This window comes from Solanum dulcamara, chromosome 11 (genome assembly GCF_947179165.1).
Source record: "Solanum dulcamara chromosome 11, daSolDulc1.2, whole genome shotgun sequence".
NCBI lineage: Eukaryota > Viridiplantae > Streptophyta > Magnoliopsida > Solanales > Solanaceae > Solanum > Solanum dulcamara.
The window spans coordinates 60,078,918-60,133,909 of NC_077247.1; the positions used below are offsets into that span (position 1 = coordinate 60,078,918).

The window sequence follows — 54,992 nt, forward strand, 5'->3', positions numbered from 1 at the left end:
TAAGTGGTAGGGATTGGATGGATGGAAGAAGACAATAAACTTGGAACATCAACTTGTTTTCCCTGCCATTAGGAAAGTCATTTTCTTAATTTGTAAGAAGTTTATTTTCGTAAAGAAAATATTTTCTGAACATTTTGATCAATCAATAATATGAAAATTAAAAAATGTAAAAATTTAGAAAAATCACATAAATAGGTAACATAAGTTTAAATCTTACTTTTCAACATTAGAATATTGGAGATATATTATCTAAGATTAGAGAAATGATGGCTCTCGACATGCAAAATAAGCCAATTAATTTAGCATAGATTCAAAGTACAGACTATGGTGGATTATTCCATGTAATTGTTGCAAACTTTTATCCTTCATCATTCATCACTACTCTTCTAACCTATATATTGTTAGAAAACTGTATTGGAAAATATTAAACAGTAACAAAAAACTTCTGAAAGTAATAAAGACAGAATTTGGAATAAATCTAAAAAATAATAACAGTATATGAAAAATTATTGTAAGAACAAAAACAAAATCAAGCCCACTGAATACACAGTGTGTCCTTAAGAAAATTATTTCCCTCAAAGTACCCGAGGTTTTAGAATCTTTTCTCCTAGGATAGAACGATTTACTCACCAAAGTAGAGGTACTGCAAATTTTGGTGACTGCGAACCACTCGAAGGCTGTATATCACACGATTTTAGGAAGTGCAGAAAGAAGAAGAAGATGTTATTTCAGAAATTTCATATTGAACATTCTGAGGATTAAGAGACATATATAGACTGTTTGCACCTTTTAAGAAAAGGCACCTGTTGAAAAAAGATTTGTCTGTTGAGAAAAGGTTTGCAACTTTTCGGACAAGGTTGCAACCTTTCAAAAATCTGTTGGAAAAACGGAGGGAAATATTTTTAAATTAATCCGGGAAAGAAACGGGTCGCGGGTCACGGGTCAGGATTTTTCCACTTAATTAATTAAATAAATAATCAATCAATCATATCAATTGACCGAATCTGAATCCGAAGCCGAAGAAGAAGCCGAGCCGAGCGAGCGACGACGACGACGGCGCGTCTTCTTGACCCTTTAGCAACATGAAGGAGTGCTTCTTTCTTTTAAGAAGGAGACTTTTCTTTTCCACCACCTATGTGGGACCAAAGCTTATTTAATAAAGCAAGAGAAAACAGATCATTTTTCTCTCCATTTATTTTTCCCTCAATTTTCCATTCAAACTATCAATTAAACCCAATATATATTTTAATGACGGAATTCTTTTATACATCATCGGCAAGTGTATTACACACTTTAGATATTTAGATAATTGTAAAATAAATGTCAAAATGACACATCGAGACCTTATTTCAAGTGTCTAAAATGAACAAAATTTAATTGATGTATTTAAGTGAAAGTTGGCGCCAAACTTTAGTAGTCACGATAGATTCCGCCTATTTTAAACAGTGAAATGATACACGATTATAAACCAAAAAATTATATACAGTATCAGACATATTGAGCAAAATTGATGATCATCAAAAGCAAGATTAAATCGAACAAATTAAGGAATGTTAACAAGATGCTTGTGCTCGTCCAATTTTTTCCTTTTTTGTTAACAATGATTGTTAACAAAAAATCTTTAAAACATTTTGACAAATTCCTGAAAATCGATTCTTCCATCTCCATTTTCATCGAAGGTCATGATCATCTTCTTGCAATTATCCAATTCCGCAGCTTGATTTAATCCCAGAGTACACAGAACTCTTTGCAAATCCCTTTCATCAATAAATCCATCTTTGTTCTCATCAAATACATCAAAAGCTTCTCTTACATCTTCCTCTTTAGCTTCTAAATCCTCTCCGAAAAGTTCAAAAATGTCATTAGAATCCAACCTCTCCTGAATCATCACATCTTCAGGATGGGCAAAAATACCTAAATTAGCCATAACCATTTCCACCTCTTCCTTGCTTAAGCTTCCATCAACTAATTTCTCGCTAATAGACGTCAGCTTTTGGGGATTCTCCTCCTTTTCAGACACTTGGGATTTAGCAAAGGATAAAAAAATAAAAAGTCTTCTTGCGCAATCAAAGATTATATACAGAAAAAAGAACCCCAGCGCGCCATGAATTAGCAGGGGCACTGGAATATTAGTTACAGGGAATTTCTTAAATGGAAAGCGATTCAAATAACTAGAAGCTGCCATGTTAAGAATTGGAATTTAAAATAAAAATCAAAATTCTTGATTGAGATGGAGAAGAAGAGAAATGTCTCCTTGTTGTTGTTGTAGTAAAAGGCGGGTGATACTCCTGCATGCAGAAAAAACAAAGGAAAACAGAGTTATTTGTTTTGGTTTTGATGAGAATTGTGAAAGGTATTAGGGAAATATATATGTGTTGAATTGGGTTTAAAGTTTCAAGGAGGAGGAAAATGCTTAGTAGGTGCAATTGAAGAGTTCGTGGGAAAAGGTGACCAAATTCATTAAAATTTGGTCTTCCACTGAATGGAAGTGTCATAGGAAGTTTCTTCAATTCCTAATTTGTTGGGAAGAGTCATTTGCCTCTTGTTGGAAATAGGGTGCGTCAGGCTGGCCTGTTCTCTCTTCTTTCTTTTTTTAATTGCCTTGTTGCGAGTTTCTGATTGCTTGTGCCCCAAATTAGCCTCTTTCACTGACCCAAAAATAAAAAAGACCTCATTGAGTTGACCGTTATAAGAAGGAAGGTACCTTAGAGTTTCCTCATAGATTTATATAATACTCGTTGGAAAATTACAGTAGTCATTCATAATCGTTTAATATTCAACAACCTCTTGTTGTATAATTATTCGCTAAAAGAATTGGTAAGATCAAATCTAGCGAAGAAGCAGAAAGAAAATTCAGCATATTTATCTTTTTGGCTCAATTCTCGTGAGCATGAACTCAACTTTATAGTTAACTTAATATTCTTTCCATCAAAAAAAAAAACTTATTATTCCCTCAGTTCACGTTTACTTGTTAATAATAAATTTTATACATCACTTAAAAAATAATAATTGAGTTGCATGTTTTATTATATTAGGATATAAATTATACCAAAAAAAAAAACAATAAGATATAAATTGGCATATTGTCTTTAATAGACTTGAGAAATGATTTGAAATGAGTAGTCATACTCCCTTCGTTCACTTTTTTTATTTGTCATATTTGAACTTGACATACTCATTAAAAAAATATGATTGACATGATTATTTTATCACATTATTCTTATTAATTAATGTTTAATATTAGATCTTGAAAAATAATTTATGAAATAAGTAATTAATGCTAATGGTAAAATGTGAAAAAGAAAAATAATTATCTTTTTTGATGTGTTACAAGTAATTATCTTTATCTCAATATTCTAAAATGAATAAATAAAATGAAAAAATTATAATTTATATAGTAAAGGAATAAAAGTGAATGGAGAAATTATCTTTTAACCAACTAGAAAATATTATATCACTTCCCTTTCCAACATTATTTTTCGCTTTCTTAATATACACTTCAAAGTGGAAACAATTTAGTACACCAATTCATTCTAACTTCTACATGAAGGACTTCCAAACTTGACCAACTGGTTAATCGTTAAATGCACGACTTTTTTTTAAAAAAAAAGTCATATGCTACTTTTCAATAACAAGGATGAGGATTAATTAGTACTCCCTTACAAGATTTCCTTCTTTTTTTTCCCTGAAAGTAAAAGGTGCGGCAAGTCTAATTTTCTTATATATTTTTTATGAACCTTTTTGTCTATATTATTCTTTTCTTCTGAGGAAATAGAAAAGTTTGCCGCTATAAACGCCATGACATAAACTCCATGACTTTTCATAATATTATTATTATTATTATTATTATTATTATCCTAAAGAAGTCTAAAGGAGAGTACTAATTCTTTTTCTTTTTTTAATTTGGTGTTCAGTACCCACAACGTACATTGGAACACGATTTTAAATTTAAATTTGAATTTGTACCATGCAGTGGCTCCATTTGAGTGTAAGCGCTAACTATTACTATCTCCGTCTCATATTAGATGTCACTTCCAACTTTACACAATAATTAAGAAATCATTAATACATTAAAAAACTTTATCATTTTGCCCTTTGTTTATATCAATGCAATATAAATAAAGTATAAAAATAAATAGTATTGAAAATTGTTTACATTCAAAAGGTCATATTAATTGTTGGGTAAAATAAGAAAAATTTAATTAATTTTATCTTGATTTAGTAAAGGACAAACATTTTTAGTGAGATGTCCATCTAATATGGGACGGAGGTAGTAAAAAAAAATTCATATCCAAGACTCGAACTCGAAACCTCTGGTTAATAAAGAAACAACTTCTTAATTTAGTTGAAACTCAAGGGTTATGAAAGTGCTTTTTTGATTATTTTTTTCCATATTTGGTTGGGCAAAATTATTTTTAAAATTATCTTTTTTAGGTAAATAAGTACTTTAAAAAACAGAAAAATGACTTGCTAAATATTATTGATTGTATTATTTGTAACCTCCTCACTCTCCAACACACTTTATTTTTATCCCACCCCCATAGGCCGTAGACTCCATCCCCACCACCACCCACACACCCCTACCCTATAAATTTCCGCCTCTCATAGTATTTATTTAAATTATATATAAATACTTTTAGAATAATACTTGTTTGCTTACCTATCAAACACAAACAATAAGTGAGAAACCCACTCAATTTCCTAAGAAAACATTTTCTAAAAAAATATTTTCTATCATATCGAACACATCCTTTAAGAAATGTGATTCGGTATTTCCTCTTTACTTATGATAGAAATAGTATGTACTTGTAACTTTTTCAGATTTATAATTATAAAATAATCATTGTTATAGAATTCTAAATTTCACAAGTAAAATTACAAACACAATATTCCTAAATTTCATGTGTAAAATTTAAAAATCCATATATGGCTATTTTTAATTATAGAAACTAAATAATGGGTGTTTGTGAACTTTCCCGTTTTATAGACATTGTAGATAAAGTTAGAAGGTTGGCTATAAGTAAAGACTTTCCTACAAAAGCTGCCAAAGTTAGAAAAGGGTATTAAACTTCCAGTCGAAGAAGGCTAGAAATCCCTATTGTATACTCCAATGCAATTAATTTTGAACATTGTGTACATATTCGACAATTTTTAAAGTTTAAAACGTATTTACTAGATGAGAGTTCATATTTTCATTGAAGACTGGAACAGCATATCATAGAACAAACTTGAAGTGTTTGGTGGTTCAACTACAATGTTAAAAAATTTCAACATTAAATTTAAAATTTGTTTTGCCGTGTTGACATTTTCATTGTGTAATATTCTGCTTTTCCATTGGCTCATTCAATTTCTGCAGCTCTATTTTAATATCCTTTCACATATGTAGTAAAGAATCACTATTAATTCTCTTAGGCAGCAAAAAATGTTCAAATACAGAAATTCATCTTCCCAATTGAAATAAAATAAAGATAATACGTCTTCCATTCACTTTTACTTGTCACATTTAAATTTCACACACCCATTAAGAAAACAATAATTGATATGACTATTTTACCACACTATCCTTTTTAATTGATGTTTGGAATTGGATCTTGAAAAATAATGTGGGAATAAGTAATTAATGTTAAGAATAAAACATGAAAAAAATAATTGTCTTTTTTGATATGTTAAAAGTAACAAGTAAAAATAAAAAATTATTTTTTAAAAAAAAATCAGACAAATAAAAGTAACAGGGAGTGTTAAATTTGTAACTATCCCCGAAGGTTGAAACGAGTTAGAAATTATTTACTCCTTTTGACAATATTTAAGGACATTAAATTGCAAATATAAGGGGATTTTTTGTTACTTACATTTTGGACCAGAAAGAGCATTTAACCATCGTTTTCATATCACTAAAAGTTGTGATAGAGTGATAATTAGTCATTCTTAATCAGAGATTTCAAGTTCGAAATGAAGTTAGGAAGCACTTTATCCCAAAGTGAAACTTTTTGTGAATTTGAGTTAGTCGAGTCTAAAACAAGTATCAAATACTAGAAGAAAATTTTTAAAAAAGCACATTGCTTTTACTATCAGACAAAAATTCGGATCAACTATATGAACTATTCATTTTTAAGAGACTATTGACAAGTTTTTTCATGGAATAAATAATCCAAATAGCCAATTAGCCAACTATTTAAACTAAAAATAGCCAGTAAATTATAATAAAATTAATATATAGTCTATGTAATGCCTGGTTTGGAAAAGTAAATAGGTAATCCGAGAGGCTATTTGTGTAAGTTTGAGTACTCATAATTTGACTACTTGAAGATAATTGGGCCGAATCCATCAGCAGAGTGGATCTCAGCGGCATATTGAAACTTGTCATTTGTGGATTTAGGTTGTCCTGGCCCAAGTAAAATATCCTTCACTAAGTAAAATGTTTTTGGCCAGTGGTGAATAGCTATATTTAACACTTGATAATTTCTTAAGATTTGCAACATGGTATTCTATCAGTCTAGCACCAATTGCTATTATTATTTATTTATAAAAAGCAAGGGGAACATAACAAACAAAACAGTTAACTGAGAATGAACCAGATGAAAACAAAGGCCTACAGAGAAAACAAAATTAAGGTCAATGTTGAGGAGGTGGTGTTTCTGGTGATGGAGAAGAAGGAAGAGGAATACCACCATGAGCATTGAAGTTTGGCCCAGCATCGATATAGTCCAGATCATAACTTTCCTGTTATGTCAAACCCCCAAACAAAAATGCTCTTCTATTAGGCCCAAACAATGAAACAGAAACTAAAATTGGAGCATAAAAAATAGTACGTAAGAAGAAAAAAAAAGAAAAAAAAAAGGTATTTAGAAGTTAAAAGTGACACGTATTTAACTTGAAAAGAAATATATGTTTTGTGAGGGGAAAAACAATTCACTTGCAAAACTGCTCAAAGTCATTCTCTCATAGAGTTTTGGGCTGAAATTATCTCTTATCTATGAAAGCAGGTTCATTTTTGTCATGCAAATATAAACTGAACATTTTTAGCCCCTTAACTTTGCTAAAAATGAAGCACTTTTGGTCCCCCAAATATACCGATATTAAAAACTAATGGAAGTGACAATTTTTCTAACGGTGCAAATTTTCATTGACAATGTTATCTGATACCTGCCACCTCCCACCAGTAACACGTACCAGGTAATTCTATTCATCAAGGCTAAGACAAATGGGAAGAATCATTTAGAATTTTTTTGTCTCCGTTGAGTCTTGAACCTATGACCTCATGATTCTCAACTATTCATTAACCACTAGGTCACACTCCTGGATTAATATAATAATAGCTATTTATATCATAAAACAATAGTTTAGAATGCAACAATATATCCCACTCGAAAATAATATTTTTTTTTTCTTAAAGACTAACAAAATGGCCTTAATGTGCGACAACACAACCTTAGAAAAGCAACCATAATGGATCAAAACAATTGGCCTCAAAGAATCCCCATGCTCTTGCCTTAAATGCAGTGATTTCTCATGGAAGCAGTTCAAGGTGAGAAACTAAACAAATCAGCCTTGAAATGCAGCTATCAAATATCAGGAATATACCTTCTGGACAGCTATCACAAGGGGAATGAGTTTGTCTGATGAATTTTATATTTTACAAGTCACACAGGTTTAACATCTTTAATTTTAAACGGGTTCTGTTAACAACTTTAGCAAAGTTAAGGAATTAAAAATGCCCAGGTTATATTTGAAGGATGGATAATTACGCTAAATTTTGAATTTATTTGGGAAAAAATTATGTCCAATTCAACATTAAAATGTGTTTTTGATACCTCTACCTAAGTGCTACATATCTAGGTTGTTATTAGAAATATACTGGTACAAATTTAACATAATACATGGTTAATTCAATTACATACATAATATAATAATAGTTACTGCTAATTCACTAAATGTATAAAATTTCAGGATGAAAAGCGCAGTTTTGAGTTAGAGCCAGTTTGGATGGGCTTATAAATTGGTCAAATCAACTTATAAGCCCTTTTTAGCTTATTGTGGTGTTTGCCTAATGCTAACTTTAAGCCATAAAGTTTTTAAAGTCAACCAAAAATAAAAAGTTAGGATTCCTAACTTTTTTTTCCTAAGTGCTTAAAGCCATTTTCTTTGACCATGAAAATTACTTTTATATCCCTTATATTTAAACTAAATTCCCAAACTACTCTTTTTATTCTTTCAACCCTAAAATTCACATTATTTTCCTAATTTTTTCGGCATAAGCACTTTTATCCAAACACTCAACTGCTTATTTATAAAAATAACTTTCAGCACTTCAAAATTCTAAAAGCACTTCATACATAAAAGTTACTTTTTTTAAGTTTATCCAAACAGACTCTTACTTGATACTTAAACATGCTTATTTAAATATATTACAAAGATCAAAATAGAAATAGGCCAATTATTCAGGGACTAAACATGCAACTTTAAATTGCGAGAAAAGGAAACCGACCTGGTGTGAAACTCTACCATGGGAAAAAGAACCGATCATTTTTCTGCCGATTCCTACACCTACAAAAATCAAAACAAGTCTCGATGAGTAAGTAAAACTAATAAAAAGATGTAATAGATTTGATGTTACGTCAATTCGAACTTGCTCGATCCGATATAAAAGAAATAAGTAGCTAGTAAAAACTGACCATGAGAAAGACAGAAGAAAAGCACGAGAAAAACAGCCACAACGAAAGTGGGACGCCCCATTGATAGATAGATTTCTTGTCAACTTCAAAAATCGGTCTCTAAAACTTTTGGAGGTATTTAAAAGAGTGAAGAGTGAAGAAGGTTTTTTCTAATTTGTTTTATTTTGGGTTATTAGTAAAGTGGGGCACCTGCCGTAAATTAGAGAACCTAGAAATCTACGAAATCACTATTTACACTCGCTTTCAGATCCGATATTGTCGTGCTGGCAGTTTTATCAAGCATACTTTTAGCGATGAAGGGACCTTATTTTTTTTCAGGTTACTACACTTCGATCGCGTTTATTAAGCCCTTTGGAATTCTGATTTTAGAGTATTATATTTTCTCCGTTTTTATTTATTTGTTAAATATTTTTAATTTAATTTTTTTTACTTGTCAAGTTTCTTTTTATTATATCCTCAATTTATTTATATTGAGTTAATGTCTTTGAAAAATATAGTGAGTAAATATGTTTAAAATTCTATCAATTAATAGAGGTAAAATGATAAATTTACTATACAAATAATTATTTTTTTAATAACCTAAAAAGAGCGATGGAAAGTGAATTTCTGGTTCGCAAATCCCAGCATACCCCCGAACCTCTTAACATTACACCACTAAATTCCCAATTAAAATTTGATTAGTAAAAAGGAACGGGAGTGCTACCTTTTCTTTTCATTACGTGCGACCTAAATTGACTTTCAAGAAACTTATTTTAAGGAGCCACTATCAATACCATATTTGTATTTTGATAAGTACGTATTAAAATAGTACAATGTCCCTTGAACATGGAACACAAAGTTTATGAGTGAAATATGTATTTGATCAAGATGGTCCAAAATAAAAAAATAAAAAGTCAACACTTCAGAAAGCCATCAGAATTTTTGGTGGATCAAAACAAAATTTATGTCAAACAAAGTTGTTTATTTTTATTTCTCTAGTATATATTTCTTACATATTATTTTTATTTATTCAGTATTAACTTGACACATTTTTTAAGAACAATAAATAGAATGATAATTTACTATTTCCTCCGTTCCATATTAAATTATCATTTTATTAAAAATATTTGTCTTATATTACTTGATTACTTACTAAATTAAGATTTAATTAATTAATTTTTTCTGATTTTACCTCTACAATTAATATGATTTGAAAGTTTAAACAAATTTTAAAGATTCAAAAACTTCTTATTTCAAGAGGCTAATTAATATGAGCAAACACCAAAATAGTAAAGTTAAACAATCTATTAATGATTTCTTAATTACCGTGTACTACCTATCTAATATGAGACGGAGGGAGTATATTATTCTTTGAATATAATAAATTCAATACTTTGAGAAATGACTATAGTTAATATAAAAGTATATTAGAAATTGAATAATAAATTATCTCTTAATTTATCAAACTGGATAAATAAAAATGAACACCTATTTTTAACACAGTAAACAAGTAAAAGTGGACGGAAGAAGTAGTTATATACAGTTTTTTCTAGATAATTTTATTGTGTAAAATTCAGCTAGTCAAAGTTGTCTTAATGTGATTAAATTTCTTTATTGCAGAGTTTAAACTCATCAAGACCTCAGCAAATGCAATGGAACATTAAAAACCATAAATTGAATTGCAGAGGGTGAAGAGGAGCTTGTCAGATCACTTGTGTGCGTGCACATGAATGTTCGCAAATCGCAATGAGGCCTAAATTAATTATTCTCTGTGTCTCAAAAAAAGCATCAGGATCAAAAATTCAAGATAAAAACAGAAAGTAATTATTTTGGAGTTTCAACTACACTTTTATATTTAAAGCGTGAAATAGGCTATGAAAGGAAACTTATTTTGAGACGGAAGAAAATACTGCATCAATCAAAGTAATTAAGCGTGCCTTTGAATTGAAAGTTGGGAAGCACATCTTTTCTCCAAGTGGCTTCTTAATTAAAAGCTTTGCTTTTCAATTTTATCTTTTGTTATCTTGGGTGGGGACATCTTCACGCTTTAATTTTATCTTCAACAAACAAATGCACTTTATCTAGGCCGTAAGGGAGCGATAGACGCAACTTCGTCTTTTATTTACATCACCATTTTAATGCTCTAATTAAACTCATTGAGGCTGGTGTGATTTACGTAGTTCAAGAATCACTTAGAAAGTAGTGCAACCATTGAACTATTTTTAATGAAAGTTGACTTTTGATTTTCAATCCCAATAACTTTGCCATACTCCAACACTTTTCATAAGACCTTAATAAAGCAGATAACTTGCAACTATAGACAACTTGAGCTTTCCAGGCAACCTCATGAGTCGGCTGAACAAAACAGAAACACTATAGTTTCGACTACAGCAAAATTAATTTCTCATAGACTGATAACAAACTTACTTGTTTCTGAGATTCTCTTAAATCAAACAAGATCCCATTTAATTTCTCTGAATGATACTATAGTCAAGGAAAGTATAACAAGACATAGACACTGCATTGTGCATCGGACTCACACTTCAAACAGCTGAATACAACAAAAACAACATACCCAGTGCAGTCCCACAAGCGAGGTATGGAAATGGTAGAGTGTACGTAGACCTTACCCCTACCTTGGAAGGTAGAGAGGTTGCTTCCGATTGAAAAAAGAAATAACAGATAAAAACATTTTATCAGGTAGAGAGGTTGGTTGTTTTATGCATACAGTAAATGAAACCCAGTGATCCAACTAATCCAATATTTTGTCTCGTGTAAGGTTCACTAAAAGGGCAGTCTCTATTAGGAGCTTTCCATTCCCAAGGCTCGATTCAAACTCTCTGATTAAGGGTGGAGGGACGGTCTGTCTTTCTGCATTACTGCACCTGTATGAGCAAATAATCTCTGTCATGTATTGTCGTTTTAATTATGAATCAGCCTGATGTTGGTCCCTGGAAGCTGATATGGAATCCCAAACCAACTGTAAAAGTAATGTGCTTTGAATAGTTTGTTATCAAGGAATCTTGTCTAACCCAAGTGAATCTACAAAGGATAGGTTTTCAACTAGTCAACAAATGATTTTTGTGCCAAGAAAGTGCATAAAACAAGTAGTCATCTATTGCAGAAGCCACATGATAAGTTCCACAGCAAACCACCCCACTCTCCCCCAACCCATTCCCTGAAAATGAATCTTGCCTAGTTGTTCACCAAATAACTAGAATATCTCAAACTTCGGCCATTATTTTATCCCTTTCAATGCAGTACAATATATAGTTGCATATACAACTACTAGGAGTTGTACAATAGCCCTCATTCAGTTTCTGGAAAGGAACAACATAAACAATCACGTGAGATAGTTCACTTATATCTATTAGTACAATTTAAACTGAAAATTATTTGAAGTTGTCCCAAAAAGAGAAGAGAAGAAAAGAAAAAGGCCAATAAATATAGGGAAAGGAAAGTTTAGGTTATGCATGGTGAAGCTCCATTCATAGTGGTGCATTATAATAGAACTTGAAGCAGACAAATAGGTCAATAAGGAACTCTTTATTTCACTCCAACTTATTTTACCACATCGGGTGATTTTCATACATTGACTCTAGTACGTGTCTCACTTTCTCAAATACAAATTTACACATCAACTAAGAAAGTCATACCTAGAAAAATCATCTAGAAAACAAAACACACGGGCCTCACTCACACAAAAAGGAGGGAACTATTAGCAAGATTGATCTACTCTAATTTTGTAAAAAACATAATGTTGAGTCTACATCTAGACTTTCTCTGGACTACACTATGAATAACTGGTCTAAACAAGGGGAGGGGGGATTACGGAAATTCAAGTGGCAGACAACTGTAGAGAAGCATAATCAGCTGAATAACTCCTGTCTTGCCACCTCCATTTATAACATTACAAAGCTTATTAACACACCTGCTTATGAGCTCTCATTGAAATTTAAAGACCTAGACATTGCAGCTGGATTGACTTGTAATAAAGTAGAATTTTCTGAAACACAGTTCCTCTCATCACTCTTTGGCAGAAAGGCTTTGAGAAGACCTCCATCGACTGAATCAACTACCTCGTGTTTTATTCCCAATGTTGCCCAGATAGGATTCTTCGTGGCTTCTCCTGGATTATAAATCCGCAATGTTTTAGGAACCCATAGCCGCTTCCCGGGATTATTCTCTTTTGGTTGCTCTTCCTCAGTGCCTGTTGATTTCAGCACATTCTCATCCCTTGAATGTTTCCCCGAAGATGGAGAATTAGGGCCAGAAGTTGGAGGCATTTGGTTGCGGGATGCAGTGTGTGGGGACATCCAAGGGACGTTCCAAGAACCCGGTATTGTGCAACCCCAATAAGTGGTTGCCGGTAAGAACGGCATGGAAATGCTAGAAAGAGAGTAACCAGGTGAAGGTACTGCATTTCTACAGTGCACAGAATTCCATATATATGGCCAAGGAGCTCCAGTAAAGCGAGGTAAATGAGGTGGAAAGCTGTCGCAGTCCTGCCTTGGCGTGTCAGGCAACCCATTATCACTATCCTTTGAACTTACAGCAGTAAGTGAAGACCCATCGGAATGATCATCTCCATTATCTCTAGCTTGAATTCCAAGCTCTTTATATTTGTGGAATCCATTCCCAGAACAATTCTGCATAGGGTTATCAGAAACATTCAAAACTGAAACCATTGACTCAGATAGGGGTTGCTGGGTTTCATTAGGAAAACTTGTTCTTGCATTTGATAGTGCTTCAGAGACGGATATGCGACTGTAATGCAAAACCGAGTTCTTGTGTTTCCGACGACCAGCACCTACAGGCACATTCCTCATAGTCCCACCAACAGTCCAGTATCTCTGACAATTCTTGCAGAAGTGTCTAGGCTGGCTGGCGTTGTAATTGTTAAAGTAACAAAATTTTGTTTGCATGCTCTTACAGCGAGGACATGGAAGTATCTTGTCTGGTTTTTTCAGGTTTTTCTCCTGTGAGTTGCTTGTTTCACCTTGTTCCTCTTCACTTTTTGACGTTTTGGCTGTTGAACATTCATAATAACCAGGCGACTTCTTTATAAGATCACATCTCTGTTGAGTTGGATTCTGATCCTGTAAATCCTCAGCAGTCAAATGTTCATTGTCATCATTATAATCATCACACTGACCCTGTATGTAGAGTGGATTAATCAAGTTAGTTTCTTTAAATTTATTCAAGCAACGGATAACTTATGGGTGTTGCAGAGTCAGGCAGTGTTTTACAAGATTTCACTAGATCCTGTATCTACACTGACTACTGAGCTTCCCTGCCATTGAAGCATGTGACTATGTCATAGATAGAATATTGAGGTCAAAGGCAAAAAGGAAGACATTAATGTGATATATTCCCACGGTTTCAATTTGTTTGTTTGGTTTTTGACTTGATACAGAGTTTAAGAAAGTAAATAAAACTTTTGAATTTTGTGGTCTTAAACTAAAGATATGTAGAATGTACCAAAATGTCGTTTAATTTTGTGGTCTTACACATGACATGAGAAAAGTTAGAATTAAAGAGTTACCAAAATGGGAAAGAGACATTCTTCTTCAATGGGACTAAAAAGGAAATCAGTACAAACAAATTGAAATGGAGGGACGTACTATCATTTAGAAGTTAGTGAAGGAGGACAGAGAAATTAATATCTGTTACATAATATCATATTATATCAATTACAGGAATTAACAGAAGACAACAACAGACTGTGTCCTTTGATGCTTTCACGTCCCACATAATTGACAAGTTCAAAAATACATAAATTTGATATATAAAAATCTGAAGTAAGCAATGAACAAAGCAAAGCTATTGCTTGAGGTATGCAGGCTCCGCTCAGCTTGTCAAATACAGGTTAAAGAAAACTTGTTTAGGCATAAGGAAAACTCCTATGTTCAAAGCATAACGTATCTCAAGCTGGAAAGAGGAGGAGACTTGTGGTAAGCCAATGGCCGTGTGAAAATAGTCAAATTACAATTTACAAAGAATCCTCTTGGATACACAGGATTTGTACGACCAATCGTAGCTAGCAGATTGAGATTGGGTCATAGTTGAATGGAAACACAAGAAATTACAACTCTATTAAATTCCTGCAAAAAATTGGTAAATTCAGTATTATTGTTTTTAGGGCAAAGGGCATGATTTACCCTCCGTTTAAAAACTAGCTCATATATACCCTTGCCGTAGTTGCCCGAAGGGTAGCACACAGGGCAAACCTTGCTAACGTGCAATAGCTTGCCAACCTCATAGAAGAGGTAAACTGCATTAGACAAGCCCGTGCAGTGAGCTTGACCAAAAGGCGGTAAATTCAGTATATATTTTTTTTCATTACAAAATAGCTAACAATCAATGGAAAAGAACAACAAAGAAAAGCATAAATGTTTAAGACAAAGAAAGAAACACCAAAATAGAAAATTTCAGTAAGCATAACCTAATAGCCAAAAGAGGTAAAAATTCCGACCAAGAAGAAAAAAATAACCAATACGGATCCCTTCCGTTTCAGTATAATCTAACAAAACTAATAATCCAAAACCCTAACAAAATGGTCCAAAATGAATCCAAAAGGAAAGTCAACAACCAGTCTCCAAATGACTTCAAAATAATAATAAAGTCATTATATATACAAAGAAGAAGCATATATTATCATACCTTGAGCTCTTGCTCGACTTCTCCCGCTGAGGAACTGTAATCTCCGGTATCCAAGGGAGCCGGCGCCGGAAAGTCGGACAACTGAATAGTCCAACCAAAGAGCTTAATGGCAGGATCCTTACTAACAATTGCTTCAGACATTGGCAAGTCCCAAAGATAAAAAGTTTAGTATAATAGCAGCAGAGAACAGAAGAAAGAGAAACAGATAAAATGAGATGAATATTGGGATTATTTCTCAATTGACACTACTCATTCACCAGAGGCAGAGAGAAAGAGATCTGACACCCACTAACACTTTCTCTGTTATGGGACTTTGGGTCTGGTTTTAGGATTGGTTGGTTTTTGGTTTACCAAAATAGGTGCTTTCTCATTTTCTCCTGTATTTTCCTTTTTTATATAAAAAAATTAATGTGATTTTCGGGTAATTTGAAGATTTTAAATTCATCTACTTGCTTAAATTTAAATGACGTATAATATATTTCGTATAATTTTATAAGTGAGTTTTAGAAAGTAAGATATATATCTATTTTTGTTGGATAAAGATATTGTGTCTGATAAATCTTTGATTCAAAAATAGTGTAACCTAAATAAAATTGAAAGAAAATAAGATACTAATAAATAACACAATAGAGAAAACAAATGAAACAACTAAAAATTGATAATGAAATACTATGTGAATACTAACTAATTACTAAAGAAGGAGAACCGAGATGAGGAGATTGACCTATGGTCTCTCCTATATAAAAATCTGACAATATATGATTACATACTACTCTGATACTCTATACCTTTCTTTCTAGGATCAATTTTTCATTCTCTAATTTCTTCTTATGCCAAACCTATATTTATCCTATAACATGTTTTATATAATTTTATTTCTAATCATATAACTCCTAATATGCACACATGCTTACTTTTACTTTTTATTACTACCTTCATCTTTTAACTTCGTGTGTAATTAAAAGTAAGGGTGGATATAGATATTTGATCGTGACAAATTTAGAGTGAGAAGTGCGGGGTGGGTTGGTGTTATGCCACATGAGCAAGAAAAAGGTATTTGTTATTTTTGAGCCATAAGTTGTATGTGGCTAGAGATCTTCACTTTTCTTCTCTTTCTCTTTCTTGATTCTCTCAAATAATAAAGTGAAGCACTTTTTAATCCGACTCAGCACGCCCTTTTTCTTTTTTTTTTCCCTTCAGTAGTAGCTAGGCAGTAGCCGCCCACCCCTTTCAAAAAGATCCGCCTTATGTCCCTTTTTCTTTTCTTCCTTTTTGGGGATTTCCTCCGTTTCCACGTGTATACTTTTTTCATTTTAGCTTGTTTAACAAATCGTCTCTTCTATTGCATGTAATTAAATTTTACTTGCGCGATATTCAGATATTATTAAAGAAAGTGATTATATTATATATTATGTTTGCACATATATATTATTTATTTGAGCATATTAAATTTTGTTTCACAATTATATGCTCTTTCAAATATTCATAAAAAAATTTATTTATTTTTTTAATAAAAATGTAAAACTTAATTTTATATTTCATATTAAAAGTCAAATTAATACCCAATTATCGCATATAATGAAAAAAAATAGAAGTATTAAGCATAATAGTTTTTAACTTTTAAGTAGTTAAGATAGCATATTACTATTCTTTTATGTGTGAAAATTTATTATCTTTAAATTAAAATTCAAGAAAAAAATATTTTTCAATTCATGCTCAAAAGTTATCTTCAATTCATGGCAAAGTTAAATAAGTATAATTTTTCAATTCAAGAAGTATTTGTTAGAAATTGACATAAGAGAAAGTGTGGAAGTTATAACCATCTCCAAAACTTTTTAATTTATTTTTTTCTTTTAATTAATTCATATAAATATAAAAAAAAATAACAATATATGTATAAAAATACCCCACATTAAAAAAACTAACACCCGTATATAAATTTTGTGATTTTAATTAAATTAAAAATATTCCTCATCTCAAAATCAAATACAAATAATTTTATCCTTTTATATTACAAGGATTTTTAAGAAAAAACAATTTTACAGTTTATGTACTATAAAATTGATAAACCCTCGCATAAATAAAAATAAAACTACAAATTTAATGAAAATTTTTTTTATGCCGATAATCTTTGCTTTTTTTATGTTTTTAAAGTTGATTCATGTGTTATCCCGCAAATTAAGTAAAGATAAAGAGCACTCGACTTTAATTGATTCCTCGCATCAATTCTTTACAACTCATGTGGATCAAATCATATTAAAAATTTTAAAGATAATTTTGTTGAGTAGAGAAAATAAGACCTCCCACAAACTTCAATCAACCAAACAAAATAATTTTCATGACTATAACTAATAATACCAATGATAATCAAAATAAATAATTAAATAATGGCAGGATGATATCAAGTATGATTATTTCTTAAGGATTTCATAAACATTTATTGTGATCAAGTTTTTACTTGAAGATCAAAGTAATATAAAGTGTTCGCTTCACGATTGCGCGATAATAACATTTAAGCTTTTAATCGATAACTAATTCTAGAAATTATTATTTTTTTTTAATAACTTTACTGAAGAAATTATTATTAAATTTCAAATTAATTTTAGCCATGATTTTCAATTTATGTCCACCACTTAAGACATGTAAAACAATGTATAATGTTATATAATTAGTGCATTTTCGTTAGTAAAAAAAAAAGATCATAAGAGAAACTAAATATGCAAAGATTTGCCTTTTCATGAGTTGTAGTGTTTATTATAGACTTGGTATTTGTTTGATCTTTTATTGAGAAACTTGTTTTTTTTGCAGTGTAAAATAAAAAATAAAAAATGGTGATATGCTGTTAAATTTATTGAAGAATAAGGTGGTTTGGGGGAGGAATAGAGAAATTAAGGCAAGTGGGAGAGAAATTTTAGGAATTGTACGGGATAGTTGATATTTTATTGGGTCTATCTTTTTTTGATTGATTTTACTTTTAACTGACGCTTCATTAATGTGTTTTTTTTACACATTACTTATTTAACATTTTTTTATTATTTGTCAATTGACATTTTTAATTTTTGTGGTGATGCCACGAGTCAAGTAGTCCATAACAACAGATTTAAATAATTTTAATTTATTTTTTAAAACTGAAAAATCGAGTATTTTTAAAAACGGAAAAATCAAGTATCTCAACAACTTTTTTTTGGTCATTTTCATTTGATTTTTTATTCTGAATGTTTTGATTTAGAATGTGAAAGTGGGAAGTAGTTGAGATATATTAGGAGTTGATAACTTTCAAATATCAAATAATTTTTTTTTTGTTCCGACATAATCTTTTTAATTTACAAATATCAAATTTAATTTTTTTGTTCCGATATAATCTTTTAATTTTCAAATATTAAATTTTAAATTTTTTGTTCTTGATAAAATCCTTTTTGTTGATAATTTTAAATAATCTAAATATGATAAAAATAGGGAAGTTATAATCACCTCCAAAACTGTAAGTATTAATTCAAATTTTACCCTTATCTTTCTAATTTTTTTATATATAATTTTTTTTAAATATAAAAGTGTTGGATTTCAGCTCATATTAAAATGCAGACAATTTTTATGATATAAAATTAAAGCTTCTCGTAAAAAAAAAAGATACATAAAATAGAGATAACTATTGAATTATTTTTTTTGGTATTTGTGGTTAAATTGACTTTTTTCTAAAATAATTTATTTTTTTCAAAAATAATTCTACGTATGATTACAAAATTGTCACAATTTGTATTTAAAGAAAATAATAATAATAAAAAATTATTCAGAAATTAAATTTATAAAAAAAAGGTAGAAAAACTTAAAATTTAGTTAATTATTACCCAATTTAACTAATGTAACTAATTATTTTCCTATGACACACGGCAAATTTATAGGCTACTTGGATGAATATGGTCGCTTTATCCTCTCCTTTTAATAATATATAAATTCATTAGTCATAAAATTTTAAAATAAATAAATAATAATTTATGATCTTAAGATATATATTACATAAACATTTTTTTTTTCAAAAGTGACATTTTTACAAAATATTAAACATGAAAAGTATTATATGTGATATGTTATAAGTAAGTTTATAATAATAGTCTCACTATATCTTTACATTCCGTTTGGATGGTTGTTTTATATTTTTTATAACGCATCATATTATGTTATATTATAAAAAAAGGACAGTCCGGTGCACTAAAGTTCTCGCTATGCGCAGAGTCTGGGGAAGGGCCCGACCACAAGGGTCTATTGTACGCAGCCTTACCTTGCATTTCTGTCAGAGGCTGTTTCCAAGGGTTGAATCCGTGATTATGTTGTATTATATCATATTATATTATTTTAATAAATATAATATTTAAATATATTGTATTATTTTTTATATATATATTAGTATTAGGTAAAATATGATTTATTTTATATTTAAAAATAATTTAATTCAAAAAAAATATTTTATTTTATTTTACTAATTTACGTTAGTTTATAGACATATAGATAGCATTAAATATTTGAAATTTGGTGGATGACACTGAAAATTGACCCAAACACTTCAAATTTCAATTCCATAAAACTTTAGTTTAATCACACTATCCCTCCTCCTACGTGGGACCAAACTCCAGAAAATCTAGAATATAAAATGTTGATGATAAGATAGAGTTGACAAGGTTATTGCATTATTACATAAAAACAATACCAAATTTTTTTTAAAAAATTCATTAACCTCTTTTATTCATATACCATCTTCAAGCTAGTCTCTTGTGTTACATGAAGAATCATAAAATCACCCTCGCTTTTTTTTTTTGTTTTGCATGATTACAATAAAATAGTATTCTAATAAATACTCAAAAAATTTAGCACACATATATTATAAGATAACGAATCTTGAGATTGTAATTTGTAGATCATATTCTATTTAATACTAATACATATGCAAAGGTTGGTAACTATTTATGAAATGTATAATTGCTCATTGTGGTATCAATTCTTATCAAACCGGTATACGTAATACGTATATTAATCGAGATTCATTCCACGTACTTACATTTAATCCACATAATTTAATTAATCCATATGATGTATAGATAGCCCACACAATGTTTACTAAATTATAGAACTAGAAGGGATGATTTGATTTGTAGCAATTGGACATACATAATTCATAAGTTCTAATAATTAAGTGCAATTTCAACTACTACACATTTTTGCAAAGGAGAATTTATATATATCATTCATTAAGCCATGGATATGATCAGCTGTACTAATTTGGCTATCTACAATATAACAAGAATTAAAAATTCCACTAATAATTCAAAGAAAGTATAATTGTCTCGATCTAGTCTCTAATCACTGTATTTGTGAAACTGCATTTGTAAAATATGAAGCTTGTCATGCACAATTATTATACTTAGAAGAGAAACATATTTATTTAAAACCTAACAATGTAATTCTCCTTTTGCACAGCCAATCAGATGGTAAAATCATCATTTTTCGTAGCAAATCCATAAGACTTACTAGTCTCCCTCCGGTGGAGATGAGTAGGCTTACGATTTGTTAAATAATGTTGAAGTAGTTAAATGCTGAGCTGAAAGTTAGTTGGAGATTATTTGATGAGTTGGAAGTTAATTACAAATTAGACATTGAGTTTGTTAGTTTGTTATAGCAGAAATCAGTTACAAAGTTAGAACAAGTTAACAGTGCTCTATATAAGAGCATGTATAATGCATTGTGTACAAAGATATATAACATAAATGAAACTTGGCCAATTTAACACGGTTGGTTTTGAAGGTTTAACGTGGCCAATTTTAACAATCATACTAAATTAGAAAAGCAAACGACAGCTTTTAGAAAGCAACTCCTTTAGCCTGTTTAGCTAAAAATAAATAAATTGAAAGTTAAAAATATTTCTTTTTTCTTCAAAATAAGTGCTTATTTTTTTTAGTAACTCTTCCACTCCGTAAAAATAAAGAAAAATGAAAAAAAAAAAGAAGAAGAAAAAGGCAATTCATTAAAGTAGGAGTGTAAATTTCACAGATGGTAATGTAACTATTACTTTTTTTCACGAAAATCACACAACCTTAAAATTTTACTTTTTTTATTTATTAAAAAAAGTCTAAAATGAGTTATTCATCAAAAAATTAATATTTTTAGAATGATGAATTTTTGTGTTAGTATACTTGTATTAGAAATATGATAGTAAATAATTATTTTGTGAAAAAAAAATTTGTTAGTTCCGTGAAATTTGCCCTCAAAGTAGACTCTAGAAAGTAGAAAGAAACAATTACTCTTTCCACTCGTAACTCCTTTGCATAACATAAGAGTACTTATCTCTTAAACCTTAATTTTAGAGAATCCTAAATGGACGCAAAGTAGTTGTCCTCTGTGACACTTAAATACTCTTCCACTTCTTTGTATAAAAAGGCGAATCAAAGCAGTGAAATTAGAATAATTACACAGAAATCCGATACTGAGGTATTTAGAAAAACTTAATCCTAAGCCACATTCATTCAGAAAATTCATCGCTAGTCGTCACGCTTTGGGAGGTATTTTTTTTCGATAGTATACTTGATTTTCATCAATTGTGTCAAGAGGTTCATTAGAATTAGAGTGTATACATACGTAAATTATCTTTTTACCCATAGCGAATGGTGCCACCCATGGTGATTGGTGGGTGTGCATAAGTACATTGAAAATTGACCTTAAGGAGGTTCATATGAACCCCTCCCTATCCCTAGCTCCGTCCCTATTCATGCATGTTAGCTTCCGCAATTTTGGGCATATTTTCCATCAGCATGGAGTATCAGAAATAATCCGATCATGTTTAAATATGATACTTTTTGTTTTAAGGAGTATGTTTTATTTTAGTCCGAGGTTGATTCTAGATGAATTTCTAGTATATGTAACTGTGGAATGGTTTATGGGGTTCCATATACTAATAGCCTCTTTGGATGAGTTTTTGAGAGGTCGAAAGTGTGTGTTTATTTTAAAAAATGTTTATGTTAAAAAAGTAGGGTGTTTGATCAAACTTTTGAGAAACAATACAGGGAGTAGTTTTGTTTTTTAAAAGCTAAAAAAAAGTTTTTAAGATACTTCCTTTTGAGAATACACTTAAGGATTGTTTGACAGGGTGTATAAGAATAACTCTAAATAGAGTATATTAGTAATGATATTTGTATTAGTTATGCTTGCATTAATTATGTATATATATTTGTTTGATTTGATATATTAAAAATAGCATGCATTACATAATTTTTTTTAAAAAATATATATTTACAAAGATGCCCTCACAAATATGTGGAAAAGATGTAAAAAAAGGTTTTGAGAAACATTTGACTCTTTAATCATGCTAATGCATACATTAAATCTCCTCGAATTACTAATACCATGAATTTTCATGCATTAGTATTACACACATCAATACACAATAGAGTGTATAACTAATGCAAGCATTAGGTATACATAGACCGAAAAAGTATACTAAACAAGGTACTACTAATATACAAAGTTAATACATGCATTGTTTCTTCTAATACACTCTACCAAACGACCTCTTAGAAACACTTTTTAAAAAGTTTATCCAACTAATATTGTTGCTTAAAAATGTTTTTTAAATTGATTAGTCAAACAAAAATTGCTTATTACTGAGATCAGTTTTTTGAAAAACAGTAAGCTAATTTTAGAAATTTAATCAAACAAGCTATAAATGTGGTGTTATATGAGTAGCCCTTCTTGCTGAAATTTTCCATTTTGTGTTCTAAATAATCTTACCATAGAGGAATTGTTCATTGTAGTAAACACTAGTACAAATTAATATCCAACAACAGGGAGATTGATTTTGCACTTTTTGGAGTTCCAAAAATCCCCAACATGTCGAGGAATTCATATTGCTATCTTGTCATATTTTTCCACAGCTCACGTGGTACCCCATTAGCTTTCATGCTTATGGCAGAAGATGGCTCAATGGCTTTTAAGATTGCCTCACGGACAGTACCATTGCTGTCTTAAAGACTTTGTACATCAAAAGTAACTCTTCCAGGATGAAAGATAACAATAATTTCACTATTTTCTATTTGAAAATTAAAAACCAAAGATATACTACTGTCGCTACTTGGAATGTCCTTCAAGTTATCCTTTATCACTACAAGTATTTAAGTCTAGCTAACTTATTTGTTAGAGTATGCTTAATCTGCAATTTATTGATGATTCATCTTGCAAGGTGTTAAACGAGTCTTATGAATTGTGTTTAAATTAATGAAGTAAAGCTTCTGGTTCCAATGTTTAGTCGAACGTGCCAACTTCTCTTAAGATTGCCTCACGGATATATAGTACCAGGATATATAGTACCATTTGTTGTGAGTTTAAGGTCTTCTAATGCGAAACTCGTGTCTTGACTAGGGAGAAGAAGTTGAGTCTTAATGGAGACGACGGAGCCTAAACTGCTCGACGATCTTGTAGATTTGGAAAACATACCGATTGAACACGTTTTTGAGAATTTGAGATGTAACAAGTAGGGTCTTACTTATACTGATGTGGAAGAGAGGTTGTCCATCTATGGACACAATAATCTGGAGGAGGAGAAGACAGAGAGCAAATACCTGAAATTTTTGAGATATTCATGGAACCCTCTCTCACGGACTATGGTAGTTGCTGCTATCATGGCAATTGTTCTGGCAAATGGAGGAGGAAATCTTCCAGATTGGCAGTTTTTTTTGGGTATCGTTACATTACTAATTCTAACTATCTCAGCACACAGTTTTTCTGCGGTTAAGATAGCTAGCGATATAGCAGCTCGGGTCCAATTACAGAAGTTCAGCAGAGTTCTTCGAGTTGGAGGGGAAGGATGGTATGACGAATACAGTTCTAACCTCGTTCCGGGGGATATAATCGGTATAAAAATAGGAGACATAGTTCCTGCATATGCTCGTATCCTTGAGTACTGTACTACTGATCCAGTTGTGAAAATGGACCAGTCCGATCTGACAGGTGAATCTCTTCCTGTAACAAAATCACGTCCTGGAGATTGTGTTTACTCTGGTTCAACCTGTCAACAAGGAGAAATTATAAAAGCTGTCGTCATCGCTACAGGAGTTCGTACCAGATATAGGAATGCGGCAGCTTCCCACGTTGTTGGCAGTTCCAACCAAGTGGAATGCTTTCGACGTGTTTCCAAAGGTATTGAAAACTTCTGCACCCATTTTGTTGCAGTGGTAATGGTGGTGGAGATCGTTGTCATGTACTGTATCCAACACCGTCCATACCGTTCTGGTATCGACAATCTTCTCGTGCTCTTCATTGGTGGAATTCCAATTGTCATGCCTCTCACTCTTTTACTTATTATGGGAAGTGGTGTTCTTATTCATAATACTGTAGCTATAAAAAGGACGACAACTATAATCGATATGGCTTGTATGGACGTGCTTTGTAGTGACATGACGGGGACCCTAACACGAGGCATGCTTGATGTTCAAAGAGACCTTATTGAGGTTTTTGCCAACGATATCAATAAAGATACCGTTGCTCTGATGGCAGCTGGAGCCTGTAAATCAGAGGAACGTGCCAGATGGCCTGGAACAGGGTTACTCCTTCCTTACTGTCCAACTGACAAGTACACATCACATACTTATTCAGATGGCGAAGGAAAAAAGCACAGGGTCAGCATCGGTAAACCAGAACATATCCTAAATCAGTATGCACACATAACAAGTCAGATATAGAACATAGAGTTCGTTCTGTGATTGACATGTTTGCTGAGAAGAGTTTGCAATCAATCGCTGTGGCATACCAGGAATTTCCGTCAGATATAGAACATAGAGTTCATTCTGCTATCGACATGTTTGCTGAGAAGGTTTTGCGCTCAATTGCTGTGCAGGACACCCTGGAGGTTCCGTCAGATATAGAACAATCAGTTCACTCTGTGATTGACATGTTTGCCGAGAAGGTCTTGCTATCAATCACTGTGGCATTCCAGGAAGTGCATGTTTGCTGGGAAGGTCTTGCACTCAATAGCCGAGGCATACCAGGAAGTTCCACATGGAGCAAAGGAGAAGTCCATGGCAATTCATCGGTCTTCTGCCTTTTGTTGATCCACCAAGAGATGATTGTGCAAGCTCAATCAGGGAATTGTTGAACTACGGAGTGAATGTTAAAATGATAACAAAGGATCAACTGGTAACTGGAAAAGAAATTGGGCGCCGCCTGGGAATGGGAACAAATATGTACCCTTCATCTGCTCTGTTGGGACATAATAGCGATCAAGATAAATCAATTGCTGCTGCTGATGATTTATCAATCGATGAACTCATAGAGAAGGCTGATGGGTTTTGTTAGCTGTTCCCTCCCGAGCACAAATATGAGATAATAAAGCACTTGCAATCTCGGAAACATGTATGTGGAATGATTGGTGGTGGTGTCGATGATGTTCCTGCTTTAAAGAAGGCTGATATCCGGATATCTCCTTATGGAGCCACTGAAGCGGCTTGCAGTGTTGCTGACATTGTCCTTATGGGACCTGGTCTGATATACTTCTGTCAAGCCCTTTTGACCAGTCGATCAATCACTGTAAGAATGAAAAGCTACATGGTATATGCTGTTTCAATTGCAATCCATAATGTGCTTGGTTTTATGCTTGACTCTGGTCTGGAAGTTCGACTTTCCACCCTTTTTGATGCTTTTAATCACGCTGGTCAATTGGACGATCACTTTGGTAGTATCACAGAAGAGGATCAAATCATCTCCTCTGCCGGTTAATTGGAGTCTGTCCGAGCTTTTGACTACTAGAATTGTCCTTGGTTGCTACTTGGCAATGTCGACGGTCATATTCTTCTGGGCAGCATATGAAACAAACTTCTTTCCACTCGAGAAGACAGCGATGCAGCTTGCATCAGCAGTTTTCCTTCAAGTTTGCACTAGCAATTGTGCACTAATATTCGTCACGAGGACTGGGAGTTTGTTGCCTGGTTGTGATATTCTTGTGTTTACTTGCGTGTTTTATCAACCTAGTTTCACCAAGCTTGCTGTTGTAATTGAAGGAATTGGCTGGGGTTGTGCAGGAAAAATCTGGCTCTACAACATAGTATTCTACGTCCCTGTTTATTGCATCAAGTTCTTCAATCAGCGCTCGCACAAAGGATTTTTGAAAAGCACATTGTGATTGCTGGCACGTTTAATTTCTATCATATAAGCTGATTTTTTAAAATAAAAGAACGAGGAGTTTGTTTGTTGCATTAATTTGTTTTCTGCAAGTATTTGGTTTTTCGTCATAACAAGTTGTATATAATGGTAAACTTCAGAACAAGAATCTATTTTGGAATTTACAAGGTTCATGTTTTTTGGTAAATACCAAATACGATTTTGCAATTTGTTTTTATGTGAATTTAGCTGTGTAATTTATTCCAAGTAACTCTAATGAATATTTTAGTATCTCTAGCAATTTGTTCCTCAAAGAAAGCAAGAAAGATCTCTCTAGTATATTATGAAAGTAGCAATATGCAGAATAGATAAAGACACCCCAGTAGGTTCCTACTATTCTTGTAAGATCAAATATCTATATTCTTTTTAGTTATAAGAAAGAATATAAGATGATGAATTTTCACAAAATCTTTTGACAGGAAGATATGACATAAGAGTGACTGCTTAATTTGGTCATTCCATAACGTTTGGAAAAATGACACCCACAAATATCTAAGGATAGACTATTGAGAGCCACTAAAATCATTGCCAAATAGTGATGGTCCCACTTTTAGTCTAATACTCTAGGCCGTCGATCATAAGACCTAAAGCAATCGCTTGAGAATTTAAATTTTTTAGGGCTCTCAATTTTTTCTAAAGAATATATATATAATATTAGTTTATTTTATTTAATGTGGAGGTCGTTGTAATAATTGAGAAATTGAATATTATTCAATTAATTATAGTATCTTTTTTTACGTGGCTACCTATTTTGTTAACTTATTTATATTTTGGTGATTATCATGAACCCATATTACAATTCTTACATTTACCTTTTTTATTCCCCAATCAATTTTTACTATCTCATTATTTAATATTCTAACATCTACCAAATGGCCAAACATTTTGCATTATTCAAAATCAATTGTTTTGTGTTTATAAAAAGATCAAATTTATTTTTTGATGTATTCTATAAATTTTAAGCACAACAACAAATTCCTACTAATATCATTAAATAAACTTTTTAAATTTTGAGCCAGATTCTATTATTATAACTTTATATTATATTTCTTCATTAAATATATTCATTATTAACATTCTTATTTCATAAGATCTACGTACATCCTATCTTCTTGAGACTTTACTTGTAGAATTACATTGAGTATGTTATAGTTATTCAATTCATATATGACAACTAAAAAATAAAAGCCTCTTTATAAAATTTGACTTTAGATCCCCGAACTTGTTGAGACGGTCCCGCTAATACTCACTCGTACAGCAGCCAATTTGCTATAGATTTTAGTTTGAAAATTATTTCGTCGTGCCTATAGACCAACTAGCCTCTAATTTCAACTTTGAATTACTTGTTAGTCACGTCGTGACTTTGTGTTAAGACTCTAGACAAGTAATGCTATTCTCACACTAGTCAAAGTATATGACAATGGTGCCACCTCCTTGTGCTTTCAAGACGCGCTCACCATCGACAACATACTTTTTAATTGGTTTCTATCACCCAAAATATTTTATTTTATTTTAGAGATACATTATATTTTTTTGCGGTAGAATCAAGATTTTCATTAATGAAATTCAAAATATGAAAAGTAAATACACAAAGAAGTTCAAATGAGTTCACATCTATTACATATTAAAAATAATTTTAATCATATATAAATAATGTAATTTTGTGGAGTGAGGAATCATTTGATCAGTCATGTCATGGGTTACTATGATCAGTCCATATGGCCCACATAGGTAGTGTTTGTAGCCGATTAGAACGAGAAAAAGAAAATTAAATTTGGAATGTATGAAGTCCACCATTTCATGTGAAGGACTTTAAAACACATTTCAATCTCCTTGTCGTCTCTTCTTCCTTTTCTACACTCTTGATGGCCGGCCAAAATTTCAATTTACACCAGATCTCCATAATCTGATTCTCAGCTACCAGTTTTCTTCCTTCTAGATTACTTCAATCTTCCAACTCTATTTGATTATAAATTCCCAATTGATTAACCATCAATAATCCAACCGTTTCCGATCTCTTCATTCAATTTGGGAAAATATAAGATGAATTTTCATCGAATCTTTTGACGGATAGATATGACATAAGAACGACTGCTTAATTGGGTCATTCCATAACGTTTTCCATTCACTTCCAACATGTTGCTAGTCATAAAGTGGAACAATGGCACCCACAAATATCTAAGAATAGACTATTAAGCGCCACTAAAATCATTGCCCAAATTGTGATGGTCCAACTTTTAGTCTAATACACTAACTCGTACAACAACCAATTGCCATGGATTTTAGTTTGACAATTTTATCTCCAATTTCGTCACGTTGTGACTTTGTGTTAAGACTTTAGACAAGTAATGCTACTTTCACACTAGTCAAAGTATACGACAATGATGCCACCTCCTTGTGCTTTCAAGACGCGTTCACCATCAACTTCAACAACATACTTTTCAATTGGTTACTATCCCAGAAAATACCCTACTTTATTTTAGAGAGATACTATACATGTTTTTTTAATATATTTTTTTTTAATTATTTGTTTTTAACAGTAGGATGGTACACAGTAGGAAAACCAAATTTTTCATTAAGGAAATTCAAAATATGAAAAGTAAACCCACGAAAAAATTCAAGAAATTCAACATCTACTATATATTTAAAATAATTCTAATCATGTATAAACAGACAGGGGTTAAGAATATGTAAGAATGAAATGAAATTGTCAGCCTTCATTTTTAGCTAGGGGTGTTCACGGTTTTGATTAAAATCTATCAAAACCGAAAAATCAAACCAAATCGAGTAAATAAATCGATTTTATTTGGGTTTGATTTGGTTTGATTTTGGATTTTTAAAAACCGATAACATTTGATTTGATTTTGATTTTATTCAAAAAGACCGAAGAAATAACCGAACCAAACTGAAAAATTATATACATATATTTTATTATTATTGCATACATAATATATTATTTTTATAAACAATTTTAAATATCTTATATATGTTTCCATCAAAATTTATATATGAAAGCAAAAATACCCAAGACGAGAGCATTTATCTTATAGTTTCATATATATATAAGTGTCTGACAATTCTTGGTAGGATTAGAAATGTTATTGTCTTTCCCTTCTAGGCCAAAATGGTGAATTTTGAAGCTTTATTCACAGTAAATTTAGTGTTTGAAATTTTTGTGTAATGTCATTCGTTCTAACTATTTTTCGTTTTTGAATGAATTGTTGTCTTTTTTCATCCTGCTAAATGAATCATTTCTTTATTTTCGTGTATGGTTAATAATTGAATAACCGAACCAAAATGAACTGAAATCAATAACAACCAAACCAATAAATGTATATTATATCTAGTTTGATTTGGTTTTAATAATTTTAAAACCAATTAAATTAGTTTAATTTTGATTTTGATTATAATTAATAACTGACTCAAACCGGCATGTAAACACCCTTGTTTCTAGCCATGGGATTGAGTCGGGTCATCAATCGTGTCATGGGTTATTATGATCAGTTCATATGGCCCATATAGGTAGTTTATAGACTTGTAGCCCATTAGAACCCCCCAAAAACTTTAATTTGGAGGAGTGTATGAAGTCCACCATTTCATGTGAAAGAATTTAAACACACTTCAATCTCCTTGTCATCTCTTCTTCCCTTTCTACACTCTTGATGGCCGGCCAAAGTTTCAATTTACACCAGATCTCCATAATCTGATTCTCAACGATCAGTCTTCTTCCTTCTAGATTACTTCAATTTCCCAACTTTATCTGATTATAAATTCCCAATGGACTAACCATCAATAATCCAACTGTTTCCAATCTCTCCATTCAATTTGGGAAAATTGGCCGATCTCATTTTCTCAATCTTCATTAAAGACTGAGTCTTTTATATTCCCAGGTACAATCTTGAATTTTTTTTAACCCAAATGGTCTGTTTACATACCTCAATTCCTCCAACAGACCCAAAATTAAAATCCAAGAATTCAACTGGCCCCTTTTCAAAATTGAGGCAAATCAATCAGATGGACAAGAAAAAGAACATGCCGCCAAGTGATTGTGAACAGTCTCACTCTGCTATCATTGATGTAGTGATTTTGATTGCCGTGGTTGGTGCTTCTGGGGTTTTGTTGTATCCTTACATAAATTTTCTGGTGCATTTACTGTTTGAATTTTTCGAAGAAGTTTCTGATGTGGTGAAAGATGAATTTTTGCGGGCTCCGATTGTGTTTATCTGTCTAGGACTTAGCATTTTGTTTGCTGTGATTGCTCTTTTGGCAGTGACAGTGTGTACAGCAGGCAAAGGATGTGGGAGAACAGGTTGTCTTCGGCTTAAGAAAGCTGCTGAATTCGATATACAGTTAGAGACAGAAGACAGTCTTAAGAAGTCAAATTCCACTCCAAAAAATGGAGGAGTTAAAAAGGGGATATTCAAGTTACCTAGAGATTACCATCAAGAATTGGAAGGTGAACTTAAAAGAATGGCTCCACATAATGGAAGAGCTATTCTTGTATATCGAGGCAGGTGTGGTTGCTCTATAGGCACAATGGAAGTTCCTGGACCAAGGAAGACAGGAAAGTTTAAGAAATAATTATAGGAAGCATATTTTGGATGCTGTAATAATCAGATGATGCCTTTTGTGGGTAATCTTCTCTGAAAAGTACTAGACCCTTTTATAAGCTTATATATACGAGTATAAATGATTACAAAGAACACGGGCCCTTATCGTAATGTAGCAGGGGAATCTACCATTTCCGCTACCATAGTAGTGTATTCCATCACTCCCCCTCCCTGTAAATTAGTTAATTACTATTTGGGCCATAGAAGATGTTTTTTGTGCAATAGCTACATTAACTCATTTTAACCTTGATGATTGAGAATCGTATCTATGGCTATTGCTGTTTATCGGTATATTTGTGCCCAATATTAGTTCTTGCTGACCATGTCCTATAGGATCAGTTTATTTATGGTTTTAGTGTTCTCTTTCTGAAGTACTAGGAGTACTTTATATCTCTTCTTGCTAACTGATGTTAGTTGTTTCTTTCTTTTGCTATCAGATATCAATGTGTAGTACTTTCTCAAGCTGTTTTAAAAAATTCACATCAGATGATAATGTGTTGAAGTTGCTTAAATTGCATAGGTCCCTCAACTACTACAGTTAGGAATGAAAATATTTTCCATGTACATAATTGATGTTGTGAGCCGAGGGTCTATCGGTTGCAGCCTCTCTACCCATAAAGGTAGGGATTGCATGGAGTATGTTGTTGCAATTGTTGTACATAACTGAAGCTCAACTGTTTCGGCATTTTTTCAGTTTGTTGTGCAACTGATTTCCTACACTACTTAGCACGTTTTTTGCATTCTGTAAATAGCTTAAACATGTTGTAAATAGCTTAATCCCGTCGATGATATTTTCTGCTCAATTGGGGTAGGCTTTTGAGTCGTTTAGCTGATTGCCAATGTGCTTTTGTGCTACTTAAAATGTCAGTGAACACTCAAATCTTTAAGTTACAAGGATGGGCAATGCTTGTCCTGTCCCCTCTATTTGATTCTTCGTTTGGTATATTAGTACTATCATAGTACAAGTATGTTTTTCTTCTTATGTCCTTTACTCTCTTGATGTTTTTGCCTGTGGGTTCAAGTTCCCCCAAAAAACAAAAAATACCTCTGATTGAGCCTTACAGCAAGTCTTTTTAACAATTTAGATGGCATTTGTGAAAGCTTCTCTGTTGGTGTGTTAAAAAGGCCTAAGTTGAGTGATTTTATTGATATTAAACAAAGTTTAATTACTATGAGATAAATTACCAAAATTGAGTAACCTTTAGAGATATTAACTCTGTTTTATTTCACTTTAGTCTGTTAACTGATATTATGTGGCCAGGCAAAAACATTTGTATCTAGTCAGTTGATTGGAAGTCTTATATATTTGTTCACGGCATCTTATACCTTACCTACAAATTGGACAGGATGCATGTATCTGTAACCACTGGTTAATACAATTTGAATGATAACGATGTTTACATGGCATCTCTTTAGCTTTTTCCCCTACTTGAAATTCCACCAAACAAATAGCACATTCACTCATTTGTTCTTCTTGTACGATTTCAACAACTGCCAATTCTTCTACTGAAGCCTTTGTCGCTGGTGGTACGGTACTACTAGTCGTCCTGATTATAATTGGATCCCTACTTGTAGCCTGTAGGCTCCATCGTCACATCAGGCAGTCCATATCTTTATTTTTGTTACATTCAGGCAATCCATATCTTCATTTTTTTTTTCTTTTTCTCTTTTATTTCTTTTCTTGTTGGATTCTTTCTTAGAGTTTCGAAAATCATAAAGAATCAAAATTCTAAATTAGTTTTGGATCTTTTCAATGTCATGTTTTCTTCTTTATTAGCAAATGTTTATTTTACTTCAATTAAAAAAAAATTAAAAAATAAATAAATAGAATGGCAACATCAGGAATCAATCCATCAATTATGCATCACCACCAAAATTAGTTGGCTTGCTATATTGATCCTCATTCCTCTGTATTTGTTCCATTCTATCCGTATCGAAGTTAATTGTTCCAATACAAATGTAAAAAAAGACATCAATAAAGAATAATAGCTTAAATCACTTTTGGTTCTAATTCTTTTTCTTTAGTGGGATGGGAGGCAAGAGAGCATCAAGCTAGCTCCAAATTCATAAATTAAATATTAATTTACTCCTGCAAGCCTTGTTATTCAAGACCCGATTCACTGATGGGGGTACTATTGATGATCCATCTGTATCATCAAACTATGGATTGCAAATACATCATTTAGAGAACTGACATAGCATTTAAGATGAGAGAGACAAGTATTAGAGAATATTACCGCAAGAAGTGTGATAGATGTTGGCTGCTTATGAATCAGATTTAGGTTCCTGCTGTAACCAAAACATATCACTTCATGCTAGAGTTAGGGCCAACTTTAATGAATGTTGCAAAATTTAGTGGAATGGAATTTATGGTAAATGGCAATTTTATCAAGTTCCATAGACTGGTTGTGATGAAAATCTAAACAAATATCCGTAACTTACCTAGTAAATGATCTTGAAGCTTGAGAATGAATACTGCAGATCCAACCCCAGTTTTGAATTTGGTCAACATAGTTGTGTAATAATTGGTAACCAATTTCAGGCATGACCTGCAAAAGCATGGTCAAAGACTCAAAATCAATGTTACCTATTATAAAGAGTTTCAAGACTTCCCCACAAGCCAAGCGGCACCAGGCAAAGACAAACTCTAATTCACATTAGATGACCATAAATGTACCAATTCTTGCTCGGAATGAAGATAGGTTGTTGTCCTCTTTTGTACAGATAGGACCTGAAAATTCACTAAGTTACAGACTCCAATTTGAAATGACAGATCAATGAGTTTTTAGACAATCATTACCTTCTCACGCAGTTCTTCCAAACGAATTCGCTCATCTGCAGCATGCTGTAGAACATGACAATAAGTGTAATGCTCAACAAAGATAAATGCTAGAATCAAACAAAAGGGACGCACATTTATTTTGACATGGGTCTCAGTTTCTACATAAGAATATACACCAGACGGTCACAAAGTGATGAAACAAAAGATAAAGCACCCTATATCACTCTCCTTTTATTCAGTAATATCACAAAATTGAATACAAAAGAGTAAGACATTATTTGGTTAAAGTATTAGTCATGCAGGGAATGTTTATGCGAGGATAATAATGTAAAAACTATTATGCGGTGAATAATAATGTGGGGACTCTAATGTGGTGAATAATAAATGAGTGATGCTATGCAGGGACATAGATTCTGCATAAGTCATGAAGATATTAATAATGAACAGTTAAATATCGCCAACCAAACACTAAATTAGTTATGTCGAGCTTATTTTTTCTTACGCGGATGACCCAGTGATATAAAGTTATGCAGATATCACTTTTACTTATACGACCAACAAATATTATACTATTTATTTGGAAGCTTATGCTAAGATTTATATTTGCTAATGAGTCCAACCAAATGATCCCTAAAAGAAACAATCTTTTAAAGTAAATGCATTATAAGGAAATTCATGGGAAACCAAGAATGGACATAATGGACTATTATGCAAAGACCAGAATAGACCTGATCTGTTATAGCAAGTGTTGTGCCGCCCACAATTGGAATAAACTTATCAACCTGTTGGAGAACTTTGGCACCCTCCAGGCAGTTTTTATCAATGGTATCGGGAACCAATGAATCACCAACAAAATGCAAGATGCCAGAAGTGACATTGAGTATAGTATCCTGATTCTTAAGACTCTCTATTCCAGTACCGCTCTGCATCTCATATTGGAAAAGGAAAACCATCATCTTAACAAAAGAGAAGAAGTCACAAAAACGTCCGAGATATAGTTAAGGTACTCAACTGTAATCTTTGGACAGAAGTCCCTCCATTTTGTCTCAGAATCTAAGATACTTTGAGTTTTTGTTGGTGCAAATTCTGAAAATTTGAATAAAAACGTCAGGTATGACAATTCTATCGAAAGACCAGAACATAAGCAAGATGGAATTTGAAAGAGACAGTAGCCTAGGACACTAAGAAAGAGACATTGTAATCTCTAATGCTTTCATGATTAATAAGAATGCAGTCTAACATAATCTTGAAAAGTGGGTGAAAGAAATGAAGCTAATTAACTGAAACATAAACTAGAAAAATTAAGCTCTTATCGAGGACGGGAATTGTTAGAATGGGTTGGATAATGGATTGGTGGTTTATTTATATGGACTTAGGCAATCTCTCATGAGCTAGCTTTTGGGTTAAGTCAGGCCCAAGGGCCATGTCTTTACATGGTATTAGAATTAGATTCACCCTATTTGGGCTTCCGGTCTACGCTCTAGTTAGGCCATAGATGTGAATGGGGGGATTAGAGTAGGTTAGAGTCCCCACATTGGGAGAGAATAGACTAGTGTTCTGTTTATATGGACTTGGGCAATCCTCCACTAATGAACTGACTTTTGGGGTTCAGATAGGCCCAAGGGCCATATCTTTATGCGAACAAACGGTAGGAATGGTTTACCTTCTTTTGACTCCCCATCACGTGTACTTGTGCCCTCCCCTTGAGTTTGTAATTTGCTATTCCAGATGTTAACAAGTTTTATTTTAACACTTGGCTTGAAGAGAGGAACATCAGGTTGTATGAGTTACTAACATATTTGATTGAGATAATATCATAAAGAGACCTAACCTCCACGAAAAATTGATATCAGTACCTTTCATCAGAGAATACACCATCACCAAAACTTGGGGTGGAAGACTGATCACATTGATGGGATGACTGCTATGGAAGCTCCGAGCAGATGACTTCTGCAGTCTCCTTACAGCTCTAGTTTCTGCACGATGGACAAGAACACTAATTAGTTGCACACATTTTCTGTCATCATTGATTATTAACTCAAGCAAACACTCAAGGACAAACTACCTGCCATGAGTGGCACATCATGAGCAGTTTCGATAATGTTATTTTCTGCTGCCGTTCTTGAAGACTCACTCGTGGCAACGAACTTCTTCTTGCCTTGGTAAAATGTAGGAGCTGAATGACTTCTTCTACTCTCTGAACGATTCCGGTCTTCTTCTTCTCCTCCTATTCATAATGTATATTTGATGAATCAATTCCCATATCAAAGTATAAGACAAATTTATATTGTGTATATATTCCTCAACCTAGTTTTGGTTGGATTTGGAATAACATAATTTAATAACGGTAATCCTAAACCAACATATAATAGGAGAGAAACTCCGCGTAACTTTTAGTAGCTTACTTTGTTGGCTTATCTAAACTTTATATTATCGGTGACGATTGGATTATCCCCTTCTTGATTTGCCCTTGCCTCTAACGCCAATTTTAAAAGTTTAAAAAAAGACAAAAAGAGACTATTACGTGTTCACGAGTAATAAATTTTACTGTAATACAAAAGAACTTGTGTAAATGTAATGCTTAAATAAATACTCCCTATTTTGACTTACAAGGGCAGAGAGTAATTAAAACATACTCCCTCCGTTCCTTTTTACTTGTCAAATTTTGACTTAACTTATCTATTAAAAAAATAACAATTGATATAGTGAGTTTACCATTTAATATTTAGAGAAAAAATTTCATAGACTTGACTTTTTTGACTCAAAAACTTTCTTTTCTCAATTCTTATAATTATATTTGGTAAAATTTATACACTATATTAAAAGCACGAATGTCTTTATAAATGCTGTTTAAATTTTTTGTCCTTTATAAACAGACTTTGGTTTAGACAAAATGTCTTTTTATCAATTTTCTTCAATTATCATACTATTATTTTAAGAAAAAGGATCAAAAATGCTCTTAAACTATTTGAAATGAACAAAAATATCCCCCATTTATAGTTTGGTCTAAAAATGCCCTTGCCATCAATACTTTGATCCAAAAATGCCCTTATTGTTATTTAATGGGTCAAAAATGCCCTTTTATATATATTTTGAACACATATTTTTCCTAATAATATTTCTTTTATTAGCAAATGTTTATTTTACTTCAATTAAAAAAAAATTAAAAAATAAATAAATAGAATGGCAACATCAGGAATCAATCCATCAATTATGCATCACCACCAAAATTAGTTGGCTTGCTATATTGATCCTCATTCCTCTGTATTTGTTCCATTCTATCCGTATCGAAGTAAATTGTTCCAATACAAATGTAAAAAAAGACATCAATAAAGAATAATAGCTTAAATCACTTTTGGTTCTATTTCTTTTTCTTTAGTGGGATGGGAGGCAAGAGAGCATCAAGCTAGCTCCAAATTCATAAATTAAATATTAATTTACTCCTGCAAGCCTTGTTATTCAGGACCCGATTCACTGATGGGGGTACTATTGATGATCCGTCTGTATCATCAAGCTATGGATTGCAAATACATCATTTAGAGAACTGACATAGCATTTAAGATGAGAGAGACAAGTATTAGAGAATATTACCGCAAGAAGTGTGATAGATGTTGGCTGCTTATGAATCAGATTTAGGTTCCTGCTGTAACCAAAACATATCACTTCATGCTAGAGTTAGGGCCAACTTTAATGAATGTTGCAAAATTAAGTGGAATGGAATTTATGGTAAATGGCAATTTTATCAAGTTCCATAGACTGGTTGTGATGAAAATCTAAACAAATATCCGCAACTTACCTGATAAATGATCATGAAGCTTGAGAATGAATATTGCAGATCTTGGGAAAAGGATCTGGTGGCAGAGGAGACAGTTCTGGACTGAAAGATGGTAGGCCAGAACCATAATTTTCAGTCTGTTTAAAAAAGTCCATAAGATGATCGTTTTCATCTAGAATGTCCTTGGTTAATGAAGATTTTTCTGAATCTCCGGACAAAAATTTTGACCTCTGCAATGCCTTACTCTGAGTTTTGCACCTGAAGAAGTTCTCAAAATATATTTCCTTCCATCTAGGAGACCTTTGATTTTAGACTTGGTTAACATCATCAACTACTTCAAATTCAACACTATAATCATCTTCAAAGTGATCTTGTTTAGTTCTGAAATCACTTTTTTCAAACTTAATATCTTCATCACTATCGAAAGATGTTTCATCATGTATCAGGCTTCTGTGCAAAGAACAGCTCCACATAAATGGTTTCCTACTCTCATGCATCACATTTGAACTGACATCAAGTTCAGGGTACTCCCTAAATGAGGCATCCTCTGTTGATTTGCCAGCTACAATTGTTTGAGACTCATCCTCCCATCCTGAACCTAATAGGCAGTCTGATTTATAATTGGAGCTAGCTGAAGCATTGAATTTGTTATCCAGGAAACCATCCTCTGTAGGTAAAACATTAGATGAAAATAGGACCAGGAGTCCCATTCATTCGTTTATGGGAGCGACTCTCTGTTCCCATTCTCCACCGGGTCATCAAGTGATTAGCCAGCGGTGCGGAAGATGGTGAAAAGTATTTTCATGCCAATGATTTATGGAAAAACACTCATGAGCACAAGCTCCGATATACATAAAAGCTTGTCGCAGCATATCAATTTTAAGGATAGTCACATACTAGCCTCACTTTGCTTTAAGTTCTGGAAGGAGAAAGGGTTGCACAGAGATTCTGGATTTCCAGTTTACACCGGTTGTGCGATGAGCAAGAGATCCATCAATTGATCTACTTGAACTTTCAATCTGACGGAGGAATCTGGAACCAGGATCATGGCTTTCAGAAGCATTTCCCCACAGAGTATTCTGTGAAGATTGAATATCTCTCTTGACAGTGCACTCTCCAATCAGTTTCTTTGGCAGCGGGGAAGGAAGTTCAAGTGTAGCTTTGCAACTCTGAGCCCTGCACCTCTTTTTCCTGATCTCATAATTCACAGGTATTTCTGGAAAGGGGAGCAGGGAATGGGATAGCAATACATGAGGATACTTCAACAGCTATATTCTTATCTAGGTTTTCCAAAAGTAGCTTAAGAGAAAAGAAAGTGATAAAACTACACGATGGCATAACACCGAAATGCTTTGCACCATCTGATTCATATGTAACTATCCCCCCACCTCTTTTAGGGTTAGGGAGGCAGGTGGGAGGCTGTAGCCTACAAGGAAAGGGAATGTGGAGTGGACAAAGCCACATGTACAAATAACATCAAATACAATGAGTACTAAGTGATGTTGCATAAAAAGTCGATAGAGCAATTGCTCTCACCGGCTCAATAAAGAGAAGGACGGGGCGCCAACCCTACAAGTAACATTAAGAACCAATTAGTTACCATAAGAGATTCTTGTAAAATACCTAGCTTTATCAGATTAACACAATCAGTATCAACGGTGCCAAAAAGGGAGTAAAATGCTGCACATTATTTCAGGCAATTTGATTGCGCATCTAACATGGAATAAAAATGAACAAGTGACATATTCTAATAGACAAACAAGAACCACACCTCGCCTTCCCCCCCCCCCCCCCTTCTCTTTTCATTTTGTGGTGATTAACCAGCATTTTTAAAAACATAACATAGCATTGAAGTCAATAGCTTCCTATCCAGTTCATAGAAAAATGTCCATAGAATCAGACAATGCAATCAGTTGAAACAAAATTCAGTAATCCTAAAAAGTGCAACAGTTCTCAAGTTTGATCTAGTCCATGGTATGCAGTTGAAAACTAAGAGAGACACAACAATGAACCATATCATTTCAAAAAATTTGGTCAGAAATCAACAAATTAATATACAGCTGGATGTCACCATCTCCTAAAGATAGCAAGGCTCCAAGAAGATTGAAATAGCAAATATCTAGATCTACCGAAATTCACATAGATTTTAAGAAAAACTGAAAAATCCATTTAAAGGGAAGCAGAAATGACTGGGTAAGCAAAAACCAGGAGACTAAGTTCAATCTGAAAGAACTGTCAGTCTTGGAAAACAGCAAACACGTTGTAATACGAAATACAATACTCCAATCAGTAAAACAAATATGTCTGACATATCCTTGTTAACATTGGCCTGTTTGGTTTTGCAACCAAAAGAAGCTAGAAATGTGATTTTGCATTGTTCTCCGGGAACAGCTGTAATGCAAGGACCTTGCTGGTCAGGGGGTCCTTTTTAATGCTTTGAAATCCTAAACAATTAGTAATAAATAATGAGGCCAGTTTTAACCTATTAATTTCACCCATATTGAAGTTTCAAAAAATTTCACCCATAATGATGCGTTTTGAAATATTTTTACAGAAAACAACCCAAACCAATTCTCACAAAACAAACACTAACACAAACTCAATTCTATAAAATAAATCCAAAGCCTCACCTTCGATTCCCAACCCCAAACAAATTAAATCATAAATCCCAACAAAAGATCGCACCTTAAATTCCACAGAGATCTTTAAAGGCTCCAAAGTCAAATCATATAATGATCTAGGACAGTTTAGGTTCAACAAAAATAGTGGATATATCTGAGATCTACTGTGCCACCAAAACTTAAGGGCAAGTTCTACAAAGTGGTGGTTAGACCGGCTATGCTGTATGGGGCGGAGTGTTGGCCAGTTAAGACTTCTCACATTCAAAAGATGAAAGTTGCTGAGATGAGAATGCTGAGATGGATGTGTGGGCACACCAGGAGCGACAGGATTAGAAATGAGGCTATTCGGGACAAGGTAGGAGTGGCCTCGGTGGAAGACAAGATGCGGGAAATACGACTGAGATGGTATGGACATGTGAAGAGGAGAGACACAGATGCCCCAGTGCGGAGGTGTGAGAGGCTGGCCATGGATGGTTACAGAAGAGGTAGGGGTAGGCCGAAGAAGTATTGGGGAGAGGTGATTAGACAGGACATGGCGCAGTTACAGCTTACGGAGGACATGACCTTAGATAGGAGGATGTGGAGGACCCACATTAGGGTAGAAGGCTAGTTCATAGTCTCGTTATTCTTCTCTATTCATAGGTGTAGTAGTGCATTACGATCTCTTGCGCTTTGACTTCTGATTTCTGTTATTTCTGTTATTATTTATTACTTTCTATGCTTTGATTACTCAATTTTACCTGTGACGCTTTCATTATTTATTTAATCGTTATTTGTTATTAGTATTTATTTATTTGTATTTATTTGTTATCTATTCGTTATTTGTTTGTTGTTTTTCTCATAAAGCTTTTAATTTTCTATTCTTATCTAACATTTTTTATGCATTTATGCTTTTACTGAGCCGAGGGTCTCCAGGAAACAGCCGTCCTACCTTGGTAGGAGTAAGGTCTGCGTACATTCTACCCTCCCCAAACCCCATGTTGTGGGATTTCACTGGGTTGTTGTTGTTGTTGTTGTTGTTGTACTGTGCTTCTCAATGTCAGAAGCACTGTCAAAACTCATAGCTATGTTATTAAGTAATTTATGTATTTAGAAACAAATATTGAATTGATATCTGCATTACGAAGGTCAAGGAAAACACCGTAAAAAACAAGCAGACGATATAGAAAATGTTAACCAAAGTTTAGGTTTCCGTGTTTCTTTGGTCAGAAAAATATACTGAAATGGAAAGACCTGCAAATTAAACCGTGGTTGTTAGGGAAACAGAGGGTAGAAAAGATAACTATTCACATATCTTATCCATCAATTTTGGCCTGCTTACCTTCACTGTATAAACATTAGGACCTGAAATGTATCCTGAGAGCTTGAATGAACCATCACTTGCATTCAATTTATTAAGGGAACTCAGATGAATCCCAATCTCACTGGACAATAGCGGCAACGGAGAAGGAGAAGCACGTGTGCATAGCAAGTCATCCTCACTGCATGCAATGAACAAAATCTAAGAAACCAGACAAACAATATCCTTAAGTTAGCCGGTGTAACAAAGACAGACTGGACCTTCCAATATCAATAATTTTGAAGGAGACACAGGGATGCACAAGGGCGATTCTTAGCAGAGACTCTTTCAGAGAATGCAAGACCTTCTTTGGGCTTCCAGATTACATATGCAAATCAAAAGATCAATCAGGTCAGAGTACAGCTTTAGAAGTAGAGTATGTAAATCAGTATTTTTCATTTGTTTGAATTGTGAGAAAACTAGAAGTACTTGGAGTGCATTTGCTTCCTTCGAACTCGCTGGTTGTAAAATACATCACGAACAATGACTGTAAAAAGAAAAATCCCAACAAATTTCCTTATTAGCAAACAACAGTCAACTCTTGTATCAAGTAGGCTTGTACAGAATTACCTGTTGTACCAACATCTTGTCTACAATCATCAATTCCAAGATACAAACACTTACCGTCCTGCAAAAAATGGCAAGAATAAAGACCAAGTTAGTAGTTTAATACCTATACTAATGGATGCTACCAACTAAATCGCATAAGTACCTCACCTTCAAAACCTTACGATATCCGTTTGGCCTGCTGTGATTTTTAGTAACAATTTCCAACAAAGAAACGTTAGAAATAGAGCTCAGAGTCTCTCCTTTGAAACCAAAGCTTGTTGGGAATGCATGCATATCATTTGAATGGTTGTATTTTGATGTCGCTGTTGTAAAGGAAGAATACAAAACTAAAGTTAAAATGGCCAAACAGAAGGGAAGCATAACAGAAGATGATAGAAACAGGCACATATACTGTCTCCATAAACTGGGCTAAAAGTACCTAAGCACCAATATGTATGTTCTAGCTCAACTTCAGCTAGAATAAATAATCAAAACATCTCTACATACAGTAGGGCAACCCGGTGCACTAAAGCTCCCGCTATACACAGGGTCCAGGGAAGGACCCAACTAGAATGGTCTATTGTACGCAGCCTTACCTAACATTTCTGTCAGAGGTTGTTTCCAAGACTTGAACCCGTGACCTTCTAGTCAATAAAAAATATATGTCATCTCTCTCTCTTTCTCCTCCCCATCCCCCAAACTACCCCTTTTCTTTTGGGGAGGCGGTACAGGTAAAGAAAGTATTTTATTGCAAAAGAAGCACCAGAAAAGAGAGATGTACATGAACATCTTACAATAAAAACAAAACCAAAATGTAAGCATCAATATTTTGTATTGTGTACAGCCATACAAAGCTTGCCCAATTACATGTAATACCACAAAACAATACATAAAAGAACATCTTTAAAAAGATACGAATGAACACAAACAGTCAAACAACTTTTCAGTTGAGTAATGCATGCAATCCTATAGACTAAAACAATCATTCCAAGTTATGAACATCATAGTTGTCAGGAAAAAGAAATTATGTACAACAGCATCACTACAATAGAAAAGATAGATGGCAATCCGACATTTTGCAAAAAGATTACCATATTTTTCTCCAATCAGCACCAGTCCATCTCGTGAAACACCAAATCCTTCAAAAGAAAGTACAACTTCAGATGATGAATTAAATAATAAATTGAGTAGAACTTATTGCACATCAAAATGCATTAGATCAATGTTAAAGAAACTAAAACTTACCATTGTCATCCACCTTAACATAGCAGGTCCCAATGCCTATAGCAACAGATACCTGGTGGAAAGTGGGTTAAGTTCAAACTAGGGGTACACTACTTATTAGAATAGCAAACATAAAAAGAACAGTCCTATAAGTCTCATGGAAAAAAGAAATAGAAATGTGATATACGAATGGAACATCATACTAAGAGGATAAAAGGTATATCAATTTTCATATAAAGTATATGGCTTCGTCATCAGAAGTAGCAAACAAAGGAACATAAGAATTCATTGAAGAGCCTCACTGGTCACTGCCTTTTGTGCAACTAGTCTAAGCGATTAAAACTGCATATAAGCACGACTTGCCATATTCTCAGCAGCCCGCCTCTATTGATCCTCAAAACATTAACAAAATCAAAAAACATATAATTTCCCATTCTCTTACATGGCACAATTTTCAACTTTTAAGAAACAATCAAAATCAAAATGTCCAGACCATGTTTTTTTTTAAAAAAAAGTCCAGACCATGTAAAGGAAGATGACCACTGAGGGTGTTTACAAAAGTCTGTCCAATCGAATGTCTTCATTCAAAATACTACAAATCACAACTTCTAATAATTAAACTACTAAAAAAAATTAAGTTGTTCGAGTGGAGCCTTCAAGAACAACTCCACAACTTTCCATTCAATACCTAGTAAAAATCATAAGGAGTATTGAAACTTTGAAAGGGTAAATGAGTACCTTGGTGGCACCAGCATTGAGGCTGTTGAAAATCAACTCCTCAACAACCCTTGTGAAATCATACAAGATAACTCCTGACCGAATTGAGCTCCAAATAGCCTCAGGTATTCGCTTAATGCTCCCCATCTCCCTACAAAGGTAAAAACAAATTCTTGAACATAGGCTGCGAGAATGACAACATAATTTATTTATTTTTAAAGACTTCTTGAATTTCCTTTATATGTTCCATGACAATAAATTCTTAAAAACTTTTTAAAAAAAATAAATTCTTAAAAACTACAATTTCTTAAATATTCATTTAAGAATACCAACGTAATTTTCAAAAAGCCAACAAGTTGTTGAATTTTTCTTAAAGAGAATGCATGCAAGAATCCAAGAAAATCGAGTCCTTGAATTTTCCTTCTCTCTTTTTTAATGGATGGAAGAATACCAAGAATATGAGCAGTAGAATACCAATAGATATAACGGCGGGAAAATTGATTTAGGGTTTAGGGTTTTGATCGGACATCGTCAATACAAGATAATCCCTATTACCGAATTTTCCTTCGAAGAATACCAAGATAATGGGAAGAGCACTAAATATTACTTGAGCAGATAATAGATTTGGGGTTCAGGGGTTTTGATCGGATATCGTCATTAAGCAGTTAAGAGCAGAAATCCGGCGGAGTACTCTAAGACGCGCCGGTAGCGTATATGATAAGCGGGCTTCCCTAATTTGAAATATGCAATGCCAATATATTCTTGAAAACTAGAATTTCTTTGATTTCCTTAAAATATGCATGCAAGAATTCCAAGATAATCGAGTTTTCGAATTTTCCTTCGAAGAACAAGATAATGGGAAAAGCAGTAGCATTACTTGAGCAAATAGAACGGTGAGAAAATTGATTTAGGGTTTAGGGTTGTGATCGGAAATCGTCACCGGGACAGTTGAAGATCAGCAATCCGGTGGAGTACTCTAAGATGCTCCGATAGCATGTGGGTGTTACTTATAGTTTTCAAATTACTTAATACACGCGGTAAGTAATTAAAAAAATCTAGTTAATACAAAGGGTGTATTTGGTTGGTCAAAATGCTTAACAAGTTTACTTGTCTAATGAAAGTAATAGAGAACGAGTTGCATAATTTACATTCCAAATTATGAAATTATAAATTAATATTTTATAAATATTAAATGAATTTCTTAAAATTAAATATCAAATTTAGGTGTGTTTCGAATTCATAGTCGAACTGTAGTCTCTAATGACAAGATATTTGATATTATTTTATTTAACTTTTGCATTATATTTTTTTTTTAACAAAATATTCAATCACAAAGGCAATCAACTCTTGACTGTCACTACTCAAATCACCTTTTTTCACTCTAACTAATTGCTCAGAGACCTTATGATCTAGATCGTTCGTCACTTGACCTTTGATATTAGCACATACAAATTAAGTCTGTCTAATACAAATAGTTTAGACCTATATTCAGAGTATACCTAGAGTTGATAAGGCGAAATGAGGCTACCTAATCCATTGAGTGCTTAGGTCATCAACATCATAGAATCTATTGAAATAAATTTTGCAAAAATTAAAAAAAACTATTATACAAAAATAATCTTTTTATATTAAAAGAAATAATCAAAAATACTCTTGAACAATGCAAAATTAAACAAAAACGCCTCAATAAATAGTAGTTTAGTCTAAAAATGTCTTTGCCATCAATAATTTGGTCCAAAAATACCTCGATGGTTACTTAATGGATAAAAATGAGGGGCGATAGAGAATGGAACATACAAATTTAATCAGCTCAACAATTAATTGATGTTACAATCAAATTACCTATTTCATTATCGTAGCATTTCATTACATTCTATACACAGTGAGATGCTCTGGCTTTACATGGAAAACTATACAATCCTTTCCGTGTTCCTATTTTTTTGAGTGTATGTATGTGCATGTGCGTGTGTTGAGAGAGAGAGAGTCAGACAATGCCTTCTCGGCCAGTTAGTCTAACCACAGGGATCCGTGCTCCAGATCCAGATTATCCTCCAATGTAGTAATCGCAGACCAGATATCTTCAGCACGAAATTATTTCTTGGCAGGTAGCAAGAAGAACCAAATTAGGTATACTCACAAGTCACCAGATCTTTTTAACACTAGGATACGACTGATCTTAGTCGTTTTGCCGCACAATGAAGTCTTCTTCAACTCCTCAACCATGACAGAGCATGCTGAAGGCAATAATGCATCTCCAAACATAATTGCACCTACGAAAATAAATAAATAGAATGGCAACGTCATGAATCAATCCATCAACTATGCTTCACCCGCAAAATTAGTTGGCCTGCTATATTGATCCTCATTCCTCTGCATCTGTTCCACTCTATCCATATCGGAGTTATTGTTCCAACACAAATGAAAACAAAAACATCAGGAATAAAGAAAAATACATTGGTTCTTTTTCCCTGTGCTCTCTTTTTCTTATGTGTGTGGGTGTGCGGGGGAGGATATTAACTTACTCCTGCAAGCCTTGTTATTCAAGACCCAATTCACTGATAGGGGTACTATTTATGATCCATTTGTACCAGCAAGCTGTGGATTGCAAATACATTATTCAGAGAACATGAAACATATTTAAGGAAGAACCTAAGCAAGATTCCATGAGAAAGAAGAGTCAAATGGAGTAAAATATGAGAGCTAGTTAGACAGTTAGATCAACCCCCAAAATATACAAAACCTGCATTATTAGGAAACCAATCATTTTCTTATGAAATACGTGCAAGATAATCTTGTTAGCCAGTAGAGTATTCCTAAAACATGAATGATGCCATGAACATTGTTCCAAATTAAGTTGGAAGCTATTCAAGCTTCAAAAACAGAGAATTTCTAGCATTGTCTTGTTACTGATGGTATTAGAACAAAAAAGCTCTTTCCTTAGAAGTTACAATTCATAATTCACTTGCTATAATCAACCCAATTAAAACATAAAATGGACCTTAAGAGACAATGCGCACAAATGACACTTAACAACAACAACAACATACCCAGTGAAATTCCATTGGTGGGGTCTGGGGAGGGTAAAGTGTACGCAGACCTTACCACTAGCTCATAGAGGTAGAGAGGCTGCTTCCGAAAGATCCCCGGGCTCAAATGTATCAGCTCCAAGTGGATAATAGAATAAGAGAGGAGGAAATGCATGTGTAATATCACGAATAGGGTGGTTCGGTGAGGGGGGGAAAAGAAACTGAACTTTGCCAAGTCAAAACACAAATCAGCTCAGAAGCTTAGAAATCTGCCATGGCTGCAACCTTCAGTTAGCCTTATGAGACAGAGAAGAAACACCAAGAAATGGAAGTTTCTTCAGAATCCAACAGACCGACTTCAGGTTCCAGACAGCCAGGCCATGCAACAATTTTTCAGCTCAAGAGAGAACATGTTTGATTGCCATTTTGAGATGTACCAGATAGAGTAATAAAATTAGGAAAAGTGGTAGGTCGTGTGTAATTTCACCAAAAGAGGGTTCGGTGAGAAATAAAATAAACTTTGCAAAGACAATAACATGATTAGCTCAAAAGCTTTGAAATCTGTCGTGGCTGCAAGCATCAATTAGCCTTATGATACACAGAAAAAGCACCAAGAAATGGAAATTTATTTTCCATAATCTCATAGACCCACCTGAGGTGCCGTGCCAAGCAGCAGTTTTTAAGCTTGAGAGAAAACGGGTTTTATTAAACTTCCACATTAGACAAAACCTCTACATCCTCATGGTTTATAGTGAAGCAGAGTGAGTAATAAGAATAAGAAAAGAGGAAGGTCAGGTGTAATTTAACGAAAAGGATGATTTGTTGAGGGGGGAAAAGAAACTGAACTTTGCAACTGTTTGCTTGATCATTGGGCTTGAGATGGTAATGGGATGGGCTGACCCATGCGTCGATTTGTGAGCATAAATTGAACCGGGGCTCAGTTTGCTTTGCAGTTTGCACCCTGCTATTTAACTTATACTCAATTTTTCCAAATTATTCTTCTTGTAGCAATAGTAATAAACTTCATTTTGCCTCTTCTTCAACAAGTCAAAATACGAATCAGCTCAAAAGCTTTGGAATCTGTCATGGCTGCACGCATCAGTTAAGACTTATGTAACGGAGAAGATACACCATGTAATCCAACACTCTCCTAAATCTCATAAGCCCACTTGAGGTGCCATGCCAAGCAACAGATTTTCAGCTCAAGAGAGAACATGTTCGATTGCTTCCTCAAGTTATACCAGAGAGAGTAATAAGAACAAGAAAAGTGGAAAGTCGTGCAGTTTCACCAAAAGGGTGGTTTAGTGACAAAAAAATTGAACTTTGCAACACCAAAACAAGATTAGCTCAAAAGCTTTCAAACCCAACATGGCTGCAAGCATCACATTGCCTATGAGACTGACAAGAAAGACCAAGAAATTAAACTTGTCCCAAAATCTCATAGACCTTTCTGAAGTGCCATGCCAAGTAACAGTTTTATAGCTCGTGATAAAACATGTTTGATTGAACTTGGACTGATGAAAACCTCCAAATCTTCATTTTTGTATAAAACGGAGCAGAGTGAGTAATAAGATAAGAAAGGAGGAAATGCATGCGTAATATCACAAATAGGGTGGTTCGGTGAAGAGGGAAAAGAAACTGAACTTTGCCAAGTCAAAACACGAATCAGCTCAGAAGCTTAGAAATCTGCCATGGCTGCAACCCTCATTAGCCTTATGATAAAGAGAAAAAACACCATGAGATGGAACTTTCTTCAGAATCTAACGGAACGACTTGAAGTGCCAGACTGCCAGGCCATGCAACAATTTTTCAGCTCAAGAGAGAACATGTTTGATTGCCATTTTTAGTTATACCTGAGAGAGTAATAAATATAAGAAAACAGGAAGGCCATGTGTAATTTCACCAAAAGGCGGTTCGGTTAGAAAGAAAATGAACTTTGCAAAGTCAAAACCACGACTAGCTCAAAAGCTTTGAAATCTGTCATGGCTGCAAGCATCAGTTAGCCTTATGATGTAGAGAAGAAACACCAAGAAATGGAAATTTATTTTCCAAAATCTCATAGACCCACCTGAGGTACCGTGCCAAGCAACAGTTTCTCAGCTTGAGAGAAAACAAGTTTTAATGAACTTCCATGTTAGACAAAACCTCCATATCCTCATGGTTTATAAAACGAAGCAGAGTGAGTAATAAGAATAAGAAAAGAGGAAGGTCAGGTGTAATTTCATGAAAAGGATGGTATGTTGAGGGGACAAAAAGAAACTGAACTTTGCCAAGTCAAAACACGAATCAGCTCAGAACCTTAGAAAATCTACCATGGCTGCAACCCTCAGTTAGCCTTATGAGACAGAGAAGAAACACCATGAAATGGAACTTTCTCCAAAATCTGACAGACCTACTTAAGGTGCTATGCCATGCTACAGTTTTTCAGCTCAAGAGAGAACATGTTTGATTGCCATTTTTACATATACCAGAGAGAGTAATAAAAATAAGAAGGGTGGAAGGCCGTGTGTAATTTCACCAAAACGGGGTTCAATTAGAAAGAAAATGAACATTGCAAAGACAAAAACACAATTAGCTCAAAAGCTTTGAAATCTGTCGTCGCTGCAAGCATCAGTTAGCCTTGTGATGCAGAGAAGAAACACCAAGAAATGGAAATATATTTTCCGAAATCTCATAGACCCACCTGAGGTGCCGTGCCAAGCAACAGTTTTTCAGCTTGAGAGAAAACAAGTTTATTGAACTTCCTCGTAAGACGAAAGCTCCACATTCTCATAATTTATAAAACGGAGCAGAGTGAATAATAAGAATACGAAAAGAGGAAGGTCAGGTGTAACTTCACGAAAAGGATGGTATGTTAAGGGGGCAAAAAGAAGCTGAACTTTGCCAAGTCAAAATACGAATCAGCTCAAAAGCTTTGGAATCTGTCATGGCTGCACGCATCAGTTAAGACTTATGTAACGGAGAAGATACACCATGTAATCCAACACTCTCCTAAATCTCATAAGCCCACTTGAGGTGCCATGCCAAGCAACAGATTTTCAGCTCAAGAGAGAACATGTTCGATTGCTTCCTCAAGTTATACCAGAGAGAGTAATAAGAACAAGAAAAGTGGAAAGTCGTGCAGTTTCACCAAAAGGGTGGTTTAGTGACAAAAAAATTGAACTTTGCAACACCAAAACAAGATTAGCTCAAAAGCTTTCAAACCCAACATGGCTGCAAGCATCACATTGCCTATGAGACTGACAAGAAAGACCAAGAAATTGAACTTGTCCCAAAATCTCATAGATCCTTCAGAAGTGCCGTGCCAAGCAACAGTTTTTTAGCTCGAGAGAAAACATGTTTGATTGAACATTGAAAGATAAAAACATCCAAATCTTCTTTTTGTATAAAACGAAGCAGAGTGAGTAATAAGAATAAGAAATGAGGAAATGCATGCGTAATATCGCAAATATTGCTGCTCGGTGAGGGGGGAAAGAAACTGAACTTTGCCAAGTCAAAACACGAACCAGTTCAGAAGTTTAGAAAATGTGCCATGGCTGCAACCCTCAGTTAGCCTTATGAGACAGAGAAGCCATGAAATGAAATTTTCTCCAAAATCTAACAGACCAACTTGAGGTTCCATGCCATGCAACAGTTTTTCAGCTCAAGAGAGAACATGTTTGATTGCCATTTTGAGTTATACAAGAGAGAGCAATAAAAATAAGAAAAGTGGAAGGTCGTGTGTAATTTCACCAAAACAGGGTTTGGTGAGAAAAAAATGAACTTTGCAAAGACAAACACACGATTAGCTCAAAAGCTTTGAAATCTGTCGTCGCTGCAAGCATCAGTTAGCATTATGATACAGAGAAGAAACACAAAAAATTGGAAATTTATTTTCCAAAATCTCATAGACCCACCTGAGCCGTGCCAAGCAACAGTTTTTCAGCTTGAGAGAAAACAAGTTTTAACGAACTTCCACGTTAGACAAAACCTCCACATCCTCAGGAAGGTCAGGTGTAATTTCACGAAAAGGATGGTTTGTTGAGGGGGTAAAACGAAACTGAACTTTGCCAAGTCAAAACACGAATCAGCTCAAAAGCTTTGGAATCTGTCATGGCTGCACGCATCAGTTAGCCTTATGTGCCGGAGAAGATACACCATGAAATGCAACACTTCTCCAAAATCTCATAATCTCACCTGAGGTGCCATGCCAAGCAACAGATTTTCTGCTCAAGAGAAAACATGGTTGATTGCTTTCTTAAGTTATAACAGAGAGATTAATAAGAAAAAGAAAAGTGGAAGGTCGTGTAGTTTCACCAATTGGGTGGTTTAGTGATAAAAAAAATTGAACTTCGCAACACCAAAACACGATTAGCTCAAAAGCTTTCAAACCCAACATGGATGCAAGCATCAGATTGCCAATGAGACTGAGAAGAAAGACCAAGAAATTGAACTTTTCCCAAAATCGCATAGACCCTTCTGAAGTGCCGTGCCAAGCAACAAGTTTTTCTAGCTCGAGAGAAAACATGTTTGATTGAACATTGAAAGATAAACACCTCCAAATCTTCATTTTGTATAAAACGGAGCAGAGTGAGTAATAAGAATAAGAAATGAGGAAATGCATGAGTAATATCGCAAATATTGTTGCTCGGTGAGGGGGGAAAGAAACTGAACTTTGCCAAGTCAAAACACAAATCAGTTCAGAAGTTTAGAAAATGTGCCATGGCTGCAACCCTCAGTTAGCCTTATGAGACAGAGAAGAAACACCAAGAATTGGAACTTTCTCCAAAATCTAACAGATTGACTAGAGGTGCCATGCCATGCAACAGTTTTTCAGCTCAAGAGAGAACATGTTTGATTGCCATTTTGAGATAGAGAGCAATAAAAATAAGAACAGTGTAAGGTCGTGTGTAATTTCACCAAAACGGGGTTCAGTGAGAAAGAAAATGAACTTTGCAAAGACAAAAACACGATTAGCTCAAAAGCTATGAAATCTGTCGTGGCTGCAAGCATCAGTTAGCCTTATGATACAGAGAAGAAACACCAAGAAATGGAAATTTATTTTCCAAAATCTCATAGACCCACCTGAGGTGCCGTGCCAAGCAACAGTTTTTAAGCTTGAGAGAAAACGAGTTTTATCAAACTTCCACGTTAGACAAAACCTCCACATACTAATGGTTTATATCGGAGCAGAGTGAGTAAAAAGAATAAGAAAAGAGGAAGGTCAGGTGTAATTTAACGAAGAGGATGATTAGTTGAGGGGGGAGAAAAGAAACTGAACTTTGCCAAGTCAAAATACGAATTAGCTCAAAAGCTTTGGAATCTGTCATGGCTGCACACATCAGTTAGACTTATGTAACGGAGAAGATACACCACGAAATGCAACATTCTCCTAAATCTCATAAGCCCACCTGAGGTGGCGTGACAAGTAACAGATTTTCAGCTCAAGAGAGAACATGTTTGATTGCTTTCTCAAGTTATACCAGTCACCAGAGAGAGCAATAAGAACAAGAAAAGTGGAAGGTCGCGCAGTTTCACCAAAAGGGTGGTTTAGTTACAAAAAATATTGAACTTTGCAACACCAAAACACGATTATCTCAAAAGCTTTCAAACCCAACATGGCTGCAAGCATCAGATTGCCTATGAGACTGAGAAAAAAGACCAAGAAATTGAACTTCTCCCAAAATCTCATAGACCCTTCTGAAGTGACGTGCCAAGCATCAGTTTTTTAGCTCGAGAGAAAACATGTTTGATTGAACATGGACAGATGAAAACCTTCATTTTGTATAAAACGGAGCAGAGTGAGTAATAAGAATAAGAAATGAGGAAATGCATGCGTAATATCACGAATAGGGTGGTTCGGTGAGGGGGGGAAAGAAACTGAACTTTGCCAAGTCAAAACACGAATCAGCTCAGAAGCTTAGAGAATCTGCCTGGGCGGCAACCCTCAGTTAGCTTTATGAGACAGAGAATAAACAACATGAAATGGAACTTTCTCCAAAATCTAACAGGACCGACTTGAGGTGCCATGCCATGCAACACTTTTTCAGCTCAAGAGAGAACATGTTTAATTGCCAGTTTGATTTGTACCAGAGAATAGTAAAAACAAGAAAAGTGGAAGGTCGTGTGTAATTTCACCAAAAGGGGGTTCGGTGAGAAAGAAAATGAACTTTGCAAAGACAAAACGCGATAGCTCAAAAGCTTTGAAATCTGTCGCGACTGCAAGCATCAGTTAGCCTTATGAGACAGAGAAGATACACCAAGAAATGGAACTTCCTCCAAAATCTCATAGACCCACCTGAGGTGTCATGTCAAGCAACAGTTTTCAGTTCAAGAGAATACATGTTTTATTCAACTTCCACACAAGACAAAACCTTTACATCCTCAATGTGTATAAAACTGACCAGAGAGACAAAATAAGAATAAGAAAAGAGGTAGGTCATGTATTATTTCACCAAAAGGGTTTTGTTGTGATAAAAAAAAAGGGAGGTCAAGATGCACATCTTGACGGTATTGTTGCCCTTTACCATAACCATGGCCAGCGATGACGATGGTGGAAGTGAAGGATTGGTAGGTTGAATGGAGGTCGGGAAAAAAGTGGAGGAGGTGGTAAAAGGGGTGGATTTAAGCCACGCATTAGAAATGTGGCAATTGATAGTGCTAATTAGTTTGATGAGATACTAATTACTCTTTAACCATTTTTAGTTAGTCAATAAGTCCATATATGAAACGGTAAGAACATGATGACCCAATTGTTAACAGAGGACATATCTAGATACTTCAGGTATTTCTGGGGCAAATTTGGTCAATTTTGCAATATACAAGAAAGCTATGTTCATTAAAGAAAAAAAGAAGGAAGTGGACAAACCTTCATCAGCTAATGCCAAAGACTTCTCCTCGTGCCACTTTTCTTGAGGCAAAAGCTCAACTGCCACTATATCACCATCAAAAGCCCTATTCATGTTTGCATGCCCATATATAATTATCTCATCACCAATGCTTTCACTTCCAACATATGCTTCAAATGGATTAAAACGGTTAACACGAAGTTTCCCCTGGTGAAGAAGTCCCCGAAGCAAGCCAGAAGTAATTTCTAACATGGGCTTAAACCCTTAAACCCTCAAAAATCCATCTTGCTTTCAACGAGATGGAGCACAGAACTGATATAAACTGTGCTATTGATACCTCAGAATGGAATAACTAGCCGGAGAAGAAGTGCTTGTCATGCTTAGTTTTCCACATTTAGACAGACATATATCCATCAGAGGGAGGAATATGAATGTTGAAGAGAATAAGCTAAAGGTTTGAGAATGTAGGTGAGCAACTAATCCTGTATTAACAACTAGAATCAGTACTACACTTTTCCTTTCTAAGATTGATTTGCAAATGGTTTACATGTACGTAACTTTTTGAATGACAGAGACAAGTATTAGAGAATGTTACCGCAAGAAGTGTGACAGATGTTGGCTACTTGTGAATCAGATTTAAGTTCCAGCTTTAACCATAACATTTAACTTCATGCTCAGAGCTAGGTTTGACTTTAATGAATGTTGTAAAATTTAGTGCAATGGTCTTGAACCTAATTAAAACATAAAATAGACCTTAAGAGACAATATGCACAACTCACACTTGAAAGCCTTAAACCCTCAAAAGTCCTTGCTTTTTAGCAAGATGGAACACAAAACTGATATAAATTGTGGTATTGATACCTCAGAATGGAATAACTAGACTGAGAAGAAGTGCTTGTCACGCTTTGTTTTCCACACTTAGACAGGCATATATCCTTCAGAGGGAGCAGCAGGAACGCTAAAGAGAATAAGCTCTAAAGTGTAGTAAAAGGTTCGAGAATGTAGGTGAGCAATC

The 54,992-nt window shown here is 33.9% G+C and overlaps 4 protein-coding genes and 2 pseudogenes across 4 annotated transcripts; 2 read left to right on the forward strand and 4 right to left on the reverse strand.

Annotated features, from left to right (window-relative positions):
- Nucleotides 1-1,454: 1,454 nt before the first annotated feature.
- On the reverse strand, nucleotides 1,455-2,567 carry LOC129873379 (probable calcium-binding protein CML45). Its single transcript, XM_055948462.1, has one exon. It carries the CDS (start codon nucleotides 2,183-2,185, stop codon nucleotides 1,622-1,624), a length of 564 nt encoding a protein of 187 aa, XP_055804437.1. The 5' UTR covers nucleotides 2,186-2,567; the 3' UTR covers nucleotides 1,455-1,621.
- Nucleotides 2,568-12,178: 9,611 nt separating this feature from the next.
- Nucleotides 12,179-15,661, reverse strand: LOC129875211 (cyclic dof factor 3-like). Its single transcript, XM_055950658.1, has 2 exons — nucleotides 15,315-15,661; nucleotides 12,179-13,807 (listed from the first exon to the last, which is right to left on the reverse strand). Exons 1-2 carry the CDS (start codon nucleotides 15,453-15,455, stop codon nucleotides 12,587-12,589), a joined length of 1,362 nt encoding a protein of 453 aa, XP_055806633.1. The 5' UTR covers nucleotides 15,456-15,661; the 3' UTR covers nucleotides 12,179-12,586.
- A 6,140-nt stretch (nucleotides 15,662-21,801) lies between these two features.
- Nucleotides 21,802-26,469, forward strand: LOC129874161 (plasma membrane ATPase 1-like; annotated as a pseudogene).
- A 3,531-nt stretch (nucleotides 26,470-30,000) lies between these two features.
- LOC129873191 (uncharacterized protein At5g19025-like) lies at nucleotides 30,001-31,408 on the forward strand. The gene has a single exon (XM_055948236.1). The coding sequence runs from the start codon at nucleotides 30,426-30,428 to the stop codon at nucleotides 31,086-31,088; it is 663 nt and encodes a 220-aa protein (XP_055804211.1). The 5' UTR covers nucleotides 30,001-30,425; the 3' UTR covers nucleotides 31,089-31,408.
- A 1,554-nt stretch (nucleotides 31,409-32,962) lies between these two features.
- LOC129872765 (DNA mismatch repair protein MLH3-like) lies at nucleotides 32,963-45,120 on the reverse strand (annotated as a pseudogene).
- A 762-nt stretch (nucleotides 45,121-45,882) lies between these two features.
- Nucleotides 45,883-54,539, reverse strand: LOC129873193 (exosome complex exonuclease RRP44 homolog A-like). Its single transcript, XM_055948240.1, has 2 exons — nucleotides 53,998-54,539; nucleotides 45,883-46,719 (listed from the first exon to the last, which is right to left on the reverse strand). Exons 1-2 carry the CDS (start codon nucleotides 54,227-54,229, stop codon nucleotides 46,661-46,663), a joined length of 291 nt encoding a protein of 96 aa, XP_055804215.1. The 5' UTR covers nucleotides 54,230-54,539; the 3' UTR covers nucleotides 45,883-46,660.
- Between the last annotated feature and the right edge of the window lie 453 nt (nucleotides 54,540-54,992).

Bases quoted from the DNA above. Each gene is read 5' to 3' on its own strand.
- LOC129873193 (XM_055948240.1), bottom strand. From the start codon at position 54,229: ATGTTAGAAATTACTTCTGGCTTGCTTCGGGGACTTCTTCACCAGGGG. The intron at 46,720-53,997 runs GTTTGTCCACTT...TGCAATCCACAG, and splicing joins TTTGGCATTAGCTGATGAAG to CTTGCTGGTACAAATGGATC.
- LOC129875211 (XM_055950658.1), bottom strand. From the start codon at position 15,455: ATGTCTGAAGCAATTGTTAGTAAGGATCCTGCCATTAAGCTCTTTGGT. The intron at 13,808-15,314 runs GTATGATAATAT...CTCTACATACAG, and splicing joins AAGTCGAGCAAGAGCTCAAG to GGTCAGTGTGATGATTATAA.
- LOC129873379 (XM_055948462.1), bottom strand. From the start codon at position 2,185: ATGGCAGCTTCTAGTTATTTGAATCGCTTTCCATTTAAGAAATTCCCT.
- LOC129873191 (XM_055948236.1), top strand. From the start codon at position 30,426: ATGGTCTGTTTACATACCTCAATTCCTCCAACAGACCCAAAATTAAAA.